This window comes from Panicum virgatum, chromosome 5K, assembly GCF_016808335.1.
Source record: "Panicum virgatum strain AP13 chromosome 5K, P.virgatum_v5, whole genome shotgun sequence".
NCBI lineage: Eukaryota > Viridiplantae > Streptophyta > Magnoliopsida > Poales > Poaceae > Panicum > Panicum virgatum.
In genome coordinates, this window is record NC_053140.1 from 47,573,517 (window position 1) to 47,636,869 (window position 63,353).

Below are 63,353 nucleotides of genomic sequence, written 5' to 3' on the forward strand. Positions count from 1 at the left end.
GTGCTCTGGGTGATCGGTTTTGCAGACTCTCTGGCAACTGCACCGGTGCTTTGTGGTTGTGGACGTCGGTTCATCCGGTGCTTGGCTTGTTGGATTTGGAGTCCCTCTGGACAACTGCACCGACGTTGGTGTTGGATTTTGTCGGATCATCCGGTGCTCTATCACCGGTTGAACCGACGCTGTTCAAACCGGGGCATCGGATTAACCGGTGACTGTTTTTCTTCACTGCAGGCTATGTGTCATCGGTTTGACCGACGTACTCATCTGTTGTGCGTCGGATCAACCGGTGATATATACCTTGCTGTCTCTTGCACAGTTTCTTTGCTGCTTGCTTCCGCATCAGTTCACCTTGGTTCCTAAGGTTTTTTGTGTTGGTGTAGCTCCTTCATAGCTACTCTACACTGTGCAGAGGATTCTAGGGTTGGGTGTGCACTTTGGGATTAAGCCGGAGATTGAGTTTGCAAGAATTTTAAATCGGCTCCCATTCACCCTCTCTGGTCGCCTTTTCGGTCCCTCGTATATATTTCTTTTCCTGAATATAAAGGATGATGATACAATTCTAAGTGTCCAACAACAGAAAGAAACCCCATGGAGTCTCCGTGCTTCTGTCTTCTTCGACACTGCTTCAGGACCCGAGGCGGTCGACAGTGACAGAGCCACTAGCGTGCAGACTCGCAGTTTGGAAGCTTCACTTCACCGGGCAAGTGGAAGATACACTCGGAGCCCCGCATCCCCGGAAGCGTCATGGGTGACGTGCGTGCGTGTTCCGACTTGTGAGTTGTGGTGGGTGGCGACACTTGCACAAGCACAGCCCCCCAGCCGCACCTTCACTTCGCCATCCTACAAGTCCACAACCAACAGCGTATTACAGCAAAGCACTGCCAAATCTTCCCCACACTATACTACCTTTGCCCAAGTCTTTGGCCATTCGTGAGGAACTAGGTGACTTCAAGCACAAGTATGCAACTTGGGCTTTGTCTTTCCCACTACACTCCCTGCTTTAATTTGTTTCCAGAACCGAATCGACGTTCCACGTCCAGCTAGAGTGCGACACCGGCTGGAGACTCCCGAGTCGTCGAGCCATGACAATGACCGTCGCGCTCGTCGAGCTGGCCAAGGCAGTTTTTTTTGGCTTTCAACCAAACAAGTGCCAAAATTTATGGGCTTGCCAACATTTTGGCAATGCCAACGAAGCGAACCAATCAGGCCCTTGATCCGTACGCTAGGTGTGTAGGATTTCGTTGTCAAACTGTCTACAGATTATATCCCAAGCTGCCAAGCAGAGCTCCCAACCTCAATTTGTTTGAAGACAGCATCCAAGTGGAAGCTGACAGGAAGCATCCTCCTTTACACTACCTTGCGACAGATCGAGCATCAGAGATATCAAGGTGCGTGCTTTGGATCTAGCGGAACACGAGTAAAGCTTTTGTAAAACGGAGCAACTTTCCTGTAAAACGGGGTAGCCTGTGTGTGCGCGTATGTCCGGCTCTGCAGACAAGGGAAATCCATTGATGATCCACATCTGATCTGACGGAGGATGAACGTCCATCCTCCAACCATGGCGCGTATGTTCACTTCGGTTCCACTTGATCCGGTCAGCAATAATGGTCATGGATGGAAGGTGCTGTGACCAGAGCTCTCGCTGAAAAGAGTAAAATGTACCGCCAGACCATAAACTTAGCCCGTAGTGTCATCTAGGACCTCAAACTTTTAAAATACACATTCAAGTTTTCAAACTTGCTAATTGTGTCACGTGAGGTCTAAATTACAGTTGCTTAAGCTAAACTGCAAGTTGTATAATTTGTTCAAGTATGAAATTATATATAAAACTTAAAAAAATCATAACAAATTTACTTGTACAAATATTTTCAGATAGAAAAGATCTGTATAAAAAAATATATAAAAATAAAAATCATAACATGAAACCCAGGACCTAAGATACTACCTAGACTCTTATAACCACAAGGCTACAACCCCTTTCACAACTAGATTTTAGTTGTTACTCCCTCAGTGTTAGTCACCATTAACTTTTAGACATTTGACCATTCGTTTTATTCAAGGTAAATAGCATATTTTTTTGTTATGGCTTGCTTAATCAATAGAGGTGTTTTAAAATGAATTTTGATTTTTTGTGCAATAAATTTTCAAATAATAAAAATAAAAATCAACCGTTCTAAAACATTTAGAAACATATATAAGGGCAAGTTCATTGGAGCCGTCTAATAGGTTGTCTCATATATTGACATGTCATACTTAACAGACAATTCATAGTGTTGCCATATTCCTAAATTTGTGGAATAGAAAAAAGGAATATTGTAAGTAACATGACAACAAAGACTCATCCAATGGTGAGGAAGCCATCTCATAGTCTTTAATCTAAACTTATGAGAAGGTTGCTTCGTGAAACAAGCGTCCCGCTCACTCTCATATCCCTCTCTCCTTCATACCCCTACCTGGAATTATATGAGATAACCCTTGAGATCACTAACGCGTAGCAATATACTTGCCCTAAAGAGAATTAGCAGATCATGCTGTTTGGACACCATGTTTGGTTGGAATGCAGCTAGCAAACCTCACATGTACAGCAGCCAACAGAATTTCAGGTTGTGACTCATGAGGCTCTAAACGTGTTTAACTAATCTATTTTTGACAAAAATTTGAGATGCCAATTCGTAACTGTACGGAGATGTAGTGGCAAAAAGTTGAATCAACCCCCTCCTTTGACCACCAAGAACAACAAACAAAAGTCATCTGCTTTGCCGGCAAGGCAGTGGCGCAGCAGTGCAGCTGTGCAGGTATAAAAGTTGGGTATTGCAGGCAGCCATCTCCACAGCAGCTCCGAAGCCACAGCTGCTGCACTTTCTTTTCCTATCTTCCTTAGCCTCAGGTTGCCAGCCACCGCTCCCATGGACAACGGATCCGCGAAGCAGACCGTTGTTCTAATCCCCGGCGGCGGCGTCGGCCACGTCGGGCCCATGACACAGCTCGCCAAGGTCTTCCTCGACCACGGCTTCGACGTCACCATGGTGCTCATCGAGCCGCCGATCAAGTCGACCGACTCCGGCGCCAGCTTCATCGAGCGCGTCGCCGCCTCCAACCCGTCCATCACCTTCCACGTCCTGCCTCCGATCCCACCCCCTGACTTCGCGAGCTCCCCCAAGCACCCTTTCCTCCTCATGCTGGATTTCATGTGCCAGTACAACGAGAAGCTCGAGAGCTTCCTCTCCTCCATCCCGCGGCCGCGCTTGCACTCCATTGTCATCGACATGTTCTGCTCCCACGTCATCGACGTGGCCGCGAAGCTGGGCCTCCCCGTCTACACGTTCTTCGCTTCGGGCGCTGGGGTTCTCGCCGTCTTCACCCAGCTGCCGGCGCTGCTCGCCGGCAGGCGAACGGGGTTGAAGGAGCTCGGGGACACGCCACTCGAGTTCCTTGGCGTCCCGCCGATGCCGGCGTCCCATCTCGTCAGGGAGCTGCTCGAGGACCCGGAGGACGAGCTGTGCCGGACCATGATGAACAACTGGAAGCGCAACACGGACACCCACGGCGTTCTGGTCAACACGTTCTGCTCGTTGGAGAGCCGGGCCCTGCAGGCGTTCAGGGATCCCCTGTGCGTCCCCGGCAGGGTGTTGCCTCCAGTCTACGCCATCGGGCCGTTGGTCGGCAGGGGCAGGAGCGGGCCGGACGAAGAGGAAGCGGAGAGGCCCGAGTGCCTCGCATGGCTTGACGCGCAGCCGGAGCGCAGCGTCGTGTTCCTCTGCTGGGGGAGCAAAGGCTCGCTGCCGGAGAAGCAGATCAAGGAGATCGCCGCTGGCCTAGAGAAGTCCGGGCAACGTTTCCTATGGGCCGTGCGCACGCCGGCCGGCAGCGACGACCCCAAAAGATACCTGGAGCACCGCCCCGAGCCAGACCTCGACGCGCTCCTGCCGAAGGGGTTCTTGGAGCGGACCAAGGGCCGCGGATTCGTCATCAAGTCATGGGCACCGCAGGTGGACATCCTCAGGCACCCTGCCACGGGCGCCTTCGTCACCCACTGCGGGTGGAACTCGACGCTGGAGGCCATTGCAGCGGGCGTGCCGATGCTGTGCTGGCCGCTGGGCGCGGAGCAGAAGATGAACAAGGTGCTCATGACCGCGGACATGGGCGTCGGCGTGGAGCTGGAGGGGTACAAGGCAGGCCTCGTCAAGGCCGAGGAGATAGAGGCGAAGGTGAAGCTGGTGTTGGAGTCCGAGGAGGGGAGGGAGCTTAGGGAACGTGCGGCGGAGCGGAAGAAAGAAGCAGAGGAGGCGCTGAAGGACGGCGGCTCGTCGCGGGCGGCGTTCCTGAGGTTCTTGTCGGATGTTGAGAATCTTAGAGCGTAAGCTTGACGAAATCGCAACCAGAGTCTTGGTGTTTATGTTTGTTTTCTTCATATACTACTGTCCACCCTTTTGTCAATCCTTGTACTCTTTCTGCTGCCTTTCTTAAGTAACATCTTCTAGAACTATAATGAAAAGGAAACGATGACGGAGCAAGGACTTTGCTACGGGCCGGCGCTTAGCGCCCACGAGCCACGAGTCACCATCCATACCTCGCTTAGGGGGTGTTTGATCCCCCGATTAAACTTTAGTCTTTATCTTATTGGATATTTGACACCAATTAGGAAATATTAAATACAGGCTAATTACAAAATTAATTGCATAAATAGAGACTAATTCACGAGATCAATCCATTAAGTCTAATTAGTTCATAATTTGATAATGTTGTGCTACAATAAACATATGCTAATGATAAATTCATTAGACGTAATAGATTCATCTTGTGAATTATTCTCCATTTATGCAATTAATTTTGTAGTTAACTCATGTTTAGTCCCTCTAATTGACGTCCGAACATCCGATGTGATAGCACTTAGTCAAGGATCCAATGGTTTTAAATAGCCTGCTATAGCTTTTTTAGAGGTTCCCGCTACGCTATTTGTATTTGTGCCGCTATGGCAGCTATGACCGCTAAATTAGGCTATAGCTGCGCTAAATGGCGTAGATATAACATCGCTATAACCTTATCCTTAGATTAGTGCTATTATTTTAGTTTTTTGGACAACTGAATATTTGATTGTATGAATTTTATTATATTGTTAACTTAAGTAATGTTCCCGTAGCTCTAGAAATATAGTTATGTTTCTGAAATTCGCTAATTACTATGTTTTTGTGCATCTATTACTTGTATTTTTCATGATTTAGTAGTAAACCGCTATTTGTCATAGCCCGCTATAGCCTCTTAGCCTCGGAAAAAAAACATACCGCTATTTGCCATAGTCCGCTATTTAAAATCATGGGATCCAATCACCCCAAAACGGACTTAGTCAAGGATCCAAATATCCAATCACCCCTAACCCTAAACCGTCCGTGAGCCTCTCCTCTCGGCCGGTCGCTGTTGCTCAGTTGCTGTACCTCCGTCTGCAGATCGCCGCCCTGCGGCGCGGTGTGAGCTGCCAAAAATTGGTACAGCCTGCGGCGGCTGCGTGCGATGCACATAAAAATGAACGGACGGATATACTATGCTAGTATGATAGTATTGTTCTTCTCGTACTGAAGTTGGGAGGGAATATTATGGTCTACCTTTTTTGAAATACTTATTGTTTACTTTTAGTGGAGGAGGATAAAGATGAAAAAAAAGGTCGTATTAAGATAAGAGACATGCTATGGCGAGCTAGTATATTACTGTCAGATTGAAGACCATCTCCAGCCAGAAAAATATAGCACCGTAAGTCGTTGCCAGGCAGCCCATCCGTTTGACGGGCAATATAATAAATATAAAGAATAAGTCAACAACTGCTTCTCCATTCTCCAACCTCCAGCAAGGCAGTTCGCCATTATAGAAGTAGGCAAGCAGCACGGCGCAGCCAGAGCCAGCCATATGCCCTGACGCCCAGACACTCCGTCTTCTTAGAATCTTAGTTCTTAATAATACCTCCTAGCTCACTATCCACCGCTCCAATGGACAACGGATCCGTGAAGCAGATCGTTGTTCTGTACCCCGTCGGCGGCGTCGGGCACGTCGGGCCCATGACCCAGCTCGCCAAGATCTTCCTCGACCACGGCTTCGACGTCACCATGGTGCTCATCGAGCCGCCGATCAAGTCGACCGACTCCGGCGCCGACTTCATCGAGCGCGTCGCCGCCTCCAACCCGTCCATCACCTTCCACGTCCTGCCGCCGATTCCAACCCCTGACCTGGTGGCCACCTCCCCCAAGCACCCTTTCCTCCTCATACTGGAGTCGATGCGCCAGCACAACGGGACGCTCGAGAGCTTCCTCCGCTCCATCCCGCGGCCGCGCTTGCACTCCCTTGTCATCGACCTGTTCTGCACCCACGCCATCGACGTGGCCACCAAGGTCGGCGTCCCCGTCTACAAGTCCTTCGCCTCGGGCGCCGGGACTCTGGCCGTCTTCACCCAGCTGCCGGCGCTGCTCGCCGGCAGGCGAACGGGCTTGAAGGAACTCGGGGACGCGCCCCTCGAGTTCCTTGGCGTCCCGCCCATGCCGGCGTCCCACCTCGGCAAGCCGCTGCTGGAGCATCCGGAGGAGGAGCTGTGCGGGGCCACGATGAAGATCTTGAGGCGCAACGCGAGCACGCGGGGCGTTCTGGTCAACACGTTCGAGTCGTTGGAGAGCCGGGCCCTGCGGGCGCTCAGGGATCCCCGGTGCGTTCCCGGCCAGGATCTGCATCCGGTTTACGCCATCGGGCCGTTGATCGGCAAGGCCGGGACGGGCGGAGAGGGGCACGAGTGCCTCGCGTGGCTCGACGCGCAGCCACAGCGCAGCGTCGTGTTCCTCTGCTGGGGGAGCAAGGGCGCGCTACCCAAGCAGCAGCTCGAGGAGATCGCCGGCGGCCTCGAGAGCTCAGGGCACCGGTTCCTTTGGGTCGTGCGCACGCCGGCGGGCAGCGACGACCACAAAACATATTGGGAGCGGCGAGGCGAGGCGGACCTGGACGCGCTCCTGCCGGAGGGGTTCTTGGAGCGGACCAAGGACCGTGGCCTCGTTATCAAGACATGGGCGCCGCAGGTCGATGTGCTCAACCACCCAGCAACAGGCGCGTTCGTGACCCACTGCGGGTGGAACTCGACGCTGGAGGCCGTCGCGGCGGGGGTGCCGATGCTGTGCTGGCCGCTGGCCGCAGCGGAGCAGAAGATGAACAAGGTCTTCGTGACCGACGAGATGGGGATCGGGGTGGAGATGGAGGGGTACAGGGAAGGTTTCATCAAGGCCGAGGAGATAGAGGCGAAGCTGAGGCTGGTGTTGGAGTGCGAGGAAGGGAGGAAGCTTAGGGAACGAGCGATGGAGCTGAAGAAAGAAGCAGAGGAAGCGGTGCAGGACGGTGGGTCGTCAGGAGCGGCATTTCTCCAATTCTTGTCTGATGTTAAGAACCTTCGAGAGTAGCTTCGGCCCTTCGGGGGAGACGGATTTGCAAACCCTCCCAACTTTTTTTGTATCAATCCTCGTGTACTCTATCAGTCTCTATCTGTTTCATTGCCCAAGGAAGAAGCAGCTTGAATGAAAGGGACGATGGCCAGCGGTGTAGGACTTGATACTGCTACCGAAGCATATTAAGGCCTCGTTTCGTTTTTTCCAGTTTAAATCATAAATCCCGTGGCATCGCATATTTACACACCAATTAAGAGTATTAAATATAAATTTATTACAAAACTAATTTCATAAATCGTGATTTAATTACGAGACAAATCTATTAAGCCCAATTAGATCATAATTTGACCACTAATTGTTATAGTAATCATCTACTAATTTTGTATTAATTCGGAATCCTAATGATAAGTAAAAGAAATATCAGCTCCTTCTCCAGGTGCTGCGCGCTGGAAGCGAGCCGAGGGGAGAGAGAGGGGGGAGAAGATCAAATGAGAGAAGATAGAATTTTGGAGGAATTTTTTTTAAATGTTTGTCACCGTGGCGCCACGTGGCATGCCACATCGGCTTCAAACGCTTTGCGTGGCGAGTTTGGGACCTCGAATGGAACACTTAACAAAGTTTAGGGATCCAAGTGGACAATTTGAGAGTTTAGGGGTCTAGTTAAAATCTCGGGACAAATTTGAGGACTTGGAGTGCAATTACTCAATCTAGACATAGGAGTATGTTATATCATTGGAAAACTCAAGGGGCATTTGTGTTCTTACTCCTACTTTGAAGTGTAATTGTGATTTTGCCCTTATTCTTTTAACTTTGTAATTTTGCCCTTTATATTCACAAATCAGTGCGATTTTATCCCTAGTCAACGATCAAAACAGGGACAAATACGCAAAGATTAAGGGTAAAATCTTAACAACTTGTGAAAAATGAAGGGCAAAATCACAAAGTTAAAAAATGAAGGCAAAATTACAATTGCACTTCAAAGCAAGGGTAAGAAAACAAAAAAAAAACTGAATTGCTTAGGAAGGACAGTAGAAAGAGCACAACAGAATTGACAAAAGCTGGACAGTATATAGTATGAAAGAAAACAAGAGAAAACAAACATATACAAAGACTGGTTGCAATTTCGTTAAGCTTACGCTCTAAGATTCTCAACATCCGACAAGAACCGAAGGAACGCCGCCCGCGACGAGCCGCCGTCCTTCAGCGCCTCCTCTGCTTCTTTCTTCCGTTCCGCCGCCCATTCCCTAAGATCTCTCCCCTTTCGGACTTCAACACCAGCTTCACCTTCACCTCTATCTCTTCAGCCTTGATGAAGCGTGCATTGTACCCCTCTAGCTCCACGCCAACGCCCATGTCCGAGGTCATCAGCACCTTGTTCATCATTTTAGTTTTGTTCTAAATTAAACTTTTCTATGTTTGATCAAGTTTGTAGAAAAAAAACATAAATATCTACAATATTAAAGGTTACTAAGGAGAGACTAAAATGTGTCTGGATCTTAAAATTAGTTGAATTTTATTTGTGATAAATATAAAACAAACTATAATTTAAAATAGAGTGAGTTTTAACTAGGGTCATATAATTATACTAGCATAGTGCCAGTGCGTTGCTACGCATAATATTTATTTTATCCAGACATATATGAGACCATTAATTTTGTGCTCTTTCACTCGTTGTACAAATTGTACCGTGACCGCGCGATGCATTGATTGTTTGGGTTCTGATTGGAATTCGGATTGATTTGTTCAGATTTCAATTAGGATTCCGATTGATTTATCCGAGTTTCGGTTAGTATTCGGATTGATAAACCGTGGAATCATTACTTGGTTTAGAAATAACAGATAAGAGACAGAGATAGAGATTACTTGCTCGTGCAATTGCATGGGGCGATAGGCTAGTTTATAAAGTTAACATATTTTCCACCGAACCAAGCCCGGACCTTTGAAGCTGGTTTTACCCTAGACCATTAGCCGGTTGATATGGGAGGATGCTTCCTCGCTATCTGTGTTTTCTAGTTTATAGAAGAAGAAGCAAGATTTGATCACTTTATTTAATTGTGTATGATTGTGCTCAGTGGAGCTGACCAATCTGTACGCTAGGGCCACTATATATATCTAAACGTCTAAACATCACCTACTAAACCCACCCACTCATAGTTCATAGAATGAAAGGACAAAATGCTTAATTTTCAAACATATCTTAATTCCACGTTTAATTTTATATCAAACTTGATAAAACACATGAATATTTGCCAAGGTCTTACAAATTTGTAAAATTGGGGTCATCTGTAAAACAATAAATATATCAAAGTTGATCACTAGATCATTGAAGATTTTATATTTGAAATCATGATAGTAAGTCACTAACTGCCATTTATTTCTTACCCCCAGTGCAACCATCATGAGCCACGTTCGGTATCAAGTACCTCTTCATTTAAGTAAATAAATCTACAAATTCGACTAGTTGCTACATGCTACTTTGCCAGGTTGGAGTAAACAACCAGATGCTACTTTGCCAGGTTGGAGTAAACAACCAGTTGTGCTCGTGTGGGGCTGTGCCTCTACAGCTCGAATAAAGAAAAGAAGGGAGAAGTAGTGCTCGACGGAGTTTGGCTATCTCGGTGGCACGATGAAACACGTGGAGTACGCGCGATGCAAATTAAACAATGCATGGATGCACGCGTTCTATTGGTTCTTGGCAAGTGCATTGCACTTTGATGACCGGATTTATTATTGGTTGTTTGCCGACATGGGTGTGGAACTGTGGATCATGAGGTTATGTGCAACACGAGCGTACGATTCACGCGGAGCGAGGCAACCTAACCTTCATGTGCAGGATGGTATTTTAAGTTGGCACGTGATCGCTCCGTCCGCAAAGACTGTTTATTCTGAAAATTTCAGACATCTAGTGATGAAAAATAGACATTACTTTTTCTAACTAACTATAGTAGTTGTGATTGAAGATTGCACTATTTATTTGATTCTCTATATCCTCGACAAATGCAAAAGTATTGAAACCAGAAAAGTAACATATTAATTGGCTCCGTACCTTTCTCGATGCAATTAGTTCCTGGTATTTGATATTGCTTTAATAATTAAATGAATTTTAATATAATTTATACAAATAGCCTTTATGAAATAAAATTTGAAGGCTAAATGAATGGTCTTCGCCGGATGGAGGGAGTAGGATATTTTAGGTCGCTTTTGATTCCCATCGAACTAAATTTTAATCCTCATTACATCAAAAAGAGTCTTACCATTGATGTATCTCCACATCAATCGATTAATATTTTATCTTTTCCGTCAATCACCTTGTCCCACCGTTGGATGACCACCAGTCAACCATCAGAACTGAGCTAAATAGCCAATGATACCCCTCTCCGCATACGGGTCCGTGATTACGAGTTTTATGCACCCGGTATGGCTAATGGATCCTCTGTTTACATGTTGCGGACATGTTAGGAAACACCCCCAATGGTAAACTTATTTCGTGTTGTACCATATATTGCCTAGAGCATGATGTTAGCATGAACAAATTGTTGGAATTTGAACTTGGTCCATTGAGTATTTCATGTTCATGATTTATTTATTTCAAAATTTAATCATACAATTCTCTAATTATTCAACACAATTTGAAGCTATAATCCAGACATCCTAGCGGTAGTGAGAAATATTGAGTACCTTCTCCTGGCTGTGATGAGTGAATTGTCAACCGTGTGGTGTGATCGTGTGGTTGGTCTTTGGTTGCAGGTATATGGGCGTCGAATGTCGACAGAGAGCTGCCGTGGAGGTGTTGTGGCCGATGGACCGTGCGGTGGATGGCGGTGAAGGGCAGGCGGGACCAGAGCTCGGGCCGGGCGGCAGCTGTGGCGTCCACTCCTGGATCGAGGGCGCAAGAACCGGTGGATGGCGGGTTTCTTGGTTTGCGCCACAAAACCAAGTTGGTGGACGGCGGTTGAAGACGCCAAGTCATGGAGGCACGGGCATCGATCTCGGGACTGGCGGAGGAACGGGCGTCGACGGCGTCTAGTGCCTCGCTGCGGGCGAGGAGGTGACGGGCGCCGGGCGGCGTCTAGGGCCGTCAGAAGGCCGAGGCGGGAACGGCGTCCAGGGCCACGGCGTGGAGGCGGGAATCTTCCCGCGCGTGGAGTTTTGGCGGTTTTCTCAAAACCGGCCATCTACCCGGGTTTCGCGGACCCTCCAAAACCGCGGACCGGATCTTCATCCCCACGGCGGCATCGCGGAGAATATTTCGATTCGAAGAAAGAACCTTGGCCGTCGGATGAGTCCTTGTATCTTTTTCCGGTTTTGCCCTTACGGGCTTTCTAGTGTCTAGTTAAATATAGGGGTAGTTTAGTCCTTTAGTTCTGGAGTTAGTGGGCATAAATACCTACTCACCCACTCTCTCTTCCTGGCTCCTGGCTTGGCGCCCAGATGTGGAGTCGCCCCTCTCCCAGGCATCTCCTCCTCCTCCCTGTTCCTTCCTTCTTCTCTAGGATTAGGATTTTAGGGCTATGGATTTTTGAGACTCTTGTATGAAATTGATCGGGAAACGAGGCCCTCTCCTCCTTGTGCCCTCGGGGCTTTTGAATTCGTTTCAATTTCATACATCTTGTGCCTTGTTTGGTTGAAATTCGATTTTCCCGTGTCGATTCTTGTGCACGAGATGAGGGGTTGTTTCTTGATGATCACGTGACTCTTTGAAGTGATTCTAATCCACCTAGCCTAGTGCTAAATCCTACGGAATCACGAGTCTTTTCAAATCGAAGTTTTTCACGTTCTAGAAAAACCCCGTTCTTGCTCGGGAATTCCTTGATTCCTCCCAAACCATGGAGTGATTCGTCGATTCCTTTCGTGGGTATGTTCACAAGATCTTTGTGATCATGCCTGCAAAATTTGAGCCCCTTTGGACTTGTTTTGATCCTCCAATCGTCAAGTTTTCCAAAAATCACGGGCTGGGAAACACCAGTTCTGCTCGGGCTGGGTTTTTTTTGTTATCGCTGGTTGAACCGACGCTTGAGATCAAGATCGTCGGATCAACCGGTGAGTAGAAGTTTTGGCTTTTAGGGTTTTTGGCCTTTCTGCTTGGTTGCACCGGTGCATTAGTTCCACATGCATCGGTTCAACCGATGGAGCTTCACCAGCGATCCCTGCGTGCTGTTTTGCTCGTTGCACCGGCATATAGAAATTCATCAACGACGGTTCAATCGGTGCTCAGTGCGATTCGTTTTGCAGTCTCTCTGCACAACTGCACCGACACTAGGGTTTTGTTTTCATCGGTTTAACCGGTGCTCGTTAAGTCTGTTTTGAGGTGTCTCTGGACAACTGCACCGACGTTGACTCTTGATTTTGTCGGATCATCCGGTGTAGTAACACCGGTTGAACCGACGTTGTTCAAACCTATACGTCGGATCAACCGGTGCTTGCTTGTCTCTTGCTGCCGGCTCTGTGACGTCGGTTAAACCGATGAGAGTTTTCTTCCCACGTCGTTTTAACCGGTGCTCATATACCGTGCTTTCTCTGTTGCTCGCTCGCCGTTCTTGACTCGATCTCTTCGAAACTTGTTTCTAGGGTTTGTGCTTTGTGTCTAGCTCAGCTATAGCTACACTTTGCACACTCTAGAAGAGAGGGCTTGTGGTGCGCGTTTGGGATTATAGGCCAAACTTTCCCTGAAGAAAATTTTAATTGGCTCACATTCACCCCTCTTTGGTCGCCTTTTCGGTCCCTCAGGTAGCCAGTGATCAAAAAATCCTTCAGAGAAGTTGGAGCTCTATCCCAAGTCCCAACCTAACGCTTCACGAAAAAGAGGCCCATATAAATCTAGCCAAGATGCAACCAAAGAAGATATGATCATCAGTTTCCATGGCGCCACAGATGGTACAGTGGGGTCTCCGTTCCAACTTCCAGAACAATCACCGACAGAACTTTTTAAGTGGCCGAGGGAGATTCATTGATGATTAGCATTTTTCCCTCCTAATGACCGACGGTATCAACCATTTCCTGTGAGTGAAGCTAAATTTCCGACCAACTATTACCGACCAGGAAATAAAATCAGACCATATGCACAAAAAACAAAGGACCCGTCAGGCATTTGCTAGCGCTCACGCTCTCGCTCTCGCGCGCGCGCTCTCTCTCTCAGCAAATGTCGCAAAGGTCATGGTAGCGTGTACAGCAGGGTACATAGAAACTTGGAACAAGGCCGTGTTTAGTTGGGCGTTGTAAAGTTTTTTAAAAAACATTTTTCTACATTTAAAATACTAAATATAGACTAATCACAAAAATAATTACAGAACTCGTCTGTAAATCGCGAGACGAATCTAATGAGTCTAATTAATCCGTCATTATAGGTTATTTACTGTAGCATTACTGTATCAATTTAGCATCTAATTACAGCCTAATTAGATTCATTAAATTCGTCTCGCCATTTACAGATAGCAGTCGTAATGCGTTTTTTATTTCGTTTAGATTTAAGTCTCCATGCAGGTGTCGGAAATTTTTTTTGGAATTTTGATTTTTGTAACTAAACACGGCCCAAATAGAGTTGTGAGACGACAAAAGTTAGGTGAACAACTACGACATTATTTTGTATTTTCTCCGGTCCATTGTTACTGCCCCTTGTGTGTGGTAATAAAATGGTAAGATAAAAACATTTCTTACCGGGAATTTGCAGCACAAATTGTCAGTCTGGTCCTCTATTGACTTCTTCAAGCTCCACCTTTGCCTTGATCTGAACTTGTTAGGTGTCAACTTTTAAATTTTCTTTAGAACAGCTTTTGATTATTAAACGTAAAAGTCCTAGTTACTGCTTGTACCGCAAGCACAATCAGACATAAATAAGGTGGTCAAGTCTTGCTTCTTCTATAAACTAGAAAATACGCAGATCGCCAGGAAGCATCCTCCTATCCATCTCCTGCCAAATCCCTTAAGAAGGCATCTCTCCTCTGACCAAAGGGTGCTTCTCCGGCAAGGCAGTACGCAGTTATAAAATGTTACCAGCCTAACGACGGCACCACGCAGCCAAGCATCTCCCAGGACACCTCCAGCCAAAGCTGTTGTATCTCTAGGATCAACACAGTGCACAGATCGAGTAAGATTTGTCTTCTTTTATTTACATCAAGAACAAGAGACCCTAGATCTATTGCATAACCAGTAAAATAAGGAACGCAGTGAGGGAGTAGAGAGAGACCGTCACCACCAACACTTGAGCTCGATCCAGCGGCCATCTCGGGTTCGTTGATAGAGATCCGCTCAAGGGCGGCGACGAGTGAAGCAGAGAGGTCGACGCCGGGCCGACGGTGTCGAGGACGGTGGCGGTGACGGCGGGAAGGAGTCGGCTGCAGCGGAGGAAACGTTAGTGGAGCAGAGGCGGCAGTTTCCCGTTGCTCCTGCGCACCCTCAGATCGGGTTAGGGTTTTCGGTGGGTTTGGCGGCGCACTGGTGAACCTCGTACCGTGTGCCGCCGGCCTCCACCTTTCTTTATAGCGCAGCGCAACGGGGGCCCACCAACCATTAAGGGTTGGACGCCCCCGATCAGGGCGCGGATTAAGGGCCTAATAAGCCGTTGGGCCTATTAGGAAGGAGATCAACCTAACATTCTCCCCCTTGATCTCACTTTGTACTTTAACTTTATACTTTAACCTGAAACTTTTCCTTTAGTTGTTCCATCACAGATTAATGAATAGAGCATGCTTTATCATCACGGTCCAAGACCGATAGACTCAACAGCTACCACACACATCACTGTTTTGAAACAAATTCTTTATCTTTTGGGCCCTTTTGTTTTCCAGAAATCACAGGCTTTCCCTTAAACCCATGCCGGCTATGTGTTCCATGAACACATTGGGTGGTAAGCCTTTAGTGAGCGGATCCGCAAGCATTTTCTTTGTACTTATATGCTCGAGTGTAATAGAGTGATTCTGGATTTTCTCCTTCACAACATAAAACTTTATGTCAATGTGTTTGGCAGCACCACTTGACTTATTGTTGTGAGCATAAAACACTGCTGGTTCATTGTCGCAGTACATTATGAGTGGTCTTTGAATGCTGTCTACCACTCTTAAACCGGGTATAAATTTCTTTAACCATTCAACCTGCCCCGATGCCTCATAACATGCCACAAATTCAGCGTACATCGTCGACGACGCAGTGACGCTTTGTTTGGAGCTTTTCCACGATATAACTCCCCCTGCGAGTGTGAACACATAACCGGATGTGGACTTTCGGTCATCGATGTCCCCCGCAAAATCCGCATCTGAGTACCCTTCTATCTCTAGGGAATCGGATTTTCTGTATATTAGCATGAGGCCTTTTGTTCCTTGCACATAACGTAATGCTTTCTTTACCATAATCCAGTGTGTCTGTCCTGGATTACTTTGATATCTGCCAAGTATCCCGGTAACAAAAGCTAAGTCAGGACGTGTACAAACTTGAGCATACTGTAGGCTTCCGACAGCTGAAGCATATAGAACCGCTTTCATTTGATCGATCTCATACTGGTTCCTGGGACATTGAAATTTCCCAAATCTATCGCCCTTGACTATTGGAGCAGGTGAAGGCTTGCACATATGCATACTGTATTTCTTTAGAACTTTTTCTAAGTATGTCTTTTGTGACAGTCCCAATACCCACTTTGTTCTATCTCGATGAATTTCAATTCCCAAAACAAATGAAGCTTCACCAAGATCTTTCATATCAAAGTTTGAGGACAAGAATTTCTTTGTCTCCAGTAGCAGACCAACATCACTACTAGCAAATAGAATGTCATCCACATACAGGATCAGGAAAATAAATTTTCCACTTCTGAACTTTGCATAAATGCAATTGTCCTCCTCATTTTCTTTAAACCCAAATTTTCTTATGGTTTCATCAAACTTTAAATACCACTGCCTAGAGGCTTGCTTTAATCCATAAATGGATTTTTTTAAGCGACACCCCATATGTTCTTTTCCTTTCATGACAAAATCTTTTGGTTGTGCCATGTAAACATTTTCATACAAATCCCCGTTAAGAAATGCCGTCTTTACATCCATCTGATGTAACTCTAAGTCATAATGTGCCACCAATGCCGTTATAATCCTGAAGGAATCTTTACACGAAACCGGAGAAAAAGTTTCGTTATAGTCTATCCCTTCTCTTTGCGTAAAGCCTTTTGCCACGAGTCGTGCTTTGAACCTTTCTATATTCTCTTTGGAGTCATGTTTTATCTTATAAACTCATTTACAGCCTACTGTTTTGGCTCCTTTAGGAATTTCCTCTAAGTCCCAAACACCATTGGAACTCATTGATTTCATTTCATCCTTCATAGCTTCCAGCCATTTAGATGAGTGAATACTTCTCATGGCTTCTTCATATGAAGTGGGATCATCCTCCATATGAACCTCTTCTGTATTATAAACTTCATAGTCGCTAGAAATAGCCGACCTTCTTTCTCTTTGTGACCTTCTAAGGGCCACTGCTTGTGGCACATTTTGTGCCTCAACTTCTGGCATATTTTCCATAGGGGGCTGTAGCACCTCCTCCTCATGTCCAACCGCGGGTTCAGGCGGTTCCTGGACGACAGGTTCCAAACCTTCGCTCACTGTTGGTATGGGTGGAGTTGCGACAGGTGTTGACACCGTAATAACTGGAATAGTTGGCGCAGCAACAACCGAAGAAGGTACTGACGTCACTATTTCAGGAATTTTTGGTGCAGCATCAACAGGTAGTGAGAAAAATGGCTCTTGAATCATAGGGGTAGGCACATACACCCGCTTCTCCTCAAGGTCAATTTCTCTAGGTACCATGCTCCCCCTGATCATTTCACTTTCTAGAAAGACAGCATGTCTCGTTTCTACAAACTTTGTATGTCTGTCTGGGCAGTAGAAACGAAAACCTTTCGACTTTTCAGGATAGCCTATAAAATGGCAGCTTACAGTTTTTGAATCCAGTTTTCCAATATTTGGATTAAACACTTTATCCTCAGCTGGGCTCCCCCAGACCCGTAGGTGAGTCAGTGAGGGTTCTCTTCCTGTCCATAGCTCATACGGCGTTTTGGGCACCGATTTGCTTGGCACTCTGTTGAGAATATGGATGACGGTTTTCAACGCCTCCATCCACAGACTCAATGGCAATGAGGAATAACTCATCATACTGCGCACCATATCCACTAGTGTACGGTTGCGCCTTTCAGCTACTCCATTTTGCTGAGGCTCCCCCGGTGTAGAGTATTGGGCAACTATACCATTTTCCTGTAAAAACCTCGCAAAAGGTCCAGGAACTTGTCCATAAGGGGTATGTCGACCGTAGTACTCCCCTCCACGGTCTGATCTTACTATTTTAATTCTTTTGTCAAGCTGATTTTCAACCTCAGCTTTGAATATTTTAAATTTATCCAATGCTTCAGATCTTTCTTCAATTGGATAAATGTAACCATAGCGGGAGTAATCATCTGTAAATGTTATGAACGAATCATAGCCATCCACACTTTTCACAGGAAACGGTCCACATATATCAGTGTGAATTATTTCTAACGTTCCTGCACTTCGTTTGGCACCCTTTTTAATTTGCTTTACAAATTTTCCTTTAATGCATTCGACGCATTGTTCAAGATCAGAGAACTCTAACTGTGGAAGAATTTCACTCTTCACTAATCTTTCAATTCTCCCCCTCGAAATATGGCCTAAACGACAGTGCCATAATTTCGATGAAGTATCTTGAGTTCTCTTTCTTTTCTTTGTTTCTTTCTCTGACAAGGATTCATTCACATTCACATTACATACAGAATGCATTTTATCACACATAGATAATAAATAAAGATCATTGTAAAGGATAGCATCACCAATACAATTATTATCAAACCATAGTTCACATTTGCCATTCGCAAAATGACAATCAAAACCATCTATGTCTAAACGTGATACACTTATCAAGTTTCTTTGAAGCGAAGGAACAAATAAAACATCTTTTAATACAAGCATGAAACCATTAACTAGCTCGATGGAGACATCGCCAACAGCTTCAACATCTGCTTGTACTCCGTTCGCGACTTTAATGTGTCTTTCGCTTCTTTGCGTAGTCCTTGTCGAACGGAATCCCTGTAAAGAATTTGCAACATGCACAGTTGCACCAGAATCAATCCACCAAGTAGATTTAGAAAACTTTAAATATAGGAATTCATTAACAAATGAAATTACATTCTCACCATTCTTTGCCATTATCATCTTTAAATAAGCGGGACAATCTGCTTTACGATGCCCCTTGTCAAAGCAGTGAAAACACTCATCTTGTGCTGGAGTGCGCTGTTGCTGACGCTGTTGCTGATACTTCTGTGGCATAGGTGCTTTGTCTTTGGACTTTGGGGAAGAAGCAGCATGGAAAGGCCTTTTCTTGTTATTATGCACAAAATTGACAGACCCACCATTCTGTTTCTTGAGTCTATCTTCCTCTTGTGCACACATGGCAATTGCCTTTTCCATGTTCCACTTCTCTGGCTGTGAGTTATAGTTTACAACGAATGTTGCAAACTCTTTTGGCAGAGAAGCGAATACCAAGTGCACCATAAACTCTTCTTTAAGATCCAAGTCCATTGGTTTGAGCTTGGAGTTCAAAGCGCACATCCCCATGATATGATCTCTTATTGTACCGGCATTGCCATAGTACCTCTTTGTGACCAGCTGCTCTATGATCTGTGTAGCATAAGTCTTTGAAGAACCAGTAAACTGATTCTTTATCTTTGCAAGGTACTCAGCAGCTGAATCACACTCTCCAATTGAACCCAAAATGTTAGGATCAATTGTGTTCTTTATAACTGCCACACATTTCTTGTTGGCGTTATTCCACTTTATCTTTTCGAGATCATAAGCCATCTGTAAGGAAGCATAGCCCCTTTGCTTTTTCTGCCACTCAGCATCAGTGTCAGAATCTCCTCTCACTGGAGCCGGTGGCTCAGTGGGCTTTGGAGTGGTGATAATCTCATCCACTTCTCCACAGACGAAAGCAAGATCAACCTTCTTGATCCATTCGCCATAATTGTCTCCTTTTAGAGTCGGGATGTGACTGATGAATCCCATCAAGTTCATCCCCGCTGAAATTTTTAAAAAATAGTGAGAACATAATAACAATAATTGCATGTAAAATTCCAACGTTGGTCAAAATAGAACATACAACTGTTTATGCAATTAAATCTATATCACCGTTGGGCAGAAATAGAAATAAATGCACAAAAACTATGAAATTACAGTATTGTAATTAACAACGTTGGTCAGAAAATTAACAATACCATAATCCTCAAAAATAACCTTTTAATCATGCTCTTAAACTTTAATTGTCTCGTTAGTTCGAATTAAAGTATAAAAGCAACTATATTAACTTAGCAGCGGAAACATGTATGAATTTCTATTTCCAGAAGCAAAACTATAAACTTTTATCTCTAAACAATAAACACGTTGGTGCAAAATTGAATAGAGATCAAACTATAATCTAAAACCATTCAAAAAACTATTGAAATTGCTTCTGGAATAATAGAAAAACAATAAAAAGAAACACTGTTGAGGCGGCCCAGGAGCAAAAAAACGGCCCGCGGCCCGCTCGGCCACCTTTCCTTGGGCCCGAGGCCCAACAGCCGACGGCCGGGCCGCCGAATCAGCCCGCCGCGGCGTCCCCCTCCCCGCCCGCATGGGCCGCTTTCCAGCCCAGAAGGCGAGACGCTCTCACAGCCGTTGATCGCGATCGGACGGTCGTCCGCGGTTTTTGCCAGAACAAAACCGCGTCGCCGTCGCCGCGCCCCAAACCCTAGCGTCATTCTCTCCTTCCCCCTTTTCTCTCCACGCAACGCAGCGGCAGCCACGGAGCGGAGGCGACGGCCATGGCGGCCGCGGAGGAGAGGACGAAGCGGCGCCATCGCGGCTTGCTCGCCGGTGTGCGCGCTCGCCGGTGGGTGAGCGCGCCGCCGTCGAGCTCGCCATGGATGGCGCCTTGCTTTCGAGCCCGCGCGCGTGCGCCCCGGCATCCCGGCGGCGAGCGGCGAAGCGTCCTGTCCCGCGCCCCGACGAAGCGGGCTGCGCGGATCTGTCCCACACGAGGGCGGCCGGCTGTGGGGCGGTGCAGGTCAGAACCCACCGCTCTTTGCTCTAGGGTTAGGGTTTGCTGTTCGATTTGATTCGAAATCGATCTTTTCCTTTTGATTTGCTTTCGATTCGCACTCGAATCTTTCTCTCCCGACCTCGATCTACACGTGTGTAGGCGACTGATACCATTGTTGTATCTCTATGATCAACACAGTGCACAGATCGAGTAAGATTTGTCTTCTTTTATTTACATCAAGAACAAGAGACCCTAGATCTATTGCATAACCGGTAAAATAAGGAACGCAGTGAGGGAGTAGAGAGAGAGACCGTCACCACCAACACTTGAGCTCGATCCAGCGGCCATCTCGGGTTCGTTGATGGAGATCCGCTCAAGGGCGGCGACGAGTGAAGCAGAGAGGTCGACGCCGGGCCGACGGTGTCGAGGACGGTGGCGGTGACGGCGGGAAGGAGTCGGCTGCAGCGGAGGAAACGTCAGTGGAGCAGAGGCGGCAGTTTCCCGTTGCTCCTGCGCACCCTCAGATCGGGTTAGGGTTTTCGGTGGATTTGGCGGCGCACTGGTGAACCTCGTACCGTGTGCCGCCGGCCTCCACCTTTTTTTATAGCGCAGCGCAACGGGGGCCCACTAACCATTAAGGGTTGGACGCCCCCGATCAGGGCGCGGATTAAGGGCCTAATAGGCCGTTGGTCCTATTAGGAAGGAGATCAACCTAACAAAAGCATCCTTATTTGTTCCGAAATATTGTTACTAGTTCCTAGTAGGCGAAGGCGAACCCCCTCTTGCGCAAATGAAGCAAACCGTCGTCCTGTACCCCGGCGTCGGCGTTGGCCACGTCGTTCCCATGGCCGAGCTCGCCAAGGTCTTCCTCAGCCACGGTTACGACGTCACCACGGTGATCGTCCCGCCGCCCTTCAAGTCGTCGGCACTGGGCACCAGCCAAATCGAGCAGATCGCCGCGGCCAACCCATCCATCTCCTTCCATGCCCTCCCGCCGATCCCGGAACCCGCCTTCGCCGGCTCGCCCATCCACCCGTTCCTCCTCGTGCAGCAGATGATGCGCCGGTACAACGACAAGTTCGAGAGCTTCCTCCGCTCCATTCCACGGCGGCGATTGCACTCACTCGTCATCGACTCGTTCTGCGTCGACGCTATCGACGTCGCCGCGAAACTGGGCGTCCCGGCCTACACGTTCGTCCCCTCGGGCGCGTCATCCCTGGCCGTCGTAGCCCAGCTCCCGGCGCTGTTGGCCGGCAGGCAGGCGGGCTTGGAGGAGCTGGGGAACACGCCCCTCGAGTTCCTTGGCGTTCCGCCCATGCCGGCGTCCCACCTGATCGCGCAGCTGCTCAGGCACCCCGAGGATGAACAGTGCAAGACCATGGCGAGCATCTTTGAGCGCGGCATGGACAGCAGGGGGATTCTGTTGAACACGTTCGAGTCGTTGGAGAGCCGAGCGGTGCAGCCACTCAGGGATCCCCGGTGTGTCCCTGGCAAGGTGCTGCCTCCAGTATACTGCGTTGGGCCACTAGTCAGGGGCAGCCAACGGAATGGTGAGAAAACAGAGAGGCAGCATGAGTGCCTCACCTGATCGATGCTCAGCCAGAGCGCAGCGTCGTGTTTCTCTGCTTCGGGAGCATGGGTACATTCTCTGTCGAGCAACTCAAGGAGATCGCCACTGGCCTGGACAAGTCCGGGCAACGGTTCCTATGGGTCGTGAGCGTTCCGGGCAACGTCAACGATCCGAAGAGGTTATTGGAGATACCATGCGAGCCGGACCTCGATGCCCTCCTACCAGAGGGTTTCTTGGAACGAACCAAAGATCGAGGCCTTGTTGTCAAGTCATGGGTACCGCAGGTGGATGTACTTAACCACCAAGCGACAGGCGCATTCGTGACCCACTGTGGATGGAACTCGACAATGGAGGGCATCATGGCAGGGATCCCAATGTTGTGTTGGCCTTTATATGCGGAGCAGAAGATGAACAAGATAGTTATGACTGAGGATATGGGCGTTGGAGTGGAGATGGAGGGGTATAGGGCGGGTTTTATCAAGGCCGAGGAGGTGGAGGCAAAATTAAGGTTGGTGATGGAGTCTAAGGAGGGAAGGGAGCTCCAAGCACGAGTGGTGGCACGCAAGAAAGAAGCAGAGGCAGCATTAGAGATAGGAGGCTCGTCGTACGCAGCATTTTTTCAGTTCTTGTTGGACGCGGAGAACCTTGGAGAGGAGCTCGCCCACTAATGGATTTGTAGCTTGTGTTTTCTTTACCTTTTACCTTATATATATATATATATATGACTTGTCTATTTAGCATGTAGGATGTTGAATATTATTTAGCACCCACGGCGGAGTGCCACCAGCTCTCCGGCGAGGGGAAAATTACGCCCCCATGGAGTGAGGGTAGTAAATTTCTTAGATTGTGTGTTTTTAATGCATAATTTGCCATGGAGACCTTGATTTGTCGTGGTTATTGGCTGTATTAATGAAGTCTGACTTTCTTGCACATCAATAAAGCATTGAATGACCAGTAAAAGAGCACCATGCGGGGCGTTCGACTGCAGTCAAAGTCAGCAATTTCAGAGATGCATGGAAATGAGCGGTGTGGAGTATAAAGTGGCATGCGTGGAAGTAAAAATTAGTGATTCGTTGGTTTTAATAATGTCTATTTGATTTGCTGTATTAAAATTACTCCATTTTCTTTCACGGTAGTAGAAATCGAATCTTACATGTACTGCACTTTTGTTTTAATGTCTTTTTGATTTGTTGGAGACACCAGATATTCTCTCGATTGTATTTACGTAACATGCATGGGTCATTGTTTGCGAAAAAACGGATTGGATTGATGTTGCATATGGAGCTCCGGCGAGCGAACGTTGCATGCATGGGTCATCGTCTGGTGCGTAAAAACGGATTGGATTGGTGTGGATTGCTGCGAGCTAAATAGTATTCAGCGCTTCATGGCGCTCCCAACCGGAGATCCGGCAAGCCTCCGCAACCGTAAAAACCACCTGTTTTGTGCCTCAACCGTAAACATTAACAGCAGCCTGCTCCGAAGCTCCGATGACATCTTGTGACCGTAATTCATCAACAAATTCATCCCACAACCGTAAAAATGAGTTTTAATGAGTAATATGTAGCATGTGCTGCCACATTTCGGCCGGAGCTCTGATAAGCCCGCAAGGAAACATTTTACTCCATTTTCCTCGTGTGTAGTAAAAATTGTGCATCCTAGATATGATTTTGGTGTAATACTCGTTTTAATGTCAGGTTGTTATTACCATCAATTATGCTGGGACCTCACCATTGATTGTGTCCATCAATTACGCTGGGACCCCACCATTGATTGTGTTTGTTCAAAGATTGACTATCAATTAAATCGTACATGCATGAACCTTTTTTCATGCTGTGTGTGCAGCTTCCATGGAGGTTCATTGCTGTTCATTAAAATTTTGAAATAGTATCTCCATTTTTAGGCTGGAATATTATCCGATGTTGTGGGAGTTTTTTTTTTTGTAAATAGTGTCCATTTAACATGGGCCAGCACATAGTTGGCGCGGATGGGAGTGGGTGTTATATATCCAAATGGAATTAGTTGTTAGTAATAGAGTAGAGATAAGATTATGTAAGAAAATGGGAATGAATTTTTAGGTAATGGTTAACAAATCAAAGGTATGAACTGAGGCACTACGTGGGAGTAAAATGATGAGCATCTTGGAGTAAAAATGTTGAACATCTGCAAGGAATATGTGGGAACATCATATGATTAAAATTATTACTTCACCACAAGTGTATCTTTACTCCCAACACCGGCAGAGATCCTAGGAGTTCGCCGGACATGATTTTTCTGCTGAGTCATTGGTTGATGTGTTAGCTTTGCTGTATTCTGGTGTGATCGTAGAGCTAGGAGGCGGAGGCGGGTTTCCATGCCGTTTCTGCACGGCTTTATTCTTCCGACGGGAGGTTGCGCATCCAGGCCAGGTACTAGGTGAGCATCAGGATCAAGTGTTGTGGTAGCTGGTTGCTGTAGCGGGGTGTTTGTCGCCTCTGCTTCTTCTATGGCATCAGGGGCGGTCATCTTGCATGCCTAACCCATACTGGATCTCCTCGCAGATTGTAAATTTGACCACTCATGTCTGTCAGGGAGCAATGCAAATCAAAACATCCAGAACATGTAAGCAGTTGTAATTGATAAATTTGTGTTATTAGAAATCTAAAAAACAAATGATGAATGCTCTAGCACGATGGAGTAAATAGATCCAGTGCGGGTGGTAATTTTTAATTGTAGCGTGAGTAAGTTGAATCTACACAGCAAGTGTTGCCTAAAAAAATGTTGCAATTCCTTGGGAATTGATAGGAAGCAACACCTTGAATATATTTTTAGGCATTTGACGGTGGAAGAGAAAATTGTGACACGTGATACAGGTGAATTAGATGTGGTTTCTAATAAGTGAGCATACTGGCTAGTTTTCAAAATTAACGGTGGATTTGCATCTCGCATAACTAGATATGAGCATCGTGGGGGTCGAATAATAAGCATGTGGGTGGTTGAACTCACCTGGTGTGTGGGCACTCCCCTGCACCTTGGCCGATTGCACGACCTGCTTTCTGCCAGGGGCTAGTTGGACGGCGCAGACTCCGACAAGACGACGACGACGACGGTGGTGGTGGAGCCCGGTAGCCGGAGGCCAGTTGGACAGCAATTAGCTAGCTTTGGCTGGGCGACGGTAGTGTTGCAGGTGCTTGTCTTTTTACTACCAGTGCTAGACGGCGGAGGTGGAGGAGCTCGGCAGTCGAAGGCCAGTTGGATGGCCGCCGGCTCTGGCTCGGGAGCGGCGGCGGCGGCAATGGAGTATCCTGGCCGGGTGGAATGTGGCCGAATGGACGCTATGCCAATCCGGCAAAGATGGTCAGGACTCAGGACGACGTCGAGTGTCTTCGGCGAGTTCGCAAGAGCCCCTAGGGGATGAGGGAGAGAGAAGATGACATTTAACTGGGATATAATCAGCTAGAGGAAAATCCGTTGGGGCATTTACAACGGGAAGCTATTGATGGCGTGATTCCCGATGGTTTGAACTGTTCCTGTAGTCTATTCAAAACAGGCCGTAAAAACTACGAGATCTTTTTACAAACTATCGTTGTACATGTGGTCATTGTTACGCCTTTAATATGTGGTGGGAGTGAGCAATTATTCTGGGTTGGCAATTTTGGTGCGTTTTTATTTTTAACTTGCCGGAGCTGTGGCGGCGCCGGCGAGGCGTTAAATATTAATCAACACGCTGGTGTAAAATAGCACGCATTATTTTCATTGATTTTGGCCAATTTATTGCACACATTATTTCCATTGATTTTGGCTAATTTATTGCACGCATTAATATTTCACGTGCTGGTGGAAGGAAGTAAAAACCTGGATGGCTTTTACTCGCCGGAGTTGGGCGGCGCCAGCGGGGGTGTTGAATAAAATTAGCATCCTATTATTGATTATCCTAACCTATCAAAATAATGATAAAAATTTATGATGTATTTTTTCTAACATGTTTTATGATGTGTACTACCATCTTGTAAAATTTCAACTTAAACTCCACCTATGCATGGAGAAATAAAAAAGATAAATTGTATTAGGGGATAATTTGAACCAAAAGGCATAGTTTGAGGGGTAAAATGAACCAAACGATAGTTTAGGGGTTATCCAGACTTTGGCTATAGTTGAGGGGAGTAATTTAGACTTTTTCAAATAGAATACCAGCTATATAATTAAAAAAAGTGGCTAAAGAAGATTTTGCTTATTGGTTGGGGAATTTATAAGGCTAGAAGATTGTCATCATCTTACTATTAATAACTCGAGGATCTTTTTAAGCCTTCATGTGAAGTCATTTAGAATTCTAGGTGGACAATCTAGAAAAGGATGATGCTCCAAGATGCTCCAAGAAGATTTTGTTATCCAGATGCTCCAAGAAAAAAGGATGATGATGACTTTCATGAAGAACGGGATTGCAAGTTGTTCCTTCTAAGTGTTCAAAGGCTGCAAAGGGTGACCAGGAAGGCATGACCAAAAGATTAATAGAACCCAGCAATCTTGAGCAGAGGGGCATTGTGAAAATAAGTTATCAATTGTTTCGTCCTCAGCATTTGCACAGAAAACACAACTATAATATTCTAAGTGCATATTTTGCCTTCGTAGCTTGCATATGATATTTAGTCTATCTTTGCAAATTAACTATAAAAAGATTTTGTGCTTGAGTTATGAGCTTTTCCAAATCCATTTAAAGGGAGCGTGAACCTCTCTATGCCCTTTCATGTGTGTATATGCTTTCTGAGAAGAGAAAGAACCAGTTCCCAAATATAAGACTAAAGATCCTTACTTCCAGGAATAACACATGCCATCTGACTCTGAAGAGAAGCCATAAGCTTCAGTTGAAAGAGGCAAGTGGAGAGGCTGAACATATCTTGGGTATCTAAGGCATGGAGAAGAGTGGAAATTTTATCATTTGCAAAAGAGTAGAGTTCAGGAAATTGCAGCTTAGGGACTGAACCAAGCCAAAGATCATTATAGAGTGAGACAGTTTTGCCATCACTCGGTGTAACCATCCAAATTGAACCAGCTTAATGCGTTAACCATAATTTGAATAGTTAATCCAGCCAACACACACTTAAAACAGTACTGGTGTAATTCGACAGTCCGATCGAACCACTGATTTCATCGACCGAGAAAATTTCAGTCACATTATACTAGTAGTGGAAAATGACTATGTTACTCCTAATTAAATACAAATGCATTAGAACTAGAAAAGTAACGTCTTTTTAAGCATTTGATTGAATCCATGTACTTCTCTATACATTTTTTTGGTATTTGATATTATTTTAATTAGACGAATTTTACTATAATATAAAAGAATATTTTTTGTGATATGAAATTTGAAGGCTAAATGAACACTTATTTTGGGCAGAGGGAGTAAATAATTCGGCCATTAGCAGGTTGACTTAGATTATTATCCCATATCCATGTGCTGCCACGTGCTGATATCCACGTGCTGCCACACATGACTCAGAATCTCAGATTATTTATCCCACGGTAGGTTACCAAATCATCTCTCCTATGACCAAAGGAGTCATCGCTTCTCCGCTCTCCGGCAAGGCAGTACGCAGCAATAAAATGCAATCTTGCCTGCCTAACCACGCAGCCAAGCATCTGCATCTCCCAAGACACCTCAAGCGAATCAACAGCATCTTTATTTGCTCCGAAATATTTGTTCCTAGTAGTTCCTAGTTGGCGAAGGCGAACCACCTCTTGAGCAAATGAAGCAGACCGTCGTCCTGTACCCAGTCGCCGCCGTTGGCCACGTCGTGCCCATGGCGGAGCTCGCCAAGGTCTTCCTCAGCCACGGCTTCATCGTCACCATGGTGATTGCCCCGCCACCCCTCGAGTCGTCCGACCCGGACGCCAGCCAAATCGAGCAGATCGCCGCGGCCAATCCATCCATCTCCTTCCATGTCCTCCCGCCGATAATCCCGGCCCACGATGACTTCGCCGGCTCCCCCAAGGACCCGATCCTCCTCGTCCTGGAGATGCCGCGCCAGTACAAGGACAAGCTCGAGAGCTTCCTCCGCTCCATCCCGCGCCAGCGCTTGCACTCGCTGGTCATCGACGTGTTCTGCGCCGACGCCATCGACGTCGCCGCGAAGCTGGGCGTCCCGGTCTACACGTTCTTCCCCATGGGCGCGTCATCCCTGGCCGTCGTAACCCAGCTCCCGACGCTGTTGGCCGGCCGGCAGACGGGCTTGGAGGAGCTGGGGGACACGCCCCTCGAGTTCCTTGGCGTTCCGCCAATGCCGGCGTCCCACCTAATGGCGGAACTGCTCGGGCACCCGGAGGAAGAGCTGTACGAGACCATGGCGAGCATCTTTGAGCGCGGCACGGACAGCAGGGGGGTTCTGGTGAACACATTAGAATCTTTGGAGAGTCGAGCGGTGCATGCACTCAGGGATCCCCTGTGTGTACCTGGCAAGGTGCTGCCTCCAGTATACTGCGTTGGGCCACTAGTCAGGGGCAGCCAAAGGAATGGTGAGAAAACAGAGAGGCGGCATGAGTGCCTCACCTGGCTCGATGCTCAGCCAGAGCGCAGCGTCGTGTTTCTCTGCTTCGGGAGCACGGGTACATTCTCCGCCGACCAGATCAAGGAGATCGCCATTGGCCTGGACAAGTCCGGGCAACGGTTCCTATGGGTCGTGCAGGCTCCAGGCAACGTGAATGATTCGAAGAGTTTATTGGAGAAGCCATGTGAGCCGGACCTCGATGCCATCCTACCGGAGGGTTTCTTGGAGCGAACCAAGGATCGAGGGCTTGTCGTCAAGTCATGGGCACCGCAGGTGGATGTACTGAACAACCCAGCTACAGGCGCATTCGTGACCCACTGTGGATGGAACTCGACAATGGAGGGCGTCATGGCGGGGGTCCCAATGTTGTGCTGGCCATTGTATGCGGAGCAGAAGATGAACAAGGTATTCATGACAGAGGATATGGGCGTTGCAGCGGAGATGGAGGGGCATAGGACGGGTTTTATCAAGGCCGAAGAGGTGGAGACCAAAATAAGGTTGGTGATGGAGTCTAAGGAGGGGAGGGAGCTCCAGGCACGAGTGGTGGCACGCAAGAAAGAAGCAGAGGCAGCATTAGAGGTAGGAGGCTCGTCGCACGCGGCCTTTGTTCAGTTCTTGTCGAACGTGAAGAGCCTTGGAGAGCAGCTCGTCCAGTAATGGATTGGTAACTTATTTTTGGTTTTTTTTGTTACATTTTGTCTTCTAATATTCTATCATTTTTTATGCCATCCTTTCATTGTTTGATCAGCCATATTGTGTACCTTCTACGAACAGAATATCAGCTACAATAAAAAATGAATTAAGAAGATTTTATTTATTGGTTGGGAACTCTAAAGGCTAGAAGTTTGTTCATGCTGAAAACAAATTGTACAAAATTCGGATGTGCTAAATCCAATTTACTTCAAGCATCGCCAATTCTTTCCCTTTTGAAAAATCAAGGATCACCAATTGTCACCCATATGACCTGTGTGGATCCACCTAGCTAATCGATTTACTGGCTACTTGAATTTATTTTAATTTGACCAGCTAATTTGATAGCTACTATCTAAATATACTGAAAGACTTTACCTGACACTCAACTAAAATTAGCTACCTACTGATTAGCTAATAGATAACGCATAAGCTTTAGGCTTTAGCTCCCTTCTCCACAGCGTCTCTTTGGCGTTGGGTGGACCTTTTGGCCCTCTACTTTGTCTTGGGTGAGCTCGACATCGATGGTGCGTTGAACGGGGCTATGAAGTGGTAAATAAAGTGCTTTGGGGCCTTCTCCAATGCTGATGGCGTGGATTCGGCATCAACTTTGGCGAGGCAGCTGCAAAGTCCTCCAAGTCAGTTTCGGCAAGGTATTCGGCAGAGATTGGTTCGCTCCGTTGTGAAAGATGGGGGCTTGGATTTCTCTTCCATGGGGCTCTTGTCTTGGCTGCTGCTTGATGCGGCAGTTATGGGCTCTTCTGGGTCGTCAATTCGTTCAACAGTGCTGGTTTCTTTCTCTTCCAAGGTCAAGACGATGACGGCCGATTCATGCTAGTGGTGAGACGTCTTGCGGCTACAAATTGCTAGAGGTCTCGTCGGGTATCTTGGATGAGCTTCTCTCCTGCTTGTCGTGCGTCTTCTCCGACTCTAGCGGAACTGGAAGTGGTGTGGCGAGATGGAGCTCTGCATCAAGATCCAAGGATTATAGTTACAAATTTGTTGTTTATTAGGGTCTTATACGCAATTTGTCATCTTTGGAGGATGGATGCTATGGACTTGACTGTAATTTGTACATCCTCCAGGGTGCTGTCTGTAAGAGCTTGGCTCTTTTCTATATACTATAAGAATCCATAGAAATTGAAACATTTCTCACCAAGATTAAACCCTATACCCACCTCACAAACCACCACTTTAAGGCCCACATGTAAGCACCAAATGTTTGACAAGGGAGGCTGGCAGGCTGAAAACGCTGCCCACCCCGTTCATTCGCGAGGGCGCGCCCCCCTCCGTCATTTTTTTCACCACGACATTCTCTACCCACCCTTGGGTACCCGCGATCCTATTGGCCATCGGGCGTGAAATACTCCCGTAATGATGTCTGCCTTCCAAAACGCTAAGTATCGCCCTCATCCTCCCTTGCGACGCCGCCTCCCCCCGACGCCCCCTCCTCCCTGCGACGCCGCCTCCCCCGACCCCCGACGCCCTCCGCCTCGACGCGCGGCCCTCGGGACGCCGCCCAGCCGCTACACACGGCCCTTGGGGTGCCGGCTCGGGGCCCCGCCGACGCCACGCGTCGCCATGCCCGGACGCTGATCCACCAGCCTCGTCGTCCCTCCGTGCCGCGGCCACGCCCGGCCGCCGCCGAGCCCGCGCGGTGCGCCGACGCCGAGCATCGCCACGCCCGAACGACGAACCACCGGTCTCGTCGTCCCTCCGCGCCGCGGCCTCTTCTGCCAGAACCCTAGCCTCGCCTCGGCCACAATGGACGAATCCGGCTCAGCCCCCATCTCCGCCGCCATCGCCGCATACTAACCCCTGCACCTACGCTGGCGCTCTCACCTCCCTCTCGCGCTCGCCGCCGCCGCCGCTCCGCGTTCCCCTCGCGCGCATCGTCGCTGCCACTCCGTCGCGTCCCCATGATCCGCCCTCGCTTCCCTGTCTCGCTCGCCGCCGCTGCCGCCACTCCGACATCCCCCTCCCCCCCCCCCCCCCCCCCCCCCCGCGTCATCCCTGCCCATGGCCACCTCTCCGCCGTCGCAAACACCAGGACTCCGAGCGATGAACCATGTGGTGCTGCCCAGGTTTCGGATCTTCCCCTTCTATCTTCCAGATCCGGTGGCAACTAGAAGGTAGGGAGAGGTAAGGTCATCCGGCTCTCGCCCTTCTCCTCACTTTGTTTATTCTCCTCCTACGAACTCTGCTACGTAGGTGATAAATCCTGATACCGGTTTTGCAGATACGCGTTTGCAATGACAGCATGCTTGGTTCAGGTACTATCTTCTACGGATGCGTAATAGTTAAATGTATGGAAGAAAAGTTCCCAGGCTTTTGCCACTGCTTCTTAATCTATACTAAAAAAGAATGCTTGCATGCTTTACTTCTATATTGAAACAGATGATTACACATTGCTCATATCTACTTCTATATTGAAACAGATGATTCACATTGCTCATATCTACTGTTATCTTGAAAGAAACAATTACACAATGTTTGTGATATTGCAGGAACTTGGCACCGATAAAAATCTCTATGCACTGGTTTTTGGGGAATCAGTTTTAAATGTGCTGGATGCAGAAACTTTTCTTTACTCAATATCTTTTTGATAAATTAATAAATTAGTTCTGCACATGCTTACATAACTCTTTTTCCCTTTTGTGGTCTGTTAATTAAGGTGGCTATATCCTTAATTAACTGGCTTCTTGCAGGGTCTGTTAATGTTTTGTTGTAAGATCTGTGGTCCTAAGATATTAGTTTATGCATAGCTTCTGAATTATCACTATAAGTTATTTATAATTTAACTGGCTTCTTGCAAGGTCTGAGAGGACTTTATGCAGGTTTTTATCCTACAGTTCTTGGATCAACTGTATCCTAGCTTACCAGACCGTATGGGACTGAACTTTGATCAATCTTGTGTTTAATCAATTTATTATTTTCTTTGGCCGAATTAATTGACAACCTTATTGTGGGATTAATTGGATATTATGGTTCTTGGCCATTCTACCATTTAGGTAAAAAGAAATAGGTTTATACTTTAATCAATTGTCCATCTATATTATAGATAAGAATTTATGATGATAAATAGGTTATGATGCACATGTATTCATCAGTTACAAACAATAATGTTTCAAGCTAACAGATTATATCAAAGATATGTTCAGATGCTGACCAATTTCTGTAACTTTATTTTGAAATACTATACTTGCAGAAATGGATAGATCACTGACTTTTTAAATTTTCTAAAATGTCAAATCGATAGAGATTGAAGCTTTCTCATGCACAAGGGAATATTTGTTTTCTTGTTGGTTGCCTTCTATTCATCAGTAATGTGGTGTTATAAGTGGCCCTAATTCACCCTATTTTGATATGCTTAAAAGAATATTAGAACAGATGCTAGATATCTTTTCTGGGAGGAGTGCTCCTTTGGACAATATCATGGCTAGGTATGAGTGTATGCAAGAAATGTTGTTTCAATATCATTTCTCAAATTCTATATTATTTGCGTATTAGTTTATATTTGATGATTACCTCATGTCAAGTCCCATATCATTCTCTCATGTCCATTTTAATTAAAGGTTCATTATATATATCATAGGTCCATGTTGCCACTCATTTATTTTGGTGATGCATGTGCATATGTTTGCCTTCTACTTGGAGTTCCCAGAAGCTGAGTATGTTGTTTGAGATACAGTGCATTTTTAACATGCAGACAATCTCGACCAGGTAGCACTGATATAAGCAGGGTGAGATGTACTTCTGTTCTTGAACCTATAAGCCTTCAATTTTATTTTTAGCAATACATGTATGCTTATGTGGTATCATTATCCCTTTGGCATGCAAAATAAGTAGTGTCATTGATTAGGTTGAATTCCATCGCCTCTTTTCTGTCTCCAACTTTTGGAACCCTTCTTTTCATTTTTGAATTTTTACTTATTTCTTTTGGTTTTTGTTCAAGAATAGATGTAAGCTTCTTCAATAATCAGATTGTGTTTGTCACTGGCACAAATGAAAAGCCAACATAACAAGAAATAGTAAAATGTGTTCCTGCAGTGTGATATAGTGTATAGGCACTTTGCATGTTTGCCACATTCCCCCTTTTCTATGGTCTTGAAATTTTCCAACTGCAGAACTGTGTCCTAGGTTGTGTGTAAACATGATTGGTGTATTTGTTCCACCTATGCTAAAATATTTATAGCATGTCAGGTTAAAGGAGCATTGCATGCTATCCATTCAGGTTAGGATGAAATATCACTGGTTTGCATACTGAGGTTCTGCAATCTGCCATTATACTAATTATCCTTCCCTTTGTATTACAGTTTAACACAGAATTTTGCAAGATGGATGTTAGCATATGTAAATATTGGTTGATGTGGTTTAAGCCATGTGTCAGAGAATGCCGAGACAACCTCAACAGGATCAAAGGCACCTCAATGGCGATAAAAGGCTGCTATGCAAATACCCTTGTGCGGGCGAATTAGCGTCACCTCTTATCAGGTACATCTTTAATTAGTTCATGCATGGTGGGCAGTCGACAAAATCACCATTTATTGACATTATATTTGAAGCTTCAAAATAATGTGACTAATTTGTTCATTTCGGAAATGATATGATGCTCTATTGTTCAGAGAATAGCAAGTAGTTCATTAAGATCATGGCTGCACACATATTCTATTTTTGGTAGTCAAGTTCAGAGTGGGCCTACATGCTTTGCGTAGAATAATCAATTTAGTTAGATATGGCCACCAGCTCACCAAAGAGTTTGAGATGTTGCTTGGAACATCATCATACTCCAGAATATTCTATTAGGTTTCTTTTCTTATTCTTGCTTCTTTATGCCACAATAGTTCTGCAATTTTTTTTATAAAATTAACAGTTTTGTGATAATACGTAGGATCCTGACAATATTTTTTTAAAAAAGAAGTGTTTATTTGTTCACTGCGAAATACCAATTCAGGATGATACTTATTCTCACTTTTCTTCTGGTGTTGCTTTGCAGCTGCTACATTATGGTTTAGTTCTATTCTTGTTGCAATAGGTCCACATCGACCTAAGTTACAAGATAGCAGACATCTATCATGGTGCACACTTTAGGATTTAATTTGAATATTAATTTAATTAATATATAGTTTAATGCTTTTTCAAATTAAAAGCTAATTACATTTTTTAATTACGTGCTTGTCGCATGTGCATCTACCATGTAGCTCAAGCATGCTATTGGACTCCACTATTCAGTTTGATAATACATATTTGTAATGCAGAGATATATATTTTAGTTATGAGAAATAATTTCCGAGAAACAATTTCTTGTGTGGTATTTTACATCTATTTTCAGACGTGTAGGTAGGTCGCACCCAAAACACTTGTAGTGATCCTAGACTTATTGTAGAAAAATGCCCTAATCCTGCTTATTACCTCCTAATTTCCTAGGTTTCATATAGTGAGTACTTTGCAGCTTGGATTATACTTCTTGGGTTTTGCACATATGGTTTGTTTTTGAAGGAAAGACTGGAATGCTTCATAGCTCTGAAGTGTATGATGTCATAGCTGAGCAGGTCAAGGTCCTGAAAAGGTTCAGGACATTGCATCTCACTATGGTACTATAAGCCTGTAAATGATTAATTTCGAGGATCACATGTGTTTAGTTTCAGAATCAGTTTGAGCCCTCTATCTATTGATTCTTTTAGTATGAGTTCGAGCCCTCAAATTTATTCTTGAACTAATTCTTTTTTCCACCAAAAACATAGTAGAACTAGATAGTTGGATTCACAAGATCTGTTAGAACAACTACCAGCACTGCAGCAGGTATTGTACAGACTTCAGGTATTTACAGGCACCTCCTCATTATTAATTATTGATTACATCCTGGATGCAGTTTCATTGGATGGGGAGGGAGCAACTGCTGGGCAGCAGTCAGCCGCCAACTCATTGTAGCCAGGTAATTGACTAGCCACTTACTCTTTGGATATGATGTACGTCGGACAAGTATGTACAGATTTGTCAGTTGTCTACCAGATATGAGCTATGTGTATTGGAAAGGAATACTTGATTGCTTATTCTAGATCTTTTTTTGTATTTGTCAAATGGCTATAATAAATCTATTTCTGTTGTCTCCCATAGTTGAATGTTTTATAAAAGTTGTAGGGATATTAATCTTAGCCATGGTCTTAGGTTTATATCCTTTCTGATTTCTGAAGAATGTAGCTGTAGCTTCGTGTCTTTTTAATTTGCTTCATTTGTTAGTAACATCGTCATAGTTTGTTAAGTTGGGATCATCGTAGTTCTGGTAATTTGATTTATTCTTTTTTGTTCTATCCTACTCAAGTTCGAAATAACTGGTCGAATTGTCAAAGTTCTTGAGCTGCACAGTTTTTCATAACATGCTTCTCAATGTGGGAATCTGGAAACTCTATAAAAGCTGATATTGTGGAAATTAGATGATACAGTCTTTCAATCTTCCTGCTGAGTAGATCTAATTCTCAGTTTAGGCTACTCCTTAATTCTGTTAAACCTCTTCAAGTATGCAACACTGGGCGTTGAGAAGTAAGTAAAAGGTGTCGCATGCAATTTGTTTCAAACCAGAGCTATCACTTAAACAACTAAACTTTATATCATTTTCAGCCTTCATAATCTGGAGAGTTGAGGCGACACGGCCAACGCGGCGCTGAGGCGACACGGCCAACGCGGCGCTAAGGCGGCAACAGAGGCCGGGTGAAGAGGACGAGGCCATCAAGGGGGGGTAGGGGGAAGAGAGGTGGCTGAAACAGACGCCGCTGACCAGGTGGGAGGCTGCGGCGGTGCCGGCGAGGACGGCGGGGTTCGTGTTGATGAGGAGCAGCTCATTGGTGGGGAACCCCAGCGAGAGCATGATGAGCGCCTCTGTCTCCGCCTCCCTAGTGCGATGAGGAACCCAAGCTCTTGTGCACAACCTTAGTGATGTATGTTTTGCTAATAATTAATCTAGGTGCATAAAAGATGCGTTACACTACATTGACCATTAAGAGGTTGATTTTGTAGGTAGTTGATGATGAGTTCATAAAAAAATTTCTGTCGGTCTAACTTTATTATTATTGTGTGTTTGAACCGTCAAGACAGTTAACATTATATCATGTTGTATAATTATCTGTATAATACGTGCTTCGTACTATATTATACATACCATTTGCTTATTTTTATAATTACTAGCAAATATGCCCGTGCGGTGCAACGACATAGAAAAATTGATCATAAGCCATGGAAGTGTACTTTATTCGCAATGCACATGAACGTACAATTGATGACTCTACACGAGGGTTATGGAAAGTATGAGGTTTCAAAGTCTTTCACCAAAGAATATCTCTTTAGTAGAGTCCTCAATTTTGTCCTTGTTCTTAGGCTCAGGTACTGCTTTTAGTCCAACTAAGTCAATCAACCACAAGCATCCATACCAAATATACAAGAAAAAAAATTATACCACTATACACTCTCTTTTACATACTATTTACTTATTTTTATAATTATATATTTTTTTATGTTTCAAATATTTTGTCTATTTTCACCACAATTAAGACCCTGTCGCTTGTTTTCACCAGATATATAGTTTCTCAAAAATGTTTGTTGCAACTAAAATTTAGCGTGGTTATTTTTTACAACATTGTTCTTTAGACACGTGCGATGCCGCACGTGCACCCTACTAGTAATTAATGGGATCCAATCCCTTCAAAAAAAAATAATAGATAACGCATAACAGCAATCGAGTAAGGGGCCGTTTAGTTCCAAAAAAATTTGAGGCAAAAATTTTTGGGGTTGTTTGACCACTAATTAGAAGAATTAAATATAGATTAATTATAAAACTAATTACACAGATGGACGGGAAATCGCAAGGCGAATCTATTAAGGCTAATTAATCTGTCATTAGAGGTTGGTTACTGTAACACAATATTAGCTAATCATTGCATAATTAGGTCCATTAGATTCGTCTCGCGATTTCACCTGGGGGTTATGAAATGGGTTTTGTTAATTATTCATATTTAATACTCCAAATTAGTAGTCAAACATTGCAAGTTACCATAGTGCGTGAAAATTTTTAGGAACTAAACGGGTTCTAAGTAAGTGTGACATTACACTAAGTCCATGTCGCGCGCCTCGATCCAGCAATGGGCCTAGCTGTGGCCCAACTCACTCTATGGGCTAGATCTGACTACCGGGTGCCGTCGCTTCTTTTTCGGTCAGAGAGTCAGCAGAACTCCAAGCTTTCTTGATCACAAATCTATAAATGTTGAGGATTTTTAGATGTGTCTTGACTTGAAATGTTTTCATTTAGAATGCTAGAAGCACTCCTCAAAAAAAAAAGAATGCTAGAAGCAAAAAAAGTTGAACCCGTGCTGCGTTGCTGCGCGCTTTCGAAGCGGTTACTTCAAACTAGAGGAGCGCGGCGCCGCCGCCCATTGTTCCCGGGCTGCGTTAACACGTTGCCTATTTGGCTCTCTCCAGCCTAAGGTAAGACTTGAGGTCCTGTTTAGTTTGTGAGAAGTTGTTGGTTTTGGTACTGTAGCACATTTCATTGTTACTTGATAAATAATGTTTAATTATAGACAAATTAGGTTTAAAAAATTCATCCCGTGCTAATCAGTTAGACTGTGTAATTAGTTATTTTTTCAATTACATTTAATACTCCATATATGTGTCCGAATATTTGATGTGACGAGTACCGTAGAAAAATTTTTGGGAACTAAACAGGGCCGAATTGGAAGTGAACACTTGGAAACAACGGCAGCCATTCAACGACAACAACTTGAGTACTTGACAAACGAAACGCCCTGCCGCTCCACGTTATATATAGAACAGGTGGCCCCGTTTCTCAATCTTGTGTTCCGATCCCACGTCAAGAACGAAAACGGACCCATGGCCGTCGCGGCGCCCAAGCCGGTGGTCTTGTACCCCTCGCTGGGCGTCGGCCACCTGAACCCCATGGTGGAGCTGGCCAAACTCTTCCTCCGCCGCGGCCTGGCCGTCGTCGTCGCCGTCGTCGACTCGCCCGACAAGGACTCCGTGTCGGCCGCCGCGGTGGCGCGCCTCGCCGCCGCGAACCCGGACGTCGCGTTCCGCCTCCTCCCCGTCCCGTCCTGCGGCAGGGAAGACCGTCGTCCCCACCTCGTCATGCGCACCATCGACGTGATGCGCGCCACCAACCCGGCGCTCCGGGAGTTCCTCCGCGCGCAGGTCCCCGCCGCCGACGCCGTCGTGCTCGACATGTTCTGCACCGACGCGCTCGACGTCGACGCCGAGCTCGGCGTCCCCGCGTACCTCTTCTTCCCCTCCGCGCTCGGCTACCTCGCCGTCATGCTCCACCTGCCGGACTACTACCCCGCCGCCCCGTCCTCGTTCAAGGACATGCCCGACGCCGTCCTCCACTTCCCCGGCGTGCCGCCGATCCGCGCACTCGACATGCCGACCACGGTGCAGGACGGGGACAGCGAAGTCTCCAAGGCGCGGCTCGCCCAGTACGCGCGCATGCTCGAAGCGAGAGGCATTCTCGTGAACAGCTTCGACCGGTTGGAGTCCCGGGCTCTGAGCGCGCTCAGGTGCGGCCTCTGCGCGCCCGGGTGTTCGACTCCGCCGGTCCACTGCATCGGGCCGTTGGTCCTCCCTGGAAACACGGGAGGGATCAGCAAGAGGCACGCGTGCCTCCAATGGCTGGACGCCCAACCGGACCGGAGCGTTGTTTTCCTCAGCTTCGGCAGCCTGGGAAGGTTCTCTACAGCGCAGTTGAGAGAGATGGCGCGCGGGCTAGAGAACTCCGGGCAGAGGTTCCTGTGGGTGGTGCGGAACCCACCTGAGCACCAGAGCAACTCCGTCGAGCCAGACTTGGCATCGCTGCTTCCCGAGGGTTTCTTGGACCGGACTAGGGAGAAGGGCTTTGTGGTGAAGAATTGGGCGCCGCAGAGCGAGGTGCTGCGACACCAATCCGTCGGTGCATTCGTGACGCATTGCGGGTGGAACTCGGCGCTGGAGGGCATCGTGTCAGGAGTGCCGATGATCTGCTGGCCACTGTATGCGGAGCAAAGAATGAACAAGGTGCTTATGGTGGAGGAGATGAAGGTGGGCGTGGTGGTGGACGGGTACGAGGAGGAGCTAGTGAAGGCGGAGGAGTTGGAAATAAAGGTGAGATTGGTGATGGCGCCTGATGGCGGGAAGGAGCTTAGGCAGAGGATCGCGACGGTCAGGGAGATGGCTATAGATGCTCTCAAGGAAGGTGGGTCGTCTGACATAGCGTTTGACGAGTTCTTGACAGACTTGTGAAATAACAGGACTTGTACGAAAGAAAGTACCATGTGAATCACAGAATCAGAAGCCGGAAGGTGAAACTATTTTCAGAGTGTGTATTGGCTCGAAGGTTTGCTAGGTGTAACACGGCCTCTTTAGATGTTGACATTATGTTGATACGATTTTGAACAATTTTCATAGGCGATAGTTGGACTTTAAATTCCTAATTGGCGATTTACAAGTTGAGCTATCAGTTTGTGTACAGCCGAGTATAATCCTCTAGTTAGGTTTGTTAGTGCTCCTAGGCGATCTCCGGTTGTAATGTACTGGTGTGCGTGCGCCCCTGCTGCCCTGTTGTAAGAACTTAAACCATTTATTCTTCTTAATGCAATGATACGAGCTCTGCGTATTCTCGAAAAAAAAAGTTGCGTAGAGAAGAGTAATATTCCAAAGTATAACTTTAAAGTAGAAATTAACTTTTATAATATGGAAGGTAATATGTTGGCTTGAATACAATATTATGTTATATAGTGTTCAGAAGAAATAAAAGTACACTGATATCAAAACGGTACTACCTCCAGTGGGGCATGTATGTAGACGTTCTAAGGTTACCATGTAAATGAGGGGGGAAAAAACTTGCCGTTCTCTTCAAAAAAATGAGAAAAACGAATTTTCTTACAGCGATAGGTAGCATAAGGCTGACACAAATTAGCACTGTAATAAAACAAGTTAAGAGGCTTTACTGGAAAAAGTAGGTGAATCTTGCTTTAGCCAAAAACAAAACAAAACAAGCCAGGATGAGCATCTTCAAGAGATTAACCAAATCATTTTTTAAAGAAAAACATCTCTAGCAGGTTTTAAATGACTCTACAAATCTAGTAGTATTTATTTCCGTAATGCTATTATTTCCAAAAAAAAAAATCGTCGGGGATCCATCCCTGGGAAGCCTCCTGGTGCCTTGTGCACGCTCGCGAACTAGAAATCCCCACCACCAGCAGTTCAGCAGGAAGCTAGGTGGTCCTCAATATATGCTGACGCAAGTGTGGTTTTAGCGTTTTCGAGAGAGAAAAGTGTGGTTTTAGCCTTCAATTCACGCAGCAAAAAAACGGCAACAAAGAAGCAACAAAAATGAAAGTGCCATCTATCAGTTTCCCTTTCTTCTCTGCTAGTACGAAGCGAAACGTGTTCTGGCTGCCCGTCTGATGCACCAGGACAACGGACCGGGCACCACAGTTACATCATGTTTGGGCGTTTGGGCCGTCGAAAGAGAATAATAGGACAATAGCACCAGTGACCAGCCACCACACGGCTCCTTTGTGCTTGTGACCACTGACCCACAGTACTCCGAGGCGTGCTGGCTGGGCACACTGTGTCGTCGCTCGTCGATGCGATTCTATTTATTCACTACTCCTGAGTCCTGAGTAGTGTCCATTGATCTTGTTGGACTATCTTGTGAGCTCGGTGAGGAACGAAAGGCCATGGCGGAGAAGACGGTGGTGCTGTACCCCTCCCTGGGCGTGGGCCACCTGAACCCCATGGCGCAGCTAGCCAAGGCCCTGCTCCGCCGCGGCGGCGTCGCCGTCACCATCGCCGTCGTCGACCCGCCCGAGAAGGACGCCGTGCTGGCGGCCGCGCTGGCGCGCCTGGCCGCGGCCAGTCCCTCCATCACGGTCCGCCTTCTCCCCATCCCGCCGTCGTCGCGCGCCAGCGACAAGGGGCACGCCCACCCCATCATGCCCATCCTGGACGCGCTCCGCGCCGCGAGCCCCGCGCTCCGGGAGTTCCTCCGCTCGCAGGCCCCCGCCGTCGACGCCATCGTGGTCGACATGTTCTGCACCGACGCGCTCGACGTCGCCGCGGAGCTCGCCGTCCCGGCGTACATCTTCTACCCGTCCGCGGCCGGCGACCTCGCGGTCTACCTCCAGCTTCCGGATTTTCGCCGCGCAGTGCCGTCCTCGCCCAAGGACATGGGCAAGGCGCCGCTGGGCTTCGCCGGCGTGCCGCCGGTCCGCGCCCTCGACATGCCTGACAGCATGCGGGACTGGGAGAGCGACGTGGGCAGGGTGCGGCTGCACCAGATCACCCGGATGCCGGAAGCCACAGGCATTCTGGTGAACAGCTTCGAGTGGCTGGAGTCGAGGGCGCTGCAAACACTGCGTGATGGCCACTGCCGGCCCGGCAGCTCGACGCCGAGAATCTACTGCGTCGGGCCACTGGTCGACGGTGGCGACACCTACAAAAGCGGCGAGAGGCACGCGTGTCTCGAGTGGATGGACGAGCAGCCGAAACGAAGCGTGGTGTTCCTCTGCTTCGGAAGCATGGGCACCTTCTCGTCGGCGCAGCTAGAGGAGACGGCGCGCGGGCTAGAACGTTCAGGGCACAGGTTCCTGTGGACCGTGCGGAGCTCCCGCGTGGAGCAGAGAAACTCTCCCGAGCCTGGTCTGGAGGCGTTGCTTCCGGATGGGTTCTTGGAGAGGACCAAAGACAGAGGAATGGTTCTGAAGAACTGGGCGCCGCAGACAGAGGTGCTGCGGCACGAGGCGGTGGGAGCGTTCGTGACCCACTGCGGGTGGAACTCGGCGCTGGAGGGGATCGTGTCCGGCGCGCCGATGATCTGCTGGCCATTGTACGCGGAGCAAAGGTTGAACAAGGTGCACATGGTGGAGGAGATGAAGGTTGGGGTGGCAGTGGAGGGCTATGACGAGGAGTTGGTGACGGCGGACGAGGTGGAGGCTAAGGTGCGACTGGTGATGGAGTCCGAGGCGGGGAAGAAGCTCAGGGAGAGGATGGCGATGGCGAAGGAAATGGCTGCAGGTGCCATCAAAGAAGGTGGGTCGTCTTACGTTGAACTTGGCGAGTTCATGAGGGGTTTAGAAAAGATCGACTTAGAATGAACTATGAAGAATGCAATTGATGGATGTCATGTAAGTAAATAGGCTTTGCTTTTAATCTGTCCATTTTGTTTGGTTTTTGCATTGAAGGGTGCTGATTTTTTTAATAATGGCCGGATATATTTTTGTAGAGGTCGGGATATGTAACGTCCCGCCTCCTGAGGCTGGACCCGCTTATATCTGGCAGCTTAACTAAGATACAGACTATCCTCACAGATCAACACATATCTTTTCTGCACACTTTGTTCTCACTCATGTGCACCCGGGAACAACTTCTCGGTCGGTCACCCATCTCCAAATTGCTCCGGGCCAAGCACGCTTAATCTCGGAGTTCTTTGGAGACCGACTTCCGGAAAAGAAGTTGCAACTTGTTGGTATGAGTATCTTATTAATCATATTAAGTCCTGGGCCGGGGTGTCACATACTCACCTCCTTAAAAGACCGACGTCCCCGTCGGTCAATCCCAAGCCAGGAACGTACTCTCTTGGCCACGTCCCGTACGTCCAGTGCCAACGGCCCATGTGCCACGTCCGTGCGTCCAGTGCCAACGGTTCCTGTGCTACGTCCATGCGTCCAGTGCTAACGGCGCATCCCAGATGCCCGCGCACTGACCCGCCACGCGCCCGTCCACATACCGGTGGCATCTGCGCCCCCACACGCCCATGCTCATGCCCGCGCACTTACGCACGTACGTGCCCATGAAACCGTGAGAGTCGGCTCTGATACCATTCTGTAACGCCCTGCCTCCCTAAGGCCGGGTCCGCTTACATCTGGTAGTTTAACTAGAACACAGACTATCTTCATATATCAACACATGTCTTTTCTACACACTTTGTCCTTACTCATGTGCACCCGGGAACAACTTCCCGGTCGGTCACCCATCCCCAAATTGCTCCGGGTCAAGCACGCTTAACCTCGGAGTTCTTTGGAGACCGGCTTCCGGAAAATAAGTTGCAACTTGTTGGTATGAGTATCCTATTAATCCTATTAAGCCCTGAGCCGGGGTGTCACATGATATTTACTATTCCTTTATCTAAAACTAGTCTATTAACTCGTGCTCCCGCACGGGCTAGTTACAAATATCTAATAATTATCTATCTCACGCTCTCTTTAAGCAAATAAATATTCTAATCTAGTATTATAAAAATATATATTTATCATTATGTAATTGTAATAAATGTGATAGGTTTAGTTACTAATAATTTTTTTCTTATTTTGCATCATAATTCCATATATATTTGATATATATTTAATTGAACACTTTATTCGGGCTATGTAAACAATATGAAAATTGGTATTCTTATCTTTTCTCTTATACATGAATATATGGTGACACACCCATTATTGTTAGTATTTTTATATAAATAATAACATAATTAATATACTAATAATGATAGAAATAGTAATTTAGAATTTTATATTGATGTGTTTAAGATTTTATTATAATAATTTAATTTTGATTCAGATTTGGGGTTTATTTTAATTTTTTATTATGATATCATTGGATAATATATACAAAAACTTAGGGGGTTATTTGATATTATTTTAAAATGGCATAAGTGTATAATTTACATGAAGATAAGGGGATACTTTAGATTATTTTTTATAATGGCAGAGGTGGGTAATTTAGATACATGTGTAGGGGGTTATTTTAGTTTATTTTCATAATGGCAGAGGTGTGTAATTTATTAGAAAAATATAACAAATCTAATGGCTATTATGATTAAAGTTGCCGAATTGATGGCTAGATGTTTCTGATTTTTGTGAGAATTTGTAGAATTTTCCTTTTTTTTTTTAGACTATCCACCTAGGATCCTAGGTGGCATCACCTGAAGGCTTCAAAAGGAGCCTCCAATTAGTAATAGTAAGATGCAATAGATAAAGTGATGATGGCTTCTGAAATTGATGCCAATATCTACTAGGACATTGTTGAGGGGTTTTTGGCTCTTTCCTTTTTTTTACAAAAAAATCAACTGTTTTCTCACTAAGTCCTTGCTTGCCACCTCAAATAATCAATCTCCGGTCCCCTCAAGAAACTAAGAAAAATGTTTCTTTTTTCTTACTAATAATGATAAAATCATCCAATACTTGTTTATCGAATCACTTACCTCAACTTGTCTCACGAGCACTCTTTCAATAATGGTAATAGCCAAATTAGCAAACAATTTCATGAAGTGTTTATGATTCACAAGAATATGCATTGCACGGAGAAGCAAGACCATGAACCAAATGTGAGATTCATTGTGGTGGAATTCTTTCGCTTCGACTCTCCAACCCAGCATCAGCATGTGTGCTTGTAATTTCACTTCAGCTATAGGCGACATGTCTGTCAACAGGGAGACATTTGTGGCTACTTCATCAATTTAAATATCTACCGGACCACTCTTGGAGGTGCATATAAAGGTAAGGAAATATGTGTTTAAGTTCATAGATGTGGGTTTGTGTAGGTGTACAATGGCGGAACCACGAAAAAATAATGATAGGCGAGACAAACATGATAGGCATCTCATGATATACACTATTAAAAAATACAAATTTAATTGAATGCAAGCTAGATTTATGTTATTTATGCATTCACCTCGAATACTTCAATCAGATGCTAATCATGGTTTTCAGTTACGTGTACCGAGTACCCTTCGTGTGTAGTACAAGAAAGCACACAGGTGCAGTTTTGTACCAAGTACCCTCCACTATTCATTCAAAAAAAATACCCTCCTCTATTCGGTTGGTAAAAAGCCGGTTGATTTCGACTAATTAAATAATATTATGTAAGAGTGAATAAACCAAAATAAGCCGGACTCCGCCCGTTTGGTGCGGATCCAGCTTTGACTTCGCCGGCAGCTCTTACAAGAGCGGCACCAAAGTACCAAACGCTCCATCAACAGCTCCTAGGGTGGTTTTAGGAGAGCCGGAGCCCTTTTTGTGGATGGACCGGCGAAGCGAGAAAACCGTGGATCCACCTGCTTTAGCTCCGCTCCGGCCTCCCATGGAGCCCTCGGCCCTCACTATGTTCATGTCAGTCAGCTAGAAAGAATTTGTTTTATGGGGGCAAGATAACATTGGAATCAATTCAGTTACCTTTGAGCATTGGATGGGATGTAACCCTGGGTTCAGTTCATCTTCCAATCCTTCATTTTTTTTAACTTAGATGCTTGGTAAGCATCCATTCTTCGTATGAACCTTCCACTTACTTTTTGTTTGAATTTTAGGCAATTACAAAATGCAGAGTGGTTTACGGAATCAATTGAAGGATTGATGTAATCTTTTCTTAATCGCAACGCCTTCTTTTGTCCTGCAGACTAATTAATTATTATGTGAGAAAACACTAAACCAACTTCCGCTGAGGAGGTGAGACCAGAAAAATTCAGTACCTCAAATATCATGTAACACCTGGCATCTAAAATCCACACGCAGCCCATCTCCCACGTAGAACAGACATCACCTCCTCGAGTCACCGTGTCCATTTTCCCTGTCGGCTGATAAAGGTGGCAAATCTTCAGTCTTAGCCGCCTCTCATTGTCGACGAGGAGGCGTTGCCGTTCTGATGGGACTCTGCTGACTACCTGGCTGCTGCCGTTCTGCCCGTCTGCTAGCAGAGCGACGACCACGCCACGAAACATCACGGCAACCACTCAGCCACCATATATAACCCCCATTGATCTGAGCGCACATAGATCACTGGCACATACAGGTACAGAAAATGAGCAGCGCCGAGGTGCTGTACACATGGATGGTCCGGGGCCACCTCCACCCCATGGTTCAGCTCGCCGGCCGCTTGGCCGGCCACGGCGTCCCCGTCACCGTCGCCATCGCCGACGTCCCGTCGTCCGGCGACTCCCGTAAGACCGTCGAGCGCCTCTCCGCCTCCTACCCGTCCGTCTCCTTCCACCTGCTCCCGCCGGCGACCGCCCGTTCCGGCGACGAGGCCGACCCCGACGCCGACCCCTTCATCACGCTCATCGCCGACCTCCGCGCCACCAACCCCGCGCTCCTCGCGTTCGTGCGGTCCCTGCCGTCCGTCAAGGCGCTCGTCCTCGACTTCTTCTGCGGGTGCGCGCTCGACGCCGCCGAGGAGCTCCGACTCCCGGCCTACCTGTTCTTCACGTCGGGCGCCTCGCCGCTTGCCGCCTACCTGCACATCCCCGTCATGCGGCCCGACGTCTCGTTCGGGGACATGGGCCGCTCGTTGCTGCGCTTCCCAGGCGTCCACCCGGTGCCGGCCTCCGACCTGCCGGAGGTCCTGCTCGGTCCTCGCAACGAGCAGTACAAGGCCACCATTGGCCTCTTTGAGCAGCTGCCCAGAGCGAAGGGCATACTGGCGAACACGTTCGAGTGGTTGGAGCCCCGCGCCGTGAAGGCGATCCAAGAGGGGCGCCCCCGCCCCGGCGAGCCCGTGCCGAGGCTGTTCTGCGTCGGCCCATTGGTCGGCGAGGAGAGGGGAGGAGGCGAGGGGAAGCACGAGTGCCTGGCGTGGCTGGACTCGCAGCCGGCGCGGAGCGTGGTCTTCCTCTGCTTCGGCAGCGCGAGCTCGGTGCCGGCGGAGCAGCTGAGGGAGATCGCGGTGGGGCTCGAGAGGAGCGGGCACGCGTTCCTCTGGGCCGTGCGCGCCCCCGTCGCGCCCGACGCCGACTCGACGAAGCGGTTCGAGGGCCGGGGCGAGGCGGCGCTGGAGGCGCTGCTGCCGGAGGGGTTCCTGGACAGGACGCGCGGGCGCGGGCTGGTGGTGCCGACGTGGGCGCCGCAGGTGGAGGTGCTGCGGCACCGCTCGACGGGCGCGTTCGTGACGCACTGCGGGTGGAACTCGACGCTGGAGGCGGTCACGGCGGGGGTGCCGATGGTTTGCTGGCCGATGTACGCGGAGCAGCGGCTGAACAAGGTGTTCGTCGCGGAGGGGATGAAGCTGGGGGCGGTGATGGAGGGCTACGACGAGGCCATGGTGAAGGCAGAGGAGGTGGAGGCCAAGGTCAGGCTGGTCATGGAGTCCCAGAAGGGGAAGGAGCTCAGGGAGAGGACGGCGGTGGCGAAGGATATGGCCGCCGCCGCGCTGGAGATCGGCGGGTCGTCATTGGCGGCGCTCCTTGACTTCATGAACAGCCTGGAGATTTCGGCGCACGATTGAAAGCGAGTCTGTTCATGGTCCGGTCATCCCGGTTTCTGGTTTCTTTCCAAACCAGGCCATGGGAACGTCGCTGGTGCGGGCTGGTCTGGTATTGCACGGGTTGCTGGCCGGTTTGGTATTATTCTGGTGCGGGTTGGGTTGGCTGGTTTGTGGGTAATATAGGTGGCCAACTGGCCTGTTGGGCTAGCACGGGCACGGCCCGAGAAAGCACGGCCCGAGAACGGCCTGGCCCGTGGCAGTTCGGGCCCGTGCTGTGCCCGTGCCAAGCACCGGGTCGTGCCTGGGCCGGCAAAGCGGCCCGCGACACTAGCACGGGCCCAGCCCGGTTAGTGGGCCGGCACGTTTGCGGCCCGTTTAAGCGCACAGCCTCCGCTCTCTCTCTCGCGCTCCGCTCCCTCTTCTCCCTCGCGCCGCCACTCTCTCTCTCTCGCCGCTCCTCTCCCGGCCGCCGCCGCCGTAGCGCTGCTCCGCCCCTCCCAACCGCCGCCGCAGCGCTGCTCCCCCGGTCGCCGCCGATCGAGCCTCCTCTCTCCTCCGGTCCTCCCTCCATCCCTTCCTCAGCGACATCGACGGCCGGAGCCGAGACGGCGCGGCACGCAGGTCTGCATCCCCTCGACGGCTCGACCTCAGCTCGCTCGCCTCTGTCCGCGCCTTCGCCGACCGCTTCCGCCATCACCCCCGGCCGCCGCCGTCGCCGGTCGTCCGCCGCCGCTCCGCGCAGACCGCCGCGCCGCTCGGGCCCGGCGTGCCCAACGGCACGGCACGGCACGCCGGTGCCCTCGCCGGGACGTGCCCGGGCCAGGATGTCGGCACGGCGGCACTACGCAGCACGGCACGGCGGCGCCACCGTGCCCCAGCGTGCCCGTGCCGTGCGGCCCGGTTGGCCACCTTTAGTGGGTAAAAAAATATCAGCCGCTGCCCCCTCAGCTCGGGTTATGCAGGTTGTTACGTGGTGTGTTGGCCATAAACTAAGCTTGCTGCTATAACTAACCTGCCGCATATGACACCTAAACCCTCTTGACCGACGCCTTTATTCTTTCCTCTCGCGAAAGAAAGGAGACGAGGGGCGACGCCGCCGCCGCCACCGTTTGCGGCCCCCGTTCCCTCGCCTCCGGCCTCGCTGCCGGTGGTGACGAGGAGCGGGGTCCGTTTCTTCAACAGATCGCCTCTCTTCGTAGGGTCTTAGTTGAGGCCACCTAGGTCTAGGGTTTGCTCGCCGTCGATGTTTGGCGGTGGAGTTAGGTTTTGCCGGAGGAGTGTGGCTCCTCTGCGACTTGCTTTTCCTGGCGACGCCGGAGATGCGGAAGCGACGGCGGCGCAGCGGAATAATTTCTCCCAGCCTCTTCCGATCTCCGATGGCGATCTACTTCGACGTCACCAGAGAGGCTGGGGAGACCTGTCCAGGAGTCGAGGGCCGGCGCATCGTCTTCTTCAGATGATGATGCTGTTGACCCTATTAATCTCGAGGAAGATAATCTTTGGTGAAAATCTGAGCTTTGCTCGGGTTGCCGGCGGTGGAATCGAAGGATGCGTCGTGGGTACGGGAGTTGGCCGATGCGCTTGGGATGCAGTGTACTCGGCTGATTTGCCTAGAAGTAAGTCCTCCTCTGCGGCCTCCACCTTGTGGAGATTGGCTCTGGTGCCCGACGACGATTGGGAAGCGGCTTCGGCGGCGGTGACGAACGGATCTCTGAAGGCTTCGAGGAAGATGAACATGAGCTTTGGACTTCTTTGTAATTTTCTTTTTTTTGTCCTGTTTGTGAAAGAACCGGTGTAATGCGCTAAGGTCAATACATTTTCCTTCTAAAAAAACTAACTTGCCGCATGTGCAAAACTAGTTAAGAAGAGCAAGAAAGTGGTGATCCAGATACAGTAGTCACCATCCTAAATTCTGAACTTGCAAATCAGCATATCTGAGTCCATTGACAAAAAAAAAGTTTAATTTCTACAGAAATATTCTTGCCATGTGAAAGCATAACATCAGACTATTCGAGTGCCATGTCTCTGCAGGAATACTTGGTCAGCCGCTTTACAGCTGCAGCAATACACTAACATGGATTGAACAAGAAATAAAAAGAAAAATAATTGATCAATTAACATATATAAGCTCCAAGAAAAAAATCAAACTGATAACACAATGAGGCCAGTTGCGGTAGCCTATGGAGTTTGGGCCAGCATAACCATTAACTTCTTTTCCATAGTTGCATGAAAACGCTATGCTTCCAACCTAGTCAAATCTGCAGAAAAATAAGGAATACAGATTCAGATCAGGAAAATCCATATGTACCATTTCAAAAGGAAACTAGTGTGGACATGCATTATCGCATGTGGTATATATCAAAAGGGAATCAACCAACATTGAAATAGAATGTAAGAAATAGAGCACATTCTAATGGGAATTTTTGCCTCCAAAGTGAGTGCAAAAATGAACTTCCAAATGGACCTAAGTTTCAGATTTGGACCCTATAGAATCAATCACCTTACCCTGTGAGAAACACAATACACGCCTTGTTAGAAATCGCTATCCTCCAAGCTCAATGAAATCTGAAACAAAAAAAAAGACAAGTTACATAAGCTACCAGTTTAGAAATCGTTATCTTGTAAACATAATTGAAGGCAAACTTAGATTAGCACAAAAACTACCAAGCTGCTATCCAATTCAGAAGTACAGGAACTAATACATTGGAGAAAATTGAATCACCACAGTGCAATTCACTGATACAACAAAGGGACATACCAATCTCTTGGTTATCTACGCAGTCCTTCGAAAGAAATTTCTGAATAAAGAAAGAATAATGTTAGCAATTATGACACACATAAGGCAGCACTTCTACTCAATTATAAAACTATACATTCTCTAATCTCCTCATAGGTTTGAATCTCTTCAGCGACCTCTCTTGCACTCACTTTACTTTGAGAAGATGTTTGTAGCCAACTTTGCGGGCAAATCAAAGTTTCAACCGTGCTAGTTGATAGACTGTAGCGGAGAGGATCTATAATACGTTCACCCGTGCTAAAAGCTGACTCTGAAAAAAACCGTGGAAGCCGGAATAGCAAGCACATCCTTTGCCAAAAGGGAGAGTATAGGATATTTATTGGAGCTCACTTTCCAATAATCTAAAATTTGAAAGGATCAGACGAGAGTACCACGGCACAGGAGCAGACTTCCGGTCCGACACGAGTGCTGCGTTTCTCTTCCTCGTGTCCCCGTCCGTCGAGTTGGTGCTCACTGGTATCAGAATCTTGTGACAAGGTCGTTCGGATGCTGAGCAAGAGAAGGAAAGCTCCCGTTCACCTGAATTTTGATTATCGAGATCCGTGTCTCTTTCATGCTTTTTATTGCGCAAATCCAATACAGCGATAGCTCGCCGGAGCTATTGCTGGCACGCGACACGTACCGCTTTTAGCAGGGGCGGAGCCAGGATGTCGTTTTTTTCATTATTAGGGGGGGACCAATCATACAAATTTCTATAAAAATTTAATCAAAATTTAAATTTGTAATAGAAATTTGGGGCTCATGGGGGGCCAGGCCCCTGTCCGCCCCCCCTCTCTCCGCCCCTGGCTTTTAGATCCATCTTAATGATTTCCTTCCACGTATTTAAGGTTCATTTCCCTTTTCCTTTCTTTCCCTTCAATTTCTATTTTATTTTTACTTCTCAACACGTGGTAGCTACAGTCATTAGCATGGGTAAATAATTAGTACACGAAATATTTCCTTTCATTCTTTTTCTCTCCTTTCATTTACCCGTATCTTCTTATTTAACATGTGGGTAGCTACAATCACTAGCTAGATGGCTAATAAATTCATGTGTTTGAAAAGTTTTTCTAGAAAAGAGTTATGCGCAAAGTTGTGCAGAATAAGTTGTGTATATAAATTTACGATAATGTTGATTACTAGTTATTTATAAAAGTTAGGTTAGAAAGATTATGTTTCATTATAATTTTACTTGTAAATTTTGTTGGCACTAGTCTCATATGAACTTGTGATGAAAGGTTATCATTAAAAAGTTATTCTAAGAATTATAAGAATATGTTATGCCTAAACGTTTGTTCAAAACTTCTCTAACAACAATTTCACTGAAAAGATATTCTAAAACGGTTTGGACATAAAAGTTATACACGAAATTTATATACATAACTTTGTAGCTTTCCACAAATAGAAAATTGCAGAAAATGAAACTCTCCAAAAAAAAAAAGGAAAGTTCTGGCTGGTCGGAGATCGCTCCCTCGCAAGCAGCATGGCACGTGCTCGCCAATTAGAAACTCCATTTTTATTGTAGTATGTTTCTTCTCTATGAACATAGAGATGCCTGATGAAATTTTTGCCGATTGCTTTTTTTTAAAAAAAAGCGCCGTGGCTGATGACTGTCCGCCACTTATTTACGACCACTTAACCTGACTGGACTAGCAGTCCATGCCCAGTTGGCAAGTATTTTCACCTTTTCCACTGGCTTACGAGCTCCAGCAGCGCTGTTCTGGATTCCCCGCCGTCGCTCAGCGCCTCCTTCGCCCGCCGCATGGCCGCCCGTGTCCGCTCCCGGAGCTCCCTGCCGCCGTCCGACTCCATCAGCCACCTCACTTTCGCAGCCACCTCCTCGTCCCCGACCGCCTCCTTGTCGTGCCCTTCCAGAGCCACGGCCAGGCGCAGCTCCTCGACCAGGAACACCTTGTTCATCCGCTGCTCGGCGTACAGCGGCCACGCCAGCATCGGCACGCCGCCCACGATCGCCTCCAGCACCGAGTTCCACCCGCAGTGCGTCACGAAGCCGCCGACCGCGGCGTGGGCCAGCACCTCCCGCTGCGACGCCCACGCCGGCACCACCAGCCCCTTCCCCTTGGTGCGGGCCAGGAAGCCGTCGGGGAGGAGCGCGTCCAGGTCGGGGTCCGCAAGCTTCCCCGCGCCGTCCTCGCCGGGCGGGCGGCGCACGACCCACAGGAACCGCTGCCCGCTCGTCTCCAGCCCGCTCGCCACCTGCCTCGTCTGCTCCGCGCTGAACCGGCCCATGGTGCCGAAGCAGAGGAACACGACGCTGGCGTCCGGCTGGGCGTCGAGCCACGCAAGGCACTCGTGCCGGTTCGCGCCGGCCTTGTCCAGCTTCATCAGCGGGCCGACGCAGTGCAGCGGTGGCGTCCGACGCCCCGGCGGCGTGCAGAGGCCGCTCACGATGGCGTCGGTGGCCCGCGGTTCCAGCGCGCGGAAGCTGTTCACGATAATGCCGTGGGATTCGTACATTTGTTCGGACACGGCGAGGAAGTATCTGTTGGCGAGGCTGTCCCGGTCGAGGACTTCCACCGGTATCCTGGGGATGCCCGGAGTGTGCAGACGCTCGCTACCGAGGTCTCGGAGGCTCACGGTTGTCCGCTCGTGGATCACGGGACGGTGCAGCAGTTCCGCCAGGCCGGAGATGGACGAGGTGAAGAAGAAGTAGGTCGGGATGCCGAGCTCAGCGCCGACGTGCACGGCACTGCCGCAGAACAAGCCGAGGACGAAGGCGGCTGGGGGCGGCACGGAGGAACTCGCGGAGGTCGGAGTTGGAGGCGCGGGCGAGCTCGAAGGTCAGTGCCACGAAGTCGTGGGCGGGCACATTGCTTGGGCGCGTCACGGACGGGAGGCGGCGGAAGGAGAGCTCGGGGTGCGCGGCGGCGAATGATCTGGCGGCCTCGTCCCCGGTCCGCCCGCCAATCGCAACGGTGACCTCGAGACCGTGCGCCACGAGCAGCTCGCCGAGGTCCTCCATGGAGACCAAGTGGCTGCTCATCGACGCCGGGGAGTAGATCACCACGTGCTTCTTTGCCTTCTTGTCGTGGCTCGCCATTTCTGTCTGGTGGCCGCTGCTGCCCGGGGGCTTTCTTGAGCGACAAGATGGCGCGAATGCTGTTGTGACTTGTTGTACTGTACGGCACTTTGGCTTCCCTTATATACCTGTCCGGGCTTCATTTTGGACCACGGGTCCTACCTACCCCATCGTCATGCACGGCATCAGTAGAACATTACCGACATGCTCACCGCCAAGAGCGTTAACACGTTTGATGATCTGTTCAGGACCACCCATGAGGCCATGATCCGCACACGCATGCACGTTCAGTTGTCATAGATTGGAGAAGGCAAAACAAGCACAATTGCTTCTTGCTATTTTTGGCTCTTGCCTGAGTTGCTCTCAATCTGTTAGATGTTGCTCTCACTAGATACGCACGCGTTTTAAAAAATTTAATAGACAAGAATTATATATATATAATTTTTAGTAAATAATAATTTTACATTGATTGCGATGGCATCGGTGGCGCGCGGAAGTTGTTCACGATAATGCCTTGGGATTCGCACATCTGTTCGGACAGGGCGAGGAAGAGTCTGTTGGCGAGGCTGTCCCGGTAGAGGGGACATTAGTAACCACGCTCAGAGGGGGATGCTGCGGGAAGGTCTTCCACGGCCCACGAGTATCCCGGAATGCCCGGAGCATGCAGATGCTCGCCACACCGAGGTCTCGGAGGCTCACGGCTGTCGGCTCGTGGATCACGGGATGGTTCAGTTGGCGTAGATCTCGGAATGGTGAAGAGGATCGAAGATTTTATTTCAAATAGTATTAAAAGAATTATGTTGTTTAAGTAGAGATCATGTGCCAAGAGCTGAATAAATAATAGATTTAAGTTTTACATTATTACTGTTCTATTTTTCTAGATTGAAAAGTGAAAAGCCCCGCTCTATATTTGGTACAGGGTCCCGAATTTTGCGGGCACGGCGCTGCAATGCAATCAAGCCCCAAGGAAGCTAAGGGCAGTCCCAATGGACAGTTTCTGTATAATGTTTTCAAGAGAAAAATAGCACAATTAATAATTCTTAGAAACTATCTTCTCCAACCCATGATTTCTATAGCAGTTTCTCTATAAAGGGCAACTTAAATACACTAAAAATATATAGATTAGTTGTGCATGTGACACAGTGGTCTACACATATACGTTTATGTCAGTCCATCTCAAGGCCAGCTGATGTGCCATAAAAAAAAAAGCCAGCAGGAGCACCGGCAACGCAGCAGCAAGGCCCGATCGAGGGACCCCCGCGGGGGTGGGCACTCGTGCGCGTGGGGCGGTAGGTGCGGGTGCGGGTGCGCGCGCGGCGGCCGCGGGGGCGGCGGGTGCTTGGAGGAAGAGAGGATTTGGCGCGGCAGCAGGCGTCGATTGCGCACGCAGTGGCGGATCCAGGATTCATAGACAGGGGGGGCTGACATCCTTCTTCCTCCTCCAGCCCCCCCTCTCCTTCTTTCTTCTCTTCTTCTTCCCCTCATTCCTCCCCTACTTTTCCTTGACGTGCAAGCACGTAGGGGGGGCTGGCGCACCCCCAGCCCCCACGCTAGATCCGCCCCTGTGCGCACGTAGCACTCTCGTAGGGAAGGATTTCACGCGAAGGCGGGCGTCGGAGCAATCGGTCCGAGGGGAGAGCGGTGGAAACCAGTAGTCTCTCCCCAACACGAAGTAGATGGTTTCTCCATGCATCGATTCTAGCAAGGACTTGGTTTCTTGAGGAAGAAACCGTTTCTCTCTTTTCTAATCTCTCTCCATTAATTCTCTTGCCACATCAGCAAAATGATGAATTGTCAATGCATTTAAGAGAGATAGAAACTACAATTAATATCCCATTAGGACTGCCCTAACAAGTTTAATGATCTCTTCAGGACCGCCCAGGAGGCCATGATCCGTACGCGCATGCATTTTCAGTTGTCATAGCACGAAGAAGGTAAACAAGCACAATTGCCTCATGCTAGGCATGCATGCGGTGCTTTTGCCTGAGTTGTGTTTAGATGCAAAATTTGAAATTCCAAAACTATCTTGCGACACATGCATTGAGTATTAAATCTAGAAAAAATAAAAAAATAATTGCATAATTTGCTTGTAAATTACGAGACAAATCAAATGAGTCTAATTAGGCTATAATTAGGCAATAAATTGCTACAGTAAAACTACAGCAAATATGTGCTAATGAAAAATTAATTAGTCTTAATAAATTCGTCTCGTAGTTTACAGACGAGTTCTATAATTAATTTTGTGATTAGTCTATGTTTAATACTTCAAATGTGCAAAGATTTTCTTTCACAAACTTTATACCGTGCATGTAAACAAAGACCTGAGTTCTTTGCCTGCTGAACGTATGAAGCTGTCATTCTGTCAGTTGTCAAGTATGTATCTCTATGGAAACAGGGCTCATGCTATGCGTTGCCCTATGCAACCAGGTGAAAGACCCATGACTCTCACGAGTCAAAAAAAAAAAAAGTAACCATTACGGAAGAATTTATTTGTGCGGGCAAAACAAATCCCACTTGAGCATTGCTAATCATCCCTGGAGCGGAACAAAATGCGGTAGGCGGGGCAAGTGAAGGAGCGCCAGCGCCACGTGGGGGGCAGGAGGCTTGGAGTAAAGGTACGGTAGGCAGAAGAAGGAAACCAAGGCGCTGGCGGGCGAGGCCCGTAGAAGTGCGCGGGGGAGCGGAGCTCAGCGGCGACCAAGGGGAGCGAGCGGACTAGCGGAGGAGATCGGGAATTTTTTTTAATTTTAACTCTTTTTAATCTAACTTTTTAATAATAATCTGTCTTGATTTAAATTTTCAAAAACCAGCCTTTTGTCATGCCAAAACTCATGGCGTGACTCACTAAAGGGTCACGTCACATGCTTTGGCGCGACCAACCTACCACGCTGGCAGCTTAGTTGACCTAGCAAGGCTGAGTCGCGCCACATGTTTTGACGTGACTCTTCAGCGAGTCGTGCCATGCGGCGTGGCGCGACTCTTGACGGAGTCGTGCCGTCTGGCGTGGCGCGACTCAACTAATGGTCAGTAATGATTCGCCCACCCGTACTGAATACAGACTCGGCTGTAACAGTAGATGTTGTTACAGGCAATACATCACGAGCCATACCAGCTAGAATTAGATATTTTGGTGCATGCATCTTCTACCAGTGTAACATGTCAAAGCTATCATTATCACACAGGAATAAATTGCCATACAAGTGAACTTTTTCTCAACTTGCAATCTCATCTTCTTGAGCAGTAGAATTAAAAGACTCCCCCATTTCAAATGAGATGAGTATCCGTTGTACAAATTTTTTATAGTTGTACCTACTTAATCAATATGAAAACTAGCCATGTCTCGAAAAATCTTGTTTAATCGAAACTCAACAAATCCAAACTTGAATCGAGGATCAAGTATAACTAGTATGCAATTTGAGTATGAGATTTTCCAATATTTCTCAAACTTCGTCTTCATTTCTGTGTATTGCTTAGTGTGCATTTTAGTTCCTGTCTCATACGCAGGGTAGATTTCTTTGACATCGAGAACTGGTTTGTACATTCAATTTTTGTCTATGATTTGATCTGAACAGATTACATGTATAGATTTAGTGGTAAGGAGGTTAGCAAACTGCTCTACAGAAGCCACTACGAGTGGGCAAAATATGTGGACTTAAATTTTTAATTATCTTTAAATCCGTCTAACAACAAACGTTTTCTCCATGTCTCAGTTACCAATGGAGGCGAAGGTTCAAATGACCACGATGGCCTGCTAACTCAGTCGGTAATGTAACATTACGACATCTCCAATAAGCAAAAAACATATTACACATTCAATATTTTTCAAGATATTTTGCCATCTGTACAATGAAGGTAATTGTTCTTAAGAAATGCAGAAATTCAGGTGGTACTTCGACATAATTGAATGATTTTTTTCTTAGAAAGTTTTTCTTCTAAAAAGTGGTGTTCATGAGCAGACTGAATTAGATTTTTCACCATAAATTATGTTAAGTGATAGTTTAATATGCTTGCAAAAATGTTCGCTATAGATAGAAAACGAGAGCCAGTTATCATTTTTCTTAGTTTCCCCTTCCAGCATGTAGGCTGAGAGCCACTAGCAGTTTTTCTTCAATGTGATTAGCCAAATGAATTTGGGCATCAGGATTATCTTTAACATGTCAAGTGTGTTTTGGTCATAAAATTTTATTTTGGCGATTCTATTGGTTACCAGATAAACTTATGATTTGATAATGAACATGAAGTTTGCAGAAAGGGAAAGAAAAAGAGGCCACGACCTACGGTCTACGCGTCGCTACACATGCGATTTCAACGTAAGCCTGATCAAGACCTCCACTGCGCATCGCATCAGGTTGTCATGAGCTTGCTTGTTATATGTCAGTAGTTCTTAGATCCTATGATTGTTGCGTCTCCAAGTTTGAGTCTCTAATTCTCCAATATCTTTGATCATTTGGCAGCAACGAACACTGCCTTAGTGCCCAGCTGTCGGTGTTTTACCGTCGGGTTCTCCGAGGGGTATCCCGAGGAGAGTGATTATGAGTAGGGACTCGCCGAGATCAGAAGGCGATGGTGCAAGGAACACAAAAATTTAGACAGGTTCAGGCCGTCGGAGCGTAATACCCTACGTCATATGTGGTGGTTTATATTTTCTTAGGTGTTGTTCGATATGTCTCGTCCCTTTTGAGGGAGTCTCTGTTCGCCCTTATATAATCCGGGGGAACAGGATTACATGGAAAGTCCTGGTCGATTTCTGTTAGGATCCTAGTCCGAGGGGTTTGGCTGGTTTCCGAGTACGTCAACTAATTCTACTCCTATTCGGGTAGATACAAAAAAGGTAGGGCATATCCATGTGCTACTCCCTACTATAGAATATTCCGTGCCCGTGGGCAGTCCCGCTGTCCCGGGTCTGACAGGGTGTAACTATTCGCGATGAATCTAATGACGGTAATTAATTCATGATTTGCTACAGTGATGCTACAGTAGCCATGCCCTAATCGTGCGTCAAAGGCCTTATTAGATTAGTCTCGCGAATTTACTAGGAGTCCTGAAGGTGGTTTTGTAATTAGACTTTATTTAATACTCTAAATTGGTGGTCAATGGTGCAAAAAGTTTTCGCGAAATTTTTTTCACCCCAAACCAAACATGGCACATAATTCTTTTTTATGTTGAAAAGTTTATGATGCCAATGTTCGTGCCATGGATGTGGAGGATAGAGTGGATTTAATGGGGGGAGGGGCGGTGCCATGGAGAAGTTGGGTGGGAGGGCCGGGGGAAGAAACAGAGGAGGAAGAAGAGGTGATCGTTTATTAAGATGAGTCGCGCCACGCCACACGGCGCGACTCCCTGAAGAGTCACGCCACGCCGGATAGCACGACTTCTTTAAGTGTCGCGCCACGCCGCACGGCACGACTCGCTAAAGAGTCACGCCAAAGTATGTGCCACGACTCGGCCTTACCAGGTCAGCTGAGTTGCCAGCGTGGCAGGTTGGTCGCACCAAAATATGTAGCGCGACCCTTCAGTGAGTCGCGCCTAGGGGCGGAAGGAACGGTGGGTCAGGGGGGCTTGAGCCTCCCCTACCGCCACCGGAGCCATGAAGCCCCCCTAGAGCCCCTCCATGAATTTTTGAGGCTGGATGCAATGTGAAGGGGGCTGGAGGTGGAAGACAAGCTGCAGTCGCGCTGCTCACGAATTGGACCGAGAAACACACTATGGCTGTAACGGCCCAGGTTTTTAAATACCAAATTTAGGGTAATTAGAATCAAATTATGCATCATGTGTTTGAGTTACGTAAAAAGGATCTTTTTGTAATTATGAAAGGTTATATGTGTAATTATGATTTTATGCAAGGTCCTTTATATAGTAATTGTGAATATAGCTTTTGTGGAGGGTGTTTTTGTAAAATTTCAGTGCATTTAATGCATGGCAGCGAAATTTGCTTTTAAGTGTGAGTTTAAAGTGAAATTGCTTTGAAAAAGACAAATTCCTTGAAATTCAAAATCCCTTCAACAATTTTAAATTTAGCTCTTGAATCTTTGGCCAAATAAATTTTTGCACAACATCAAAGTTGTAGATCTTGAAAAGTTGAACAACTTTCATGTTGGGCACTTTTTCATTTGAGCTTTAGTTTAAAAGTTATTGCTTGTTTACTTTCAGGTCCCTAAAATTTTGGAAATTGCGTTTAGGTCCCTGTCTTCTTCCCCTCTCTGTTTCTCTGCTTCTCACCGCCGACAGCGCCACGCCGCCCGCCGCCGCTCTGGGCCGCCTCCCCGCGCCACCTCCTGCTTCTCGTGGCTTCCGCGCGTCGCCCAGAAACTTCCCACCGCCCTTTGCCATCGCGCTGGTGCCCCCTCCCTTCGCCACGCCCCCCTCCCCCCCCCCGACGAGTCCAGGCGGCCGCCACCGCGAACGCCGCCGTGGATAGCCCAGGGGAGAACCTCGATTTCGCCTTTTCCTCGCGCGCGCCTTGGCTCCAGGGAAGATTCTTCATTCCGTTTCCCTCGCCCTCTCGCTCTTTCCCTGCCCAGGCACCCCGGAACGCCGCCCCCGCTCCGCAAAACGCCGGCGAGCTCACCCTCGCCGTCGAACCACGCCTCCGAAGCTCCTCCGCCCGCGCTAACCCCCTAACGAGCTCCGACGTGAGCCCGTGCAGCTGCTCGATCGCTTTTCCTCGCCCAAACCCCACGGGAACCACCCCGCCGCCGTGCTCCGAGCCCCCACTGCCGCCGCTCGCCGTGGACCGACGTCCTCCGACCACCTCCTCACCAGCCAAGGGTGCCCAGAGGTCCGCGTTGGCCTGCTCGTCGTTCCCCCCAACCCCAACCCCGCCGCCGGCGACTCCTTTCGCCGGATTTGGGCCGGCCATCCTCTCTCTGTTCTTTTCCCCACGGCCAGGGACCCCGAATTAGAATTGGGAAAAGCCCAGGGGGCTGTCTGCGAAGCTCTAGACTCAGAGGAATAGTGCTTCAAGGACCTCCTTGTAATTTCTAGCAGTGATTTTTGAAATTCCATAGAAAATCGTAGGAAATTCATAAAATAGCAAATCTTGATGTTTTGGAATCCTCTTGAATAGATCTATGCAGTAGAACCAGAATATGTTAGGCTTTAGTTGCAAGTTTTTGCTGTAGATGTTGTTTTGTGTTACTAGGTGTATAAATACTTGTTCTTTAATCTTTTTCTTATCTGATGCTTGAAAGCTTGTATTTCTCTGAAATTTTGGTGGTAGTTTACTCTTGTTACACTAGCTTTGCTATAAAAATTTCATGATCAGTTCTTTGTTGTAGCTATTTATTTGATTTAATCTTTGTTTAATAGACTTTATTTATGGTAAATAGTTTCTGTTTGTAATAAATCATGATTTTATTTTTGGCTTGTTCTTTTTGAGTAGCTTAGCTTGTCCAGGAAGTTTAAGCTTCAGTTCATGGCTAGAACAGGAGTTAAAATTGAATCTTGTTAAACTGGTGTCTGTTTTGTTTAATTTATCTGAATTAATTACGTGTATATAAAATCTTGAAAAATTCACAGTAGCTAGATCATCCCTGTGTAGATCTCATGTTAAATTTTGAGCTTCTGATATTCTTTAGTTTGACCTGTGTAATTCTTGCTTGTTCTAGATGTTATCTGAGTAAATGATTTATTGTGTTTAAATGGTTAAATGTCTTGGCATGATTTTTACAGGGTAGATTACTTTGTTCACGTTCTGTTTAGTGTAATTTTGGTAGATTTTATTACTATTTGTACTCTGATTTGTTGATTTATTTACAAACCATGACTTAATTGTATAGAAAAATCACCCCCACTCATTTTATGAAGTTAGTTAACTTATTTTGTGCTGTTGATCATGATGTCTTGTGTAGTTAAATTTGTTATTTAACTACTCTATAAACGATTGCCCATGTTTGTTTATAATGTTGTTCTTGCATTACATATAGATACGACTACTTTGTCAGACGGGACGTACGAGTTGATTCCGGAGTCTGACGGAGGTGATCTCGAAGCTCAAGTGAACACTGCGGAACTAACTGAAGCCCCGAACCAAAGTTCGGAAGAGCCTAGCGCTGAAATAGTTAGCAACTACCGAGAAGGCAAGCCCCGGACATAACCTATACTTCAAATTAATATCATTTACTGTATTACGTACTTGTGCATTTACAGTTCTTAGGATTTGAATTGAAACCCTAGATGCATGATCCTAGGAACCTATGTACTGAACACTAGACCTGAGTTCGACTATCCGCTAAGCTTATAGGAACGGTAAAAGTCGAGTGATTGCCTGTCACTCGCGAGTTTTATAGGAATTGCTTGTTTACTTTCTGTTATCAATATAAGGACGACGGACGGGGTTGTGTTCGATATCATGTCCTATGTGAGACCCCGTCTGTGTTGATGAACTTGCTAAGGTCGCGGTGTGTGGTAGTGCTGGTTAAGTTTTTGAAAGTACTAGTCACATGCCGTAAATATGGTACGCGGCAAGCCTAGTAGCCGATTGGACCGGGGAGTGGATATACCTCCCACTCTCTCAGTAGGGATAGGTTTTATTATATGTTGCGCAACACTACGACTTCTAGGGACAAGGTTCGGCCTTGGAGCCCTGTAGTCGGGGAGAGTGGCACTATCCACAAGCCGGAAAGAAAGGTTAACGGTTGTTTGGGAATGACCCGACGGTATTCCAGACGTGTGTGCTAGGTTACCCTTGCAAGGTTGAATCTCGATTCAGAATCGTCCGCCTCTCACGATGAAATGAGACTGCTTGATCTCTTTGCCACACAGAGTAATAAGAGCAACAATATTCTTATTAATCTTGATGTTTGCTTAGAAGTTCCACCATGTTTGGTTAGTAGATGCATACATAGAATGGTTAATCAACTAGAATCTTGAAGCTAAAACTTGAAAGTAAGGACCTACTCTTTATTGCTTTTCAGCAAAGGAAAAACCAGAGCCTTACAAAGCCTTGCATAGTCTAGCTAAGGTGGGCTACTTATACTCGTTGTCGGTTAAGTCTTGCTGAGTATTAGAATACTCAGCCTTGCTGTTGAAACCCTTTTTCAGGTATGAGTTTTGAGGATCAGATCGCTAGCTTAACCTATCCTTGCTCGTTGCCTCCTGGCTGGTCCGTAGAGTGGGATACGTCTTCGGCCGGCAATGACCATGACGAGTGATACCATGCTTGGGCTAGCCTGGTATCCTTTTTGCGACGTGTTGTAGCCGTCGTGTTTTATCTTCCGCTGTTTAAACTCTGAACTTACTCTTATGTTTTGTATAACTGTTTTACTTAAGTTGGTTTTGTAATAATGGTTTGAACTATTTTGTAATCACTACTGAACTTGCCTGTGTTGTAAAATTTGTGGTTGTAATATCTCTGGACTCGCCTTCGTGCGAGGTATGCTTGTTCGATCCGAGAATCGGTGGTTGTATCGGGACGTTACCCGACAGACCAAAAAATTGTTCCGTTTGAAGTGCGTTTAAGCTAATGTTGCCTTTATGGTGATGGTTTACGCACTTGAGCCGGGATAATTTAGGCGGTTCTGCCACAATGGCGGCCCACTAAAATGTCAAGCCCAACTGCCCAAGGCCCAGCGAGAGAGAGCAAAGAATCTAAACCACATCGTGCATCCCCACCAGGCAGCCGGCGGCTCGTTGCTCGACAGGCAGAGGCGACGCAGATCCAGGCGGAGAGGCGGTCGGCGGACGGCGGGCAACTGGGCAGGGCGCCCGCGCCGTGCGGCAGCGGCCACAGGCCACAGCGGCGAGCGGCAGGCCACCCGGCGGCCAGTACCCAGCGCCCAGCGGCAGGGGGGCCACGGGCACGGGGCCCGAGCCCGCGCGCGGCACGCTGCACCCGGCGCGGCGGCCAGCGCTCCGTCAGCGGCAGGGGCGGCGCCAGAGCCCGCGCGGCAAGTCTGCCTGCGCGGCTGCGCCGGGACCTGCGCCCAGGCGCCCAGCGGCAGGGGCGGCGCCAGGTAACATGTATGATTTAGTTTCTATTCTCAATTTCTTTGATTCAGTAGATCTATGATTCAATTTTCATTTTCAATGATTCAAAATTTGATTGGTATAACAGATTTCAAAA

At 47.5% G+C, this 63,353-nt stretch overlaps 6 protein-coding genes, 2 long non-coding RNA genes and 2 pseudogenes across 8 annotated transcripts; 8 read left to right on the top strand and 2 right to left on the bottom strand.

Moving 5' to 3' along the window:
* The first annotated feature begins 2,731 nt into the window (after positions 1-2,731).
* On the top strand, positions 2,732-4,525 carry LOC120707949 (UDP-glycosyltransferase 88A1-like). Its single transcript, XM_039993011.1, has one exon. It carries the CDS (start codon positions 2,907-2,909, stop codon positions 4,359-4,361), a length of 1,455 nt encoding a protein of 484 aa, XP_039848945.1. The 5' UTR covers positions 2,732-2,906; the 3' UTR covers positions 4,362-4,525.
* Positions 4,526-5,731: 1,206 nt separating this feature from the next.
* LOC120707950 (UDP-glycosyltransferase 88A1-like) lies at positions 5,732-7,633 on the top strand. The gene has a single exon (XM_039993012.1). It carries the CDS (start codon positions 5,979-5,981, stop codon positions 7,422-7,424), a length of 1,446 nt encoding a protein of 481 aa, XP_039848946.1. The 5' UTR covers positions 5,732-5,978; the 3' UTR covers positions 7,425-7,633.
* Positions 7,634-18,288: 10,655 nt separating this feature from the next.
* On the bottom strand, positions 18,289-18,893 carry LOC120710730. Its single transcript, XR_005689999.1, has 2 exons — positions 18,586-18,893; positions 18,289-18,478 (listed from the first exon to the last, which is right to left on the bottom strand). It is a non-coding gene; the product is annotated as an uncharacterized LOC120710730 (long non-coding RNA).
* Positions 18,894-21,190: 2,297 nt separating this feature from the next.
* On the top strand, positions 21,191-22,967 carry LOC120707953 (annotated as a pseudogene).
* Positions 22,968-27,671: 4,704 nt separating this feature from the next.
* On the top strand, positions 27,672-29,378 carry LOC120710731 (anthocyanidin 5,3-O-glucosyltransferase-like). The gene has a single exon (XM_039996323.1). It carries the CDS (start codon positions 27,756-27,758, stop codon positions 29,208-29,210), a length of 1,455 nt encoding a protein of 484 aa, XP_039852257.1. The 5' UTR covers positions 27,672-27,755; the 3' UTR covers positions 29,211-29,378.
* Positions 29,379-32,624: 3,246 nt separating this feature from the next.
* Positions 32,625-33,624, top strand: LOC120710732. Its single transcript, XR_005690000.1, has 3 exons — positions 32,625-32,686; positions 32,839-32,986; positions 33,560-33,624. It is a non-coding gene; the product is annotated as an uncharacterized LOC120710732 (long non-coding RNA).
* A 4,499-nt stretch (positions 33,625-38,123) lies between these two features.
* Positions 38,124-39,521, top strand: LOC120710733 (anthocyanidin 5,3-O-glucosyltransferase-like). Its single transcript, XM_039996324.1, has one exon. It carries the CDS (start codon positions 38,124-38,126, stop codon positions 39,519-39,521), a length of 1,398 nt encoding a protein of 465 aa, XP_039852258.1.
* A 1,319-nt stretch (positions 39,522-40,840) lies between these two features.
* On the top strand, positions 40,841-42,599 carry LOC120707956 (anthocyanidin 5,3-O-glucosyltransferase-like). Its single transcript, XM_039993016.1, has one exon. It carries the CDS (start codon positions 40,964-40,966, stop codon positions 42,377-42,379), a length of 1,416 nt encoding a protein of 471 aa, XP_039848950.1. The 5' UTR covers positions 40,841-40,963; the 3' UTR covers positions 42,380-42,599.
* Positions 42,600-46,070: 3,471 nt separating this feature from the next.
* Positions 46,071-47,647, top strand: LOC120707955 (UDP-glycosyltransferase 88B1-like). The gene has a single exon (XM_039993015.1). The coding sequence runs from the start codon at positions 46,077-46,079 to the stop codon at positions 47,493-47,495; it is 1,419 nt and encodes a 472-aa protein (XP_039848949.1). The 5' UTR covers positions 46,071-46,076; the 3' UTR covers positions 47,496-47,647.
* A 4,283-nt stretch (positions 47,648-51,930) lies between these two features.
* LOC120710172 lies at positions 51,931-53,311 on the bottom strand (annotated as a pseudogene).
* Between the last annotated feature and the right edge of the window lie 10,042 nt (positions 53,312-63,353).

What these genes read in the sequence shown, in the direction of transcription:
- LOC120710731 (XM_039996323.1), top strand. Translation starts at nt 27,756, where the DNA reads ATGAAGCAGACCGTCGTCCTGTACCCAGTCGCCGCCGTTGGCCACGTC.
- LOC120707950 (XM_039993012.1), top strand. Translation starts at nt 5,979, where the DNA reads ATGGACAACGGATCCGTGAAGCAGATCGTTGTTCTGTACCCCGTCGGC.
- LOC120707956 (XM_039993016.1), top strand. Translation starts at nt 40,964, where the DNA reads ATGGCGGAGAAGACGGTGGTGCTGTACCCCTCCCTGGGCGTGGGCCAC.
- LOC120707949 (XM_039993011.1), top strand. Translation starts at nt 2,907, where the DNA reads ATGGACAACGGATCCGCGAAGCAGACCGTTGTTCTAATCCCCGGCGGC.
- LOC120710733 (XM_039996324.1), top strand. Translation starts at nt 38,124, where the DNA reads ATGGCCGTCGCGGCGCCCAAGCCGGTGGTCTTGTACCCCTCGCTGGGC.
- LOC120707955 (XM_039993015.1), top strand. Translation starts at nt 46,077, where the DNA reads ATGAGCAGCGCCGAGGTGCTGTACACATGGATGGTCCGGGGCCACCTC.